At 36.1% G+C, this 72089-nt stretch overlaps 3 protein-coding genes and 4 non-coding genes across 11 annotated transcripts; 2 read left to right on the top strand and 5 right to left on the bottom strand.

Annotated features, from left to right (window-relative positions):
- Positions 1-5163: 5163 nt before the first annotated feature.
- Positions 5164-17165, bottom strand: LOC115929558. Of its 5 annotated transcripts, none has more exons than XM_030998878.1 (9): positions 16642-17165; positions 13629-13737; positions 12997-13009; positions 12059-12251; positions 11146-11553; positions 10088-10498; positions 6951-8910; positions 6104-6187; positions 5164-5619 (listed from the first exon to the last, which is right to left on the bottom strand). In XM_030998878.1, exons 1-9 carry the CDS (start codon positions 16693-16695, stop codon positions 5357-5359), a joined length of 3495 nt encoding a protein of 1164 aa, XP_030854738.1. In that variant the 5' UTR covers positions 16696-17165; the 3' UTR covers positions 5164-5356. The 5 variants fall into 5 exon arrangements, with proteins under 5 accessions (XP_030854738.1, XP_030854734.1, XP_030854735.1 ...); XM_030998874.1 differs by having other exon boundaries at positions 12997-13135; XM_030998875.1 differs by having other exon boundaries at positions 12997-13135; positions 13629-14820.
- Positions 17166-23744: 6579 nt separating this feature from the next.
- TRNAT-AGU lies at positions 23745-23817 on the bottom strand. Its single transcript has one exon. It is a non-coding gene; the product is annotated as a tRNA-Thr (tRNA).
- A 1402-nt stretch (positions 23818-25219) lies between these two features.
- On the top strand, positions 25220-25295 carry TRNAT-AGU. Its single transcript has one exon. It is a non-coding gene; the product is annotated as a tRNA-Thr (tRNA).
- Positions 25296-27330: 2035 nt separating this feature from the next.
- On the bottom strand, positions 27331-27403 carry TRNAT-AGU. Its single transcript has one exon. It is a non-coding gene; the product is annotated as a tRNA-Thr (tRNA).
- A 985-nt stretch (positions 27404-28388) lies between these two features.
- On the bottom strand, positions 28389-28461 carry TRNAT-AGU. The gene has a single exon. It is a non-coding gene; the product is annotated as a tRNA-Thr (tRNA).
- Positions 28462-29437: 976 nt separating this feature from the next.
- LOC582819 (mediator of RNA polymerase II transcription subunit 6) lies at positions 29438-36110 on the bottom strand. Its single transcript, XM_782757.5, has 6 exons — positions 36012-36110; positions 34409-34568; positions 33678-33852; positions 32980-33091; positions 32162-32274; positions 29438-31197 (listed from the first exon to the last, which is right to left on the bottom strand). The coding sequence occupies exons 1-6, from the start codon at positions 36022-36024 to the stop codon at positions 30832-30834; spliced, it is 939 nt and encodes a 312-aa protein (XP_787850.1). The 5' UTR covers positions 36025-36110; the 3' UTR covers positions 29438-30831.
- Positions 36111-44311: 8201 nt separating this feature from the next.
- LOC100892964 lies at positions 44312-56073 on the top strand. Its single transcript, XM_011678830.2, has 13 exons — positions 44312-44478; positions 47743-47880; positions 48358-48510; positions 48840-49000; positions 49425-49566; positions 49892-50092; positions 50381-50629; positions 51116-51276; positions 51530-51759; positions 51992-52287; positions 52507-52735; positions 52946-53970; positions 54176-56073. Exons 1-13 carry the CDS (start codon positions 44322-44324, stop codon positions 54571-54573), a joined length of 3540 nt encoding a protein of 1179 aa, XP_011677132.2. The 5' UTR covers positions 44312-44321; the 3' UTR covers positions 54574-56073.
- Positions 56074-72089: the final 16016 nt, after the last annotated feature.

Consider the following 72089-nt stretch of genomic DNA (forward strand, 5'->3'; position numbering starts at 1 on the left):
TGTACATGCAATATTTTTGTTATTTTGTGTGAGCGGGTGTTCGATATTCAAGAAATATATACTTCTTATAACTTTATGTTTATGGTTAACTTTTGTATTGATTGAAAACATACTTATCACATAATTATTATCAGAATACTTCAAAACTACCATATTTCATGTTTTTCATTTTATTGCATAGTATACCTTTCATTTTACAAATATTTTATCCATAACTCATTAATTAAAAATTACAATTTACTTGTTATTGATAGATCTACAACCAGTATTCTCTCAAATGTCAAAAGTTGTACTGCCGCTTTACCTCATTTTCGATATGTCCGTTATGCACTCTCATCCTCAGCATGGTCTTATATCTCTCTCCCGTCATCTCTCCCTGTCCCTTTCTCTCCCTTGGTCTTTTTCTCTCTCACTTCTTTTCCTGGAATCCCTGTGCTGTCTGTGTTTTCCCTGCCTACCTCTCTATTTCAAACGATCTTATTATGATTGTGGAATAGATTTATGCAATTTATGCAATATTTCAATGCAAAAATAATTGTATTAAACATTTTTATTCGTGGAGAGTTACCAGACAACCCTAAATGAATATTTATCCAGTCGATAGACCTTAATTCCCTTAGCTCAAACTTAGCTATTACATTTTGCCATAATATTTGAACATGTACACACTCCCAGAAGTTATCTACAACAAAGCCGAATCTGAATAAATGTTCTCTAGTATAAATTATATTGCTCCATGAAGCAGTTTATACTGAATTTCTCTTAGTCTGTTAACAAGAGTAACTTTCCTAGGCCTACTAAATATCTCCCTACATACCTTATTTGAAAAATCTGAAACATACTCTCAACCCACACACTCACACCGCACACACTCACACATACTTGTAGATGCCCTCGAATGAGGACCTATGAAATAACTCTCGCAAACATGGACTTTTTAAATTCCTTGTAAATGCCTTCAAACATGGACTCATGAATAAGGCCGTCAAACATGGACTTGTTAAATTCCTTGTTAATTAGGCGTTTTAACATGAGCGTATTAAATCCCTTGTAAAGTCCTTTGAAAATGGACTTGATAACTTTAACCCAATGAAATGGACCTTTGACATTTATTATTTATACACATACATATGTACCTCCGAATGTGGACGTACTAGTTTGGCTAGGAGGAATTAGACCACCCAGGGTGGTCATGACAGGTGGCTATCTCATCAACTCAGCTCTCGATCAATTAACATAAGAAAAAGAGGATCATGGGGGACCAATAGTCACCGATTAGGCACTGTATTCTATAAATGGGGAGCAAGTAGATACAAGTAGTACGATGGGGCTTTAAACGCCTTCAAGAATGGACTCAGTAAATAAACAGTACAAGCATGGACCTTTGACATTCCTTCTTATACATAACTTCAAACGTGGACTTGGTAAACTAGCATATTGAACGTGGACTTGGTAAACTAGCATATTGAACGTGGACTTGGTAAACTAGCATATTGAACGTGGACGTTTGACATTAGATAACATACCGGTACTGTCAAATGTGGATTTTTTAAATTAATCCAGCAACTATGGACTGCTTACTTTCCTTGTTGTTTGTTGTACATGGTACCAGAACAAAAGCAAATTATTCATAAATAACTATGTGAGCGTTATAGATGTGAAAATATATATTACTGGTATATACATTCTACTACGTTTGTCATGAAACCATTTCCGAACATATCATATTCTGCATGTTATACTACTCTACAACATAATGGACAACACGAAAGATTAAGGGTAGGCAACAATAATGGCAAATGCCATTTTTTAATCAAACAAAATATGCTTACGTTTTCATACACATAATCGTATGAAGTACATGGTCACAAGCTGGAGTACGTGATATAAAACTATCACACACAATGATCCAAGTAGGGAACCAAATGTCAAGTTCAAAAATTTTAAACAAATTACAAAAACATGTTTTAGTAAGAGAAAAGTGACTTGCATAACAAACATATATATAGAACTCATAATACATGTATGGAATTTCAACACAATTAAAGTGTTCCTTTGACGTAGCGTAATAGATGCCAACGTCACAAATATGCTGTCACAATTAAGACTGTTTAACAGGTGCAATGAAAGATATAAAAAATTGTAGGTGACATACAATAAATCATGTACATCTTCATAATATTTCACAGGCTTCAAGGTCTGTGTGAATGGAAATTTATCTAGCATTACAAGAAATTCCTTTAAGAGCAAAATATCTTTAACAGGATTCAAGCTGAACACTAACTCGCTAGCAAATGGCTATAAAAGGCATATAACTATCGGTACAACTGAAATAATTAAGTGTGACCTCCGTTTAAAGCTGTAATTTGCATTTAGGACAATTCGTATTAATTTTCTATTTCTATTTTTTATTGCCAAACTGCATGGATCTGATTTTGTGCGGCTGATTGACCGTTTGCAGCTATAAAACTCACCAAAGAAAATTTGTTTTCTGCCCCCAAGCCAAAACAGTCTGTCCCTGAAAGGTTCAATTTAAAGTTATATTTCAGATATCTCCATGAAAAGCATGGTCTTGCTGGGCGCTTGCAGCCCTGAGTTATTGCACTATATAGGCTTACATAGTTCTCCGTTATGGGTTATAAACTCGAAGGGTTTGATTCTTTTCTTTTTGTTAAATCCTATGAACACGATCCCAATAGTTCATGAAAATTTACCTATATTTACGGATGTGCACCCTGAACCTTAATGATACCAATGACAAGGTTCAATAGTAGTAGACCAGTATACATTAACTCATAACAAGTGAATACAATAGTTCATCACTAGGTGGGAGAAGAGGCCATCAATATGAATACATTTGTGGACTGGTGTATGGTTAAATGACAACAAATTACAAACCTTACAAATCACATACTCCTAATTTTCTTCTTCACAAAACACTTTTAAGGAACAACTGGAGTTTTTACATTGTTGTACTTATACAAAAGAACTTAAACTACCCATCAATGTACCACAGGTATAACTAGCTAAACTGCTCATTGGGTAGCTAGTAACAAGTAAATATTTCATTTGGTGGCCTCAAGAATTTCATACTGTTTTTTTAGACTCGAGATAGGTTGTGACTACAAGCCTTCAAAGTAATTGTCCATCAATAGAAACTTATAAATACAAATAACAAATATGCCTAACCATTTTTCAAAATATACTGTTAACACATAACCTTGTTTGTAAATACAAACATAACACTGACAGTGGCAGATTCAGGAGTGGGTTTGGCACCCCCCCCCCCCCCCTCAGAAAAAATTGTGTTTTTCAATCTTGTCTGTGTGTGGTTACAATAATATTTTGTGTGAGCCTGAATTACACCCTTGTTGTTGTTGAAAATGTAAGAACCTTTGTATTAAATTGTTAACCCCCCCCCCAACCCCCACCCTAGCTAAGCAGGGTTAGGACTATACAGACAGAAACAAGTTCATTTGTTCCGTGTAAATCAGTCTGAATCTGTCACTGCCATTATATTTTTAGTAAAAAGAACTACATAACACATAAAAATTTTAGCCCAAAATTCGAACGTTGAAAGTGCAATAACAAACTGTATGACTTGAGTCATAGAGCATATATTGAACTACAAAATAAATGTGGGATTCACACTTAAAAAGTCAAGGAACCAACTGTTTCCTTTCATACTGAACTGAAAGATAACATATCTCTAACAATTTTAAAGTTATTCTAGACTGATAAAATAATCTCTTTTACTCAAAATTATGGCTTTTTTATCATTAAATATACCAATTACCAAGAGATGTAGATTAGATCTGTCAATCAGAGTGAAGTAATTTTGTTACTATCAAGTTGTTAGCATTTTATCTCACTCCACAACTGTAGTATAAAGGACGTCCATATTTGTTGTAATATTTCTAAAAGCCCCAGTGCATATGAGAACCTCTTTAACAAACTTAAGATGATTATTTTCATATATATAAACGTTATAATGCGTTGACATACAGGTACTGTACATGTTTATTCTTTGCCCCTAAATCCTGGTCAGCATACTGATAAAGCTGAAAACTAGTTTACTGATTAAAAAGAAATTAAACATATATGATCCATGTGCTTTAAGTAATATAAAACGATACTTGTGACATAATTTATGTCTTTAAATTCCTTGCTCATACACAGTATACATACAGTCTTCATTTATACCATATTACATCTTTGAAATCTACAGTGCTTAAATCAATTGCATCAATTAAATGAGGTGAATTGCTATTAAACGCATTTATCTACACAAAATAATGATGAAGTCGTACATATATTATGTGGAGAGGATTTATATAACTTTCATTAAAAACCAAATGATGAAACTGTTAGGGAACATTTGTTTCTTTCATACTGATCTATAACAAATGAAACCATAATATATAAATTTAGATTTCAAGTGAAGAGCATGAAATATTCTATATACCTATAATTATTGCTTCTCTTATATGAAGTTCCCATCCATCACCCTTCATATAATGAATGGGCAAAGTCATGTCACCAAGTTGCTGAATTAACAGTTTTTCACTCGATAGCTTTTTACTTCAATAGAGCTACACTACATGAACTTCCATACCGACTGTAGATATTTTACATAAACAAAAGGAAATCTATTTGTTGGTGCAACATTTCGTCGCTGTTTTCACGAAGTGGCGGTAGTGGAACAAAATTGCATTCACTTTGCGTGACGATTTTCCTCACTACCGTCACTTCGTGAAAACAGGGACGATTTCTCGAAACCCAATTAAATGTGACTACACATTTTCAAAGTCTCAACTTTAAATAGAATCACAAAAGAAACAGGACATACAGACTACTTCCATAATATGAATCTTTCACGTATGAACTAAAGTAATCAATGAAATCAACTGAGGGTATCCCACATTTAACTAGTGACTGCATTATCTACTCCAAAAAAATCAACAATAAATTTTGTCTTTAGGGTTTGATAAAATCTCATAATGCATACATGAGCAGCATTACAATACATTACACATTTCTCCTGTACATGTATATCTTCAGTTCTGAACCTTAACCTTCATGTATGAACTTAACAAATCAATTCCAAAAGGGAGGAGGGAGAAGGGATCTTGCCGAATTTCAAGTCAGGCAACAAACATATCTTTTTTCTGTCTAACTTAAATGCCCCAATTATTTTGCATATATGTACAAGCACACAATGATAACAAATCATTTGGCAACAGCCTGACACGATAAGTCCATTGCCACATCCCCCTCCCCTCCCCTTTTGGGAGAAATGTCACAATGTCTACAGGTATATATAATATGTATCATGATGAGCATTCATAAATGTACTTTACATCTTCAAGAATCCCATTACATCCTTCTTCCGAATCTGGTTTCGAACGAAATCTTTCACGTTGGTCCAAGATCGATCCCGAAAGGTTTGTGGCTCTGCATTGAAGAGTTTCAAAATATGTGCCTTTCCTGGTAGGGTACGTCTTAGGAGAAATGAGCCCAAATGGTCTGCGACAGTTGTCTTCTCTTTCAAAGTCCAGACTTTCCTGATTGGATGATTCTCAGAAGGACTTTTTGATTTCCCAGAGTAGGCACTACAGTCTGTTTACCAAGGAGAATATATATCTTTTAAACCTTCAATCAGAAAATATATTTCGTTTTGAGACAAAACAGCACATATAGCCCTACGTCCATGCCTTTGGCTCCCAGATAGAATAGAGTGAAACTGTCATGAAACATAAAACTAGAACTACATGTATACATTATTCAAGTGAAAATACCCAGTACCATTTTTTGGTGGAAAATAATATAACCCTACATGTTGTATTAACAGGAAATCTCTCTCTCTCTCTCTCTATATATATATATATATGTGAAGTATATGTGAAGAAAATATGCTTCGGTCGATTCATCAAGTACTGGGTGTTCTATTTTTGTTAGGACAAATAATGAAACGTTCAAATAGTGCAACTGCATTCTAACAATCATAATTCAATCAATTAAAGCAGCCCTGACTCAAAGAAACTATATGCACCACTGGCTTTCAGCTACTGACTAGGATTTGACTTTCTCTTGTTTAACATACCTTCTGTCCTCACAGTCACCAAAGGTGAATCATCAGACTGCACATCTTCACCCTCAGAATCTGACTCGGCATCAGTGATGTACTCTACAAAAAATCAAAAGAAATATTTATAATTAGCATAAGTTATGTTATATCAGGCCCTTAACAGTGTTTTTATGTGTATACAAATATTCTGAAAAAGTATTTTTCTACATGAAAGGAATTAGCCTCATAGAATTATTTAGGACAAACTAACAACAGGAATGAAATTCATGCATGTCTTATATATAATTAATTTATAGTTTCAGTAATAAACATTTTAATTCATTATGAACACAACATGGTTCGACATGATTACAATGCTTAGCTCACGACAGATGCATGCAGATTTCTCTCTCTTTCAATCTTTTGGACATCTATCAAACAGTCTTGCACAAAATCGCCAATTATGCACCCCCCAAAATATCTTAATTATTCATCTACTTTTTTTCTTTGTTAAGGGTCCTACGGTTCTGTATCCCTTTTTATAAAGATATATTGAATATGAAAAAGAAAATCAAATTTATTAGTTTGAAATTGCTGGAATATACATGTTTATGTTCAATACATTGTTGTTGTGTTTTTTCTGTTACTTTGATTGCTACTATTATGTACATGTATTCATGAAGGACACCATGGAAGAACAGCGGTATTATATTGATACTCAGCTGGAATGGGCCATCCGCCATATTTTTTATTCAATTTACACTATGTATTATGTATTATTGATTTATGAAAATAAAAGCAAACAAAACCTGCACGTTTTTCTACTCTAGTTGTTCTTTGCAGTTTGCATGAAGAATTCAAAAGAAAATATTATGCACTTTACCTTCACTGGGATCCAACTGCACTTCCTCTAGTCCTTTATTGGCAAGACCTTCAAGATCTCCCCTCTCCATCTTCAGAAGAACTTTTGAAACCTTCGCCAGTTGCACTGTTGAATCTGGGAGTCTATAGTATTCCCGATGCGTTCTGATGTCATGCCCAAGGAAATTAGCTAAGACATCTAGCTCATTTTCCTTTAAATTCATAATCTGGGCTACAGTGGCAATTTGCTTTCTCAGATGTGTTGCTCTGAGATGTTCTGGATGTTCAGCATTACATTTGGTGGAATGAACACGGATAGCATCGCATGCTCTCCGGTGCCCTTCCCCTGATCCAGCAAACACATATGTGTTGCTCTCCTCGATGCCAGCCTCACATCTCCTCTCTTTCAACAAGTCCATTGCCCTCTTCATTGTCGTTGTCAAAAGTACAGGCACCGTCCTCAAACGTTTTCCCACGATTTCGACTCTCCATAGAACTCGACAAAGTGCTCTCTCCCACTTGCTGAGAGCACCATCAATTATACCACCTTCTCCTTGCGAGCAATTTTCATAATCTTGCATGGTCATTTTTGAGACCTCTCCAGGTCTTTTCCTGTTGAAGACAACAATATGTGCCAGCAGTACTTCAGAAAGATTATGCCATTCATGTGCAATTCTGTTGGTGTTGCTCTCTTTCTCAAGCCCATTCAATTTTGCATGCATTTCTCCCTTGAGATGTTTCGCAAATTTGACTACATCTTCGGTAAGTGGCAACAACTTTGGGTTATTTCTTCTTCCTTCTTGAAGACTTCTTAGTGCATGGTGAGTTACATAGCTCCCCCATTGAAGGTCATACAGGGTCAAGAATGCCTTGCAACTTTTCTTGATGGCAGAGTTCTGCGTCATAATGGCTTTTCCTTGTAGAATCTCGCAACAAGTCTTCAGACCGTGTCCGATCTTTAATGCAAGACTGGGGGTTTTGTAGACATTGTTTTCAGCACAAAATCCTGCAGCCAGTTTTGTAGCAGACGTCACTGCAACAAACTTCTCAGGACGTATGAGACTTGCAAGATCGACATTGGTCTCCCCTGTCATTGATCTGTACTCGAGGACCATTCTTCCTAGCTCCCTTGACCGTTGCCTGATATAGTTCTCTTGGTCTCTGCTATGTCCATGTTTCATGGTTAACTTCTCAGCAAATTTTGTTATTAGGTCATCCGACCTGACCACAGCGGCTATATTGTCATCGATCATGTTCGACAGGATTTCAATGGTTCTCGTATCCACCCCAGGAGTATTTGGTAGCAGCATTTTGGCAGCACGCACTTTTCCTCGTTTCTTTGTTTTCCCAGATGGTATACTATCAAGTATCTGGCTGCACTTGTGTTTCCACAATTCTGTCTTCGTGATAAAACCATAACAGTTTGAGCAGGGAACGTAATCTGATGGATCTGACTTGTCTGCTGGCCTATGAACAACAATGAGTTCTCCAACTCCCTTCTTCAGGACAGAGATATTGTGTAGGTAGTTTCCATAATTGCGCATTAGTGTCAATTGTCTCACTTTATCCTTTTGGTCTTCACTAGAAAGCCATTTCTGCACCTGTGGTTCGTTTCTGTGTTTGGGAGTTTGTAAATGGCGAGGTAATTTCTTCTGAGGTTCCATGCAGAAAGGACAATATTGGACTTTATCCCAGCTTTTACTTCTTCCATTTGCTGTGGCATTCACTTGTATCCCTGAAGACCTACTGCAGGCATGCAATACTGCTTTTGAGGTGCTGTCTACATGATTCTCACTGGTTGATGCTTCATCTTCATGAGTGGGTCGACAACCACGATGAATATTAAAAGATCCAGGGATAGGAACGACAGGACTCATCTCCCTTTCCCCAACATCATCATCAGATTCCGGTATGTAATCCGGGTCAGAATCATCTGTTAGATCTGTAGTAGTTTCCGACAGGTCTGACACCTCTGACATGGCCTGAAAAAAAAACAGTAAGAGAAACTGAAATTAGAGTCCATATAGAAAGCAAACATCAAATATCTCCTGCTGAATTGGTCAAATGTAAGTACACTATTAAGGCAAATTATGTTTTATAGGTCCCCTGACATGCATGTTTACTTCTATGCTGGGTCTGCATGATAGATCAACAAACCATTAACTGTTTTATCTTAATGTGTATTATGTATGTTTTTAAAGATTTTTTGTGTGCATTTTTCTAGACCCTAATTGTTAAAGTCCCACCCTGCAAAATCCTCCAGATCAAACTGTGCCTATTTTGAAGTTTTCTGCCAGCTTAGATAAAAGAGTACAATATTATACACCAATAATACCATAGGTGCTTCATCAACTGGTTCTTGAGATAATGTGATCACAAGCTATTTTTGCATACAGAATGAGCCCTGTGACCTTTGACCTTGTGACCCCAAAATATAATCAGTTATTGATTTTGCGAGATACATACATTGATTTTGCAAGATACATACATGAATTAAGTTTGGCGGGAACCCATCAATCGGTTCTCGAGATAATGCGATCACAAGCTTTGTATGCATACATAATGAGCCCTGTGACCTGTGACCTTGTGACCCCAAAATCTAATCAGTTAATTGGCCTTGCAAGATACATACATGACCCAAGTTTGGAGAAAATCCATCAATCGGTTCTTGAGATAACGCGATCATGAGAACGGACGTACAGACGGGCGGACAGACGGACAACCCAAAAACATAACGCCTCCGAAAACAGTTATTAATGCATTGATCTATAAACCTATTAATCACCACACCCAAAATAAAGGGGATTGATTTTCCTCAAACAACACATGTGTTGGTGTACTGGTGAAAAAAAACCTTCAAGTATGGACTTGCTGAATTAATACGACAAACATGGACCTAGCTATTTAAAACTGTTAAATTTCAATTGGTGTGATTTAAAACCTTCAAATGTGGACTTGCTAATTTAAGCAAACAAACATGGACTTTCACATTCCTGGATATTTATTACTGTATACAATTGCTAATTATGGTAGAGAATGTATTTGTAGTGTATAGGCAAGTAAATATTTGCCCTAAGTATGTTTACATCATTGCCCACATGCAAGGAAATTTATTAAAAACATTCTTCTTAATTAACAAAACATTTTAGAAATACATACATCTAGGCCTTCTGGTCCCTCTTCACTTCCATCTATGACACCTGGGGAATCTGAGTCCGGGTTATAGCAGGCATGAACCTGGCTGCAAGACATGCTGTTACTCAGGGAGTGTACCTCTTGCCTAGCTGTCCCATTATCATCGGATGTTGGTGTGCCACCCTCTTGAGAGTGGGGTAGTAGTTGACTGGTGGATGGTGTTCCTTGGATAGGACACTGGTGAGATCTTTGGTTGCTGATGTTGTTCATGATTGGCTGTGATGCTGGCTTGGATGTTGCATCTGGCATATGGGGCAGCTTATTGGTGGTAGTGGAGGTGACAATGTCCATGCTGTTGGGTGTCGGCAGCTTGTTTATAGCCGTTTCCTGCATGTTACTGGAGGTGTGCTCCACAATTGGTGTGTGCAATTGGGTCTGAAATTTAAATTAATATTTGAGTTGAGTTTCTGATACACTCTGAAGTAAAACATTTATTGTGACAACTACATAACATTTTGTCTTAAGGCTGCTGCATGCCGAAAACCTATATGAAACATATGAAAAGCATTAATGGCTATATCGCAATATCATCAGCATACCTGCAGTACTCCAGATTTTGTACATGTATGGTGAAAGCCTAAAATCATCAAGAAGAATTGGCACAATAGTTTTTTATTTCCTTATAGCCCCAGAAAAGTTAACAAATTTCCAATGGTCCACCTAATTTTATTTCAAACAACACATTTGTTTGTGTACTGGTGAAAAAAAAACTTCAAGTATGGACTTGCTAAATTAATACGACAAACATGGACTCATTTACATGTATTCTAAACTGTTAAATTTCAATTAGTGCGATTTAAAATCTTCAAATGTGGACTTGCTAATTTAAGTAAACAAACATGGACTTTCACATTCCTGGATATTTATTACTGTATCAATATTGCTCATTATGGTAAAGAATGTATTTGTAGTGTATAGGCAAGTAAATATTTGCCCTAAGTATGTTTACATCATTGCCCACATGCAAGGAAATTTATTAAAAACATTCTTCTTAATTAACAAAACATTTTAGAAATACATACATCTAGGCCTTCTGGTCCCTCTTCACTTCCATCTATGACACCTGGGGAATCCGAGTCCGGGTTATAGCAGGCATCAACCTGGCTGCAAGACATGCTGTTACTCAGGGAGTGTACCTCTTGCCTAGCTGTCCCATTATCATCGGATGTTGGTGTGCCACCCTCTTGAGAGTGGGGTAGTAGTTGACTGGTGGATGGTGTTCCTTGGATAGGACACTGGTGAGAGCTTTGGTTGCTGATGTTGTTCATGATTGGCTGTGATGCTGGCTTGGATGTTGCATCTGGCATATAGGGCAGCTTATTGGTGGTAGTAGAGGTGACAATGTCCATGCTGTGGGGTGTCGGCAGCTTCTTGCTAGGCGTTTCCTGCACGTTGATGTTAGTGTGTGGCATGACGTTTGGTGTGGGAGGCTGCAATTTAAATCAATACATGAGTCTGATTTTGGATACACTATGAAGCAAATGTTTATCATGAGAGCGATGTGACGTTTTCTGTATAGTTGTTTGTATATTCCATTATATCATTATTTGCAAAATCTCAATATCGTATAAGAAAAATTATAGTGCTGGAGAATCTACAGTCACCTAAAGCGTACATTTAAATTATCGACTCTAGAGTTGTATGATATTATTGACATAAATATTTGAATACCACTTGTACAAAGTAATTATATAATATTCTTTTTCATCATCTTTTTTTGAAAGTTTTTGAAGTGCTCTCCTTAAAAGGCCCAAGGATTGATAGAGTATAGGGCAGCGTGGAATAAGGGCATCAAGGAAAACTAATGTCCAACATTGTGCGATAGTAAATGGAAAGAACAATAATGATGGAGGTGGTAAATTAGCTTTTGCAAAAACTGGATAATGTTCATATTTCACCAGTAAATACAAAATAAAACAAAGTGTAATATCGTACCTGCCGCCATGGCAAATCCTTAGTGCCGTAATCGTATCGTATTTCCTCCCCCACCTGAATATCGTCACATGCAAACAGACACAGATGTGGACTTGAGTCATGCAGGATGATTTTCTTCATTACAGAATTTGGTGCCTTATGATCATCATTAATCCAACGGCCTAACCCCGCCTCTGGATCAGATGCATCAATGCTGCAGTCGCAAGATAAATGAAAAAAGATTGCATGCTTAGAGGTAGCATGAAACTATACTGAACAAAATACAGCTCAAATAGACCTGTGTACAAATGTTAGAGTTAAGGCTCATATTTCAAAATAAAAGTTATAACTAATACATACCAGTATTTTTGTTGTTGTAAATATTTGCAAGCCCTGGCATTTCCAGCCCTAATTGGCAAGTACAATTAATGAAGAATGGCATGAAATTTATAAGTGACCTATTTTATCAATAGAACGTCGGAATTTAATGATGAGAGGGGGAAATGAAAAGATTTTTGGTTGATCGATACAAAACTATGACCCCCACTATTTTCAGTACCAGGGTGATTTTTTTGCCCAAATTTGAACCCTCTTCTGAAAATACTTGAGAATAACATACAAAATGCAAGTAAATCATTATTCCACCAAATTATAGCTACATATTACCCTTCGTGATCACATGCATGGTCTAGCTCATTTTCATCATTGCAGAAAAGGTTTTAAATACTTTGATAAGGCACACAGGCCACACCTATTCCATCATATCTTCTTAAAAAAAACTCTACAAATGTTTATGGTATCATTGCAGAAATCATGAACACAAATAATTCAAGTCACTATAATTGATCTGAAATATAAATAGCAGCATACAGTATGGTAACAAATTGATGAAATAACATAGTTGTAGTTTTCTTTATTTTCATTTTTCTTGAAACAGAAATTAAAGAAACTTTACTAACCTGTAGTTCACACCTGTATGAAGAAAATGAAATGTGTAGTCATTGTCTTCATCTGCATCTAATGTCTCACTGAAAATCCCTCTGTATTCTAGAAGAAAATCACCTTTCTGGAAGTGTTTGCATGTGAAAAGTCCATGACCTGAAGTGGAGTACACATGATATTTTACATTCTAAAGCTTACAAAAATATTCCTTACAATAGTCTGGAAAGTTCGGCTTCGTAAGGCATTAGCTGTTAAAATGGTTCAACAAAGTTTTATGAATTAAATGCGTAATGTGGGTGGCATAAGCATTCCACATAAAGCCATCTATGCCCTCTAATATCCACTACATTTGTCTTCACTCTGCTGCTCTGAAGTTTAAATCTACTAACTTATGAACCATAATTTTGTGAAATCAAAGCTTTGCATTTAATAATTGTACTGGCTTATAATTAATTGCAATTAAGGTACATGTACATGTATCACAAATAGTTAAAACTGTTATAGAAATCGTTCCAATCTACTTTATCCCAGCTCCAAATTACAGTTAATTCGTTGATCACTTGTAAAACATGTACATATATATGCATGTCTAATAAAAATAAAATCGTCTCTGGGAGTTAATGCAATCAAATATTTTGATTTCACCCACCTATTGTCTCATTCACAAACTTTATTTCAAAGCCATCTGGGTCTTTTTCAGCCCTGCACCATTTCTCTACCTGTTGATGCGGTGCAACACGGCGGCGTCTGGTTGTCATCTAATGATAAAAAGAAGACAAGAGAAGGTGATGCATGTAAATCATAAGTTGGGTCTGGTCTAAGGACCATTCGCAATTTTCAAGACTATCTTTCCTTGATATTCTTTCTTGCATGTAGGCCTAAGTCAAGTCTATATATCTAGCCCGAGACAGTTATACTGTGGAAGCAGGATTGCTCTGCTAATTCTAACCAGCCAGCTTGCATGCATGGACTTATGACAGACCTTGCAAAGAGTTCAGATGCTCTTTTGATGACCAGAATGAGATCCAAATCCTAACTGGGATTACCTTTAATTTAGTTTGTTACTGTCAACAAAAGGAACATAAAATACATGTACAAGAAGCATTTTACAAGCTTTAATTTGTAAATTAATATTTTGTAATGATTTTGTACATATAAATCTAGGAAATGTTCTTAAATCACATTGTAGTGTCCTCTATTCTTCTTCACAAACTAGTCAATAAAAATGTGTACATGATGTGAATGCAGAAACTTAATGAGGTATGTAATATTGCAATTACTGTCCAAATGAGGATAACTTCATTAACTTAATAGCTCACCTCAACATATTTTCTTTTGGAGAGAAGAAAATGGATAGCTAGTATAGCAGGGATAGAAACATTACGTTCAGAACATGCATACACAGACAAAGAAGATGAAGACAAACATTTAAAGAAAAAGATACGATACGACCATGATAATGTAAAGAAAACAAAGAATGATCAAGAGATGGAGAAAAAAGAAGACAAAGCACTGACAAGACAATCCATGTAGTGGATCATCATTTGCAGAAGAAGAAGCATGCAGGGGCAGAGAAGATGGAGGATGACAGGGATGAAAAGATGGAGGATGACAGGGATGAAAAGATGGAGTAGGGCAAAGACCAATGCTGGGGAGAGTAGAAGAAGGCAGATCAGAGATAGAAAGTTCAAGAAGTGAGGGCAGTGACTGAGTAGACTGATGAAGAGATGGATCGGAAGGTTTTGAACTGCTTGATGTAACAGACGGAATAGAAGACAACGAAGAAGAACGAGAAGGAGGAGGAGGAGGGGGAGGAAGATCATCCATAGTCATTGTTTTAGCTGTGGAAAATAAAGAGGGTGAAAATTTGAAGAAAAAAAACAATAAAAACCTAAATTTGACTGTTATGATTTAGGGTTGATTCTAAAGTTAAATAAATGCTTAAGACTAGTATTAAGTTAAGCCAAACAAACTCTAAACAACAGAAACTAGACTAGGTTTATAGATCTATCTCAACCTTTTCTAGTGATTGTTAGGTGGGCATCAAATATCGTGCAGTCTTTCGCTTCAATAAGGATCTAGATTCTACTGGTCTATAAATAATGTTCCTTCTAAGCTCTTACATCTGTAAAAGTTCATTTTTCATCATTGTCAGATTGAAGATAAACACACTGCAGATATCAGAGTGGTGTGCAACGTAGTCAATAATGCTAATGGCGAAAACAGACTTCAATTCAAATGCAGAAATTAATAATAATAATAATAATAATAGTTTGTCCTTATATAGCGCATTTCAGGACCACAGGCTCTCTCAATGTGCTTTACAGATATATATTAATACCCGGGTCACACTTTGTATGCATATTCTCCGCTCCCTGGGGAGCATTCCAGCCAGTCGCCATTTTACAAGCGCCACTTGCTAATCAAACCACATTAACTTTTGCATCCTACTGGGTACTCATTTAACACCTGGGTGGAGAGTGGCAAATGTAGATCAATGTCTTGCCAAAGGACATTAGTGCCGCGGCAGGACTTGAACCGCGGACCTTGTGATCCACAGCCCGGTGACATATTCACTCGACCAAGACACCTCAAATTAAGGTAGAGGTCTAGCTGGTAAAGATGAAAAATAAAGAGCCTATATCTGAGGTGAGGGGGATTTATTATTACAGGTTTAGATCGATCTAGATCATGTTTATTTTTTTATCTCACTGGATCATTATCAGTTCAATTCATAGTCGGATAGAAATGTGTCTAGTCTAACTTTAACTAACGTACTGGTACGTGCGATGACATTATTGCCTAAGAAAAGTTAGATTCAATCCAATTTAGATATGATTATGAACACCTTTTTTACTTATTTTTCAGTCAGTTTCTCCAATTTATACATTTACAGTGCATATAAAAAAAAGCCGATTATACTCCCATTCAAATCAATTCCAGACTAAGTAGATCTCGACTCAATCTACTTTAGATATGAACACCCTTTTTTACTCATTTTTCAGTCAGTTTCTCCAATTTATACAGTTACAGTGCATATAAACATAAGCCGATTATACTCCCATTCAAATCAATTCCTGACTAAATAGATCTAGATCTAGATCTCGACTCAATCTACTTTAGATATGAACACCCTTTTTTACTCATTTTTCAGTCAGTTTCTCTAATACAGTAACAGTGCATTTTAAAAAAAGGGCTGATTATACTCCCATTCAAATCAATTGCTCTTTTGCATGCATACAAAAGATAGAAGAAAACCGTGGACGTCCACCTTTCCCGGGCGTCCATGGTTAGAAGGTATGTATTCCTGCAAATGTCCACGTTCGCAAAGAGGCCTACTTAAAATCATATTGCTGATTTTATTTCCCCTCTTCTTTTAATTTGGCGCAAGCCATTTTTGGCACTATGGACAAAAAAGGTCAATGTTAACTCAAGCGAGAAGAAATATTTGTTATTTTAGTGGCATTTTATAGAAAAAAAACTAGGCTTTACTCTATGGCTAGGTCTCGAGCACGTTTAAAAATGCCCTTCCTAGACTATTTTGAAAAGTAATTTTGACAGATTTGTCAAAAGTGTTACGTTTTTTAAAATACGTACTGTATTGTCCCAGATTAAGACCTAGCTCTATACTTTTCTTCCATCAAATATATAATTTTACTTACTTTAATTAAAGATATTTGTTGACCATCCGTTTCGGCATCGCCATCAATCAGCATGCAGCTAGCGACTCGAAATGTTACTTGTAGAAGACGGGCACCGCGCCGTTAAGCCGCGGGGCGCGTCCCGTGCAGCTCAGGCCAGAGTACCCGGAAGTCCGACGTCCCCGTCAAGACCTCGCTAACGCGCGTTATCTGAAATCACAAGGTAAAACAGGGACTCCCCTAAACTGATCCAAAGCTGGCAGCAGACGGAAATGAAATCCGCCGATCGAGTAATTTTGTCCCACCGATCATTAATCCTAGTCGGTCGTAATGATATGCACACCGGTGTATCAGATTTGTTAACGGTTATCGTGGACCTAGCTCCAATCGAGTCTCCTATTTGATATGGTACTTGTTTAGCCGTAAAAAGTCATATTAAAGATAAAAGAGAACCGTGGACGTCCACCTTCGCCGGGCGTCCATGGTTAGAAGGTGTGTATTCCTACAAAGGTCCACGTTCGCGGCCATTTACAAACGCACCTACACACGCACACACACAGTCTCTCACTATTTCTATCGCCCCCTCCCATTACACATCTGCCCCCTTCTCTCTCTCTCTCTCTCTCTCTCCTCTCTCTCTCCTCTCTCTCTCTCTCTCTCCCTCCCTCTCTCTCTCTCCTCTCTCTCTCTCTCTCTCTCTCTCTCTCTCTCTCTCCCCTCTCTCTCCCCTCTCTCTATCTCTCTTTAAGTGTCTACAAAAACACCTTACGGGACGCTCTCGATCGTTACAAGGTGAGAGAAGCCAGATAACTTCACTGGTACGGAGCCCGTTACTAGGGATTATCTCAACAAGGCTCTGAAATCAACATATTCAGAGCCATCTTCACCCCACTGGTCAGATGTGTGGTGACCGGTTTCCGGTAACTTAAATGATAGCTGTGTCAACTTGAGTAATAACTAGAGGAGAGAATATATAACTAAATCCTGGCATGTAACTTAAGAAATCAAACAGTGCACGAACAGCCAAGTTGTTCATTAATAGTTGAGATTGTCCAGTGATCAATTACTATCTCGAAAAGAAAGCAAACTATTGACAGCCCAGGAAAAGCTAGAGTACTTTCGTTTGAAATTTGAATGTATTCAGTTGATATGAAAACTTTGCAATGGGGCTTCTAGTCATTGGGGTCGTGGTTGGTGTCTTTATCCCAAATCACATTGGCCTAATTTCAACCATTTTTGTTTTTCGAATGATAGATTTAGGGCCTACTCGATTATAGTAATTAATGATTCGGCATTGGAACCTGATTGGAAGAAGAAGAAAAAATATATTTATTTTCATTTCATTTCATTTCATTTCATTGCATTTATTGACCATTAACAATATATATATATAAACAAACATCAATACAATAGAAGAATGATATCAAAGAACAACAACATAAAGAATAATAATGGCCAGGGCCCCTGAGAAGCAAGACTGCTTGTAATCGGGACCCTACATGCAAGTACATTATAATAAAAATAAATTAAAAATGCACACATACATATACAAGCACACAGTAGCGTACGCAGGATTTGTTCAAGGGGGGGGGGGGGGGTTAACATTTTTAAATCGGACCGAAAATTTCGCAACGACTCAGCCAGCCGCTGAATAAGCGGGGGGGGGGGGGGGGTGGGTAAGAGGACCCTTTTTTCCCCTTTTTTTTTTTGGTCTCGAAATTTGAAAAATTGACATTTTGCTCCGTTGGGGGGGGGGGGGGGGGGTAAGGTCACCTTTTTTTTTAGGTCAGCCATTGGCCTAAAAAATCTGAAGCTGGGCTGGGCTGGTGAGCATTATGAGTTTATTGATAACGCCATCTTCGGCGACTTGAATCAAGTGTGTGGGGAATATAAAGAACAGGCCAGATTCTGGACTAGTACTAATACTAGAGGCGTAAATCAATCAAACGGATGGTCACTTGCGCAGTCCAAATCTACAAGTCAAATAAAACCTAAAGTAAATTGCAGAATAGGCTTACTCAATGATAATCTATTTAATCATTCTTATGACGAATACTTGAGAAAAACAATACACATTGTACTCCGGGTGTAACATTGTAGACAATATTTTATTCGATCACTGTATTTTCTGTTCTTCTTCTTCTTCTTTTTCTTCTTCTTTCTTTCCTTCTTTTTTGTTCTCCATAGCTTGCCTCGAAATAGTCATCTCATTGAACCCATAAGATGTTACCCATAAAAGTTACTTACACCATTTAAATTAATGACAAAACGTTTGTTTCAATGATTGTAGAAACAGCTTACAAGGACGTCCTGTTTTGAAAAAAAATATTTACCTTTCAAAGTATATCGTAGTAGCCTACTTAAGCGATTAAAGCGTTTGATAATAATAATAATGATTAATTGCATTTATCATGTTTATAAAGCATTTTTAACAGAAGTTTCAAAGCACTGCACAATAATTGTCTTTACTTAATTTATAAAAGACTAAATAAAGAAGCAAAACAAAATTGTAGAAAATTAAAAGGAAGCGATACAAGACAAAAATGGCATGATGGGAAATTTTATAGAAAGATAGCAATCGAGGAAGAAAGAGGATAAGAGTATGGGTGGAACGGTATAAACTAATTAGAATTCATGGAATATGGGATTAGAAAAGAAGAATATTGACTTACACCACCATACCATAAGAAACGTAAGAGGGATAACGGAAAGGATATGATTAGGCAAATATGATAAAACAGTAAATAATTGTGTAGTTATGAACAAAATAATACAAATTTTCATCTATCAACATAATGTCATTTCACATGCTCCATTTCATCTGACTGTATCTTAATGCTGCATCATTACTAGCACTAGCTGAATATGAAAGGGACTCCCTCCTCACACGAGCCCGTTGTCGCTGTACGACTCGGATCTGTGCTTGTGCCATACGATCTAGGGTCAGCGGATCTGCAAGGTTCATTGCCCCGTCCCTTCCACGATAGACCTTGCATTCATGAAATGAATGATGACATCGTTTGATTCTATGCATGCCGTCTTCATTCACATCAGATGAATTCCTCATCGAGAGTTTGACTTCAAATTCTAAATTGTCTAGCTCTACACCGGAGTCACTTTTACTTCTACCTTGAGTTTTTGGTCTGGAAAGTGAGCTTATACGCGTTGTCGGTACGTTGTTGATCTCAACATTGGAGACGAAGTGGACTCGCTTGTCGATATGATTTGTGGTGTTTCGATAACCAGGGACTAGAGGATCGCCTGCACGGTCGCCATCTTTAATTAAACGCGTCACTGGCAGACTTGCCTTCTTCACTACTCTCGTTCCGACGAGGCCGAATCCCCCGTCAACCAACTCGATATCACACGGATCATCGTCGTCAGTAGCTGTCTTTGATTTGTCATTAACCTTGAGATTTCTTGGTAAGTCTACATGACTTGATCGTCTGCTACGCGACTGTGATGATGGTGGTAATGGGGATCTCTGACGTGAATTAGAGCGCGAAAATGATGAAGATGGAAGACGAAGAAATTGACTTTCACTTATCTTAACGTCTTGGTGATCAGGGTTGCCTTTCTTATCACTCTCTGATTTCATTACTGTTTCATGGTCTATTTGACTGGTTTTACTTTTCACATCATCATCCTTATTATAAAACCAATCTTCATTGATGCTATCGCACCATTGTTGAATCTTAGCACGTAATTCTGTCGGCTTTGAATCCAAAGTCGACAATGTCGATCTCGTCAACGGCGGCGGACGAAGCCTATTATCGTCTTCATACTCAATGCTGTTCCGTGCAAAATCCGAACCGTCGTGTACGACATTGCGACTAAAGTTGCCGAATCGCCGCCTAAATTTGGCAATGTCAAACTTTTGTTCCATTTTCATGTGGGGAACAGTTCGTCTTCGAGCGTTATGGTTTATAATTTTCGGCAGCTTTGGTACTGCTAACTCTCGGGTTTTACTGTAATCCTCGTCATCATCATCTTCGTTTTCCCTCTTGTCCTTTTTGTTGCGGTCGATATTGCCGTCACTTTGCGTATTTTCACTGAAATCACTATCATCACCACTAGATGATTCCGTATCATCATCATCACTCATTTGTAAACCGAGAGCATTAAATCCTCCTGCCCCGCTGATAGAGAGAAACTTAGCGGCTGTGGTCTGATGGCGTTTCGGCTGTTTAGACGGTCTAACATCTTTACTTCTTCGTCTTGTTTTCTTCTCTGTTTTCTTTTTCATTTTTTCAATTTCTTCACTTGGTATGACAACATGGTTCCCACTGTCGGTATACAATCCAGCCAAAAATTCTTTTAATTCACTTTTTCTTTGATGGTAAACCTGGATACTGCCCTGTCGCTCTTTGTCTATTTCTTGTGTTTTCCTCTGGAGTTCGTTTGCGGCTTTGATAGCTGCAGACATTCGTGCATCGACCTCGGAGGCTTGGCTAGTGTATATGTCTTTGAGTGGACGAGTCGGCATTTTTAAAAGAAATCAGTCAACACTTACAGAGAAGCACGAATGTCATCAATCTTGCCTCATTTCTGTGCATGGGTACTAAGTATAGTTGAAGATACAGATAACTAAATATTGTGTTCTCAACAAAAGTACGACATCCGAATTGTTTCCATAATAAATAAACACCTTGGAAGACTTCATAACATATAGACCCGAATCGCTGTTTCCATTGACGATCAATCATTTTTAGATTAAATAAAAATCACAGATGAAAATTAATTAGCGTAATCATTGTTCCTGTACCAAACCATGACTATGGTGGTATCAGGCCTATGCTATAATGAGAAAGAATTCCAGTCCCGTTATATTAAAATCCCTTTCACCCCTCATCTTGTTAATCTTGTTCTTACACACTTAGCTGGTGGATAAGAAGGGATAAAAATTGGGACCAAATGCACTCCTTTTGTTGAGTCTCTGCCGATTTGAAAGGGCTTAAGCGGAGGGGCATATAATCGGGTTTGAAGCTCTATTCTGCCCTTGTTCCAAATCGGATAAATCGACTGGTCATATAACGAGCATGATTAACAGGCATCTGATCGCTAGGCAACGGCATGATGAAAAGATTAGTGCGGATTGAGGATTAAAAGTTGTTATCTACTTTTAAAACACAATCCAAAGTTTCCTATGATATTTCTTGTACTTGGGAAAAGAAATCGACGGGGAGGGGATGGTGTATATAGGGTTGGCGTGTAATTTTAGATAGTGCTTCTCATAGGTATCGTTATTATGAACAAAATGAACACAACATAAATAAAAATGAAAGAATAATAATGCGAGGAAAACAAAATGAAATATCGCGATAAAAAGAGAGAACATCTCTTTGTTTTGATTATATGAACCAGTAACCATTCATATCACAAACTGCGTAAATTGCATATTCATTCATGCGCTATATACAAATTACTTCATTTAAATCGGTTATACAATGAGAGACCCGATAAGAATGATTTTCCCGTCCTATACAGGCACAGATGACACCAAAAATAAAGATGATGATGATGATGATGATGATGATGATGATGGTGATGGTGATGATGATGATGATGATGATGATGATGGTGATGATGATGATGATGATGATGGTGATGATGATGATGATGATGATGGTGATGATGATGATGATGATGATGGTGATGATGATGATGATGATGATGATGATGGTGATGATGATGATGATGATGATGATGGTGATGATGATGATGATGATGATGATGGTGATGATGATGATGATGATGGTGATGATGATGATGATGATGATGGTGATGATGATGATGATGGTGATGATGGTGATGATGATGATGATGGTGATGATGATGATGATGATGATGGTGATGATGGTGATGATGATGATGATGGTGATGATGATGATGATGATGGTGATGATGATGATGATGGTGATGATGATGATGATGGTGATGATGATGATGGTGATGATGGTGATGATGGTGATGATGATGATGATGATGATGGTGATGATGATGATGATGATGATGGTGATGATGATGATGATGATGGTGATGATGGTGATGATGATGATGATGATGATGATGATGATGGTTGTGGCTGTAGCGAGGTCGACAACAAAGAAAAAGTCTGGACAAAGGTTTCTTCGGGAATTTGTAGCTTCAATGATTGGAGTAAATCTTGCTTTATCACTCCATACCATTCCATTCCGTGAAAAGTGTGGAATAACGACACAGATAAAGGACCATGATTATAAGTACATAAAAGCATCATCAAATTCATGGCAATAATACAGTCTCCTGGAGCAACTCATAAATGTAAATTGTATTGTGATCTTTATAACCTATCAAAATAACCTCAGTTAAAACCATTGTAGTCAATCTGCATTATGGCTTTACATGAATCCAAACTCACACTACTTAGTGTCTCAACTAGACTTAACTATAGCTTGAATAAACAACGAACTAAACAATAACAAATTCTAAATTTCAACTTAGTGCTTCAGCACTCTCATAATTAACTTTCAAAGTATTTAGCAGTATAACTTCACTGTTGTTCATGTTATTAATACAAGGTCAATTATGTACATACATCATAACAGCATAGGCTTGTATTTCTTACATAATACATTACATACTAACATCAACATCTCAGTATGAAGTCCAAAACACACACACTAGTTGTCACTTTATGTTTTGACAATTCATAAATATACATTAAATATACAACAAAACTTACCTCTTTGCCTGCCTTTATGACAATAATATGGCTCAAATCCCCATGGTGCGCTGGCAAAAAGGGGATCCTTGATCCTCACAACACAACCAAATTCATGTTGACTTCTGCATGTGTTACAAGTGCACAGCAATATATGGTGCTATGATGGACACATTGCCTGAGGAAGTGCTATTACATAATATGCATGTAGTCATGTCATGCATCAATTGTAAAATAAACAAATGGTTTGAGGGATACAGTAATTACAAGTGCACTGTCACAATAATGATGAAAATAACAATAATAATAATTACAATAATAATAAGAAGAAAATTATTGATTTTTTAAAAATAACATACAGGCGGCCTAAGAGGAGAGATAAGAAGTAGGAAAAAAGGAAAAATATCGGTAACTGACAAAAAGGCACTGCCCGGATTTGAACCGGGGATCTCCTGTTTACTAGACAGGCGCTTTGCCAACTAAGCCACAGCGCCGCTCGATGCACACTATGATGTTAAACTTGACTATATCTTTACGTGCACGACAATGGTCTAGTATATGCCACTTAGCAACTTTTGTATGTACAGTACAGTACATGTATTTCCCGGTGTATTTCATTTGATGCAAATGCCATAGCAATTGCATATGAAATAACATCAACATATTTACGACAACATTTGAACTGTTTATTAACTATGTTATATCAAATAATCTTTGTCTAGATCATATATTGTATTGTATTCCCTCAGTTTGAAGGAAGTTTTTAATTGCTACAAACAAAATAACTATATGCCTACTATTTTGTAACACATTATCAGTGAAATAGCCAGGCAAAAGAGAAAGAGAGAAAAAACAACATGCTGAATGAAAAAGAGATAAATCATCAACAGAAAGAAAGAGGCTGGGGCGGGAAATGGTTGTCTGGGTCATATTATTGAACTCTGGGGCGGCGGAGCGACTTCCAAATGGGGGGGGGGGGGGGGGGGGGGGGGGGGGGGGGGGGACAAAAAAGGGCACTTTCCAGAAAAAAGAACACCTACAAAGAGAACTCTCAAAGCGCGACAATGCAATTATTTGAGACATTGGGATATACCCATACATTGTGATAACATTATCAGGGATGATTTCAATATTGTTTCTCTTTTATACATTATATAAGATATTGCTTAAAGGTATGTCCCATTTGCAGGCCAAAAAAATGAAAAGGTTAAATTTTAACGTAATTTGAAAGATTATACTAATTTAGAACTTCCCAAGAAGGGGGGGGGGGGGGCTTGAAAATGTCTTTAAGTGGGAAAATAACGACTATTAGTTGTCAAATTAACTTAAGAGCTAGTAATTAATAGTCTGATTTTCAGATCATTGTACCAAATGGTCGTACGTTTTATGCTGCGCAAAAATTCAATCAGTTAAATTTTGGCCATTACAAGAAGGGGGTTATTGATGTAGAAAAAAAGGCTAATGCACCCTTTACAGCTCATTTTATGGATGTTGTTACCAAAGAAGAAAAAAGCCAGTCAATCACTCAATAGTGTCTGACAGAGTCTAGCAAGTTGAACGGGTTTCCTTGCATAATTTAAATATTAGGACACTGCTAACGTTTAACATTCACAAAAGGGACATATCTTTAAGCATCATGCTTCGCGTGTACGTGAATGTGATCATTTGAAAAATTCATTTGCGAGCGAGCGACGCGAGCAATGAACATGTTTTTATAATGTGTGAGGTCGCAGTGCGAAAAATTACATCTCATAAAGAGGAAAAAACCTAATCCTGGTAGAATTATAAGCACCTTCTCATAACGGAAGACTGAAAAGACTAGATAAGTAACATAATTATATCATCTATAAATGCGAAGATGGGACATTGGGCGATACGGTGAAGAGGGATTCGAGCGGCGCTGTGGCTTAGTAATTGGTAAAGCGCCTGTCTAGTAAACAGGAGATCCCCGGTTCAAATCCGGGCAGTGCCTTTTGTCGGTCAGCATTGTAAGTATAAGGTGCATGTGTGTGGTGAAAAAGCATTTCATTCACCTCACTATGAACATGACAGACAAAGAAAGCGGACAAAATATACAGTTCCTCAGGTATACAAAGGAACATCCCTTCACTGCTATTATGTAAAAAGGGGAATATGCATGTGACACCTGTTCCACACATTTTTACATAATAGCAGTGAAGGGATGTTCCTTTGTGTACCTGAGGAACTGTATATTTTGTCCGCTTTCTTTGTCTGTCATGTTCATATGCCTGCTATCATCCTTTGTCAGAACACTAATTGCATAGATAAGTAGGTGCTCTTCTGGGGTAAAGGTTTTGCCTAAGAAAAACAATTTGTAAACTATATTGAAGTATTTTCAAATAAATGAGTTACAATATTTTTCACCGAATATAATTTTTAAGTTCTTAGCTATGATTTCCCCTTATTGAAAAGGAATGATTTTGTTATTGAATCAAAAAGTCTTTCCAACTAAAGCTTGGTGCATGATACATGTACAACTTCGCCCAGTACGTCATATTTTCAAGAAATAACTGCGCCCATGACATGCTAAAAGACACTACATCATGCCAAGAATCATAATTGATCAGATTTAACAGGGGCATTTATCGGAGGTGGAAGGGGCTTTTATGAGAAAGGGGAAGTGGCTCTTATTAAAAAGAAAAAGAGGCACATGTTAAAATAAATGGGCACTTATCAGAGATGAAAAGGGGTAACTATAAGAAGGAGCTAGAAGGGCACTTGTCAGGAGGGGAAGGGGCATTTGTCAAAGTGAAAAGGGGCACTCATTAGAGATTAAGAAGTGCACTAATGAGAAAGGAAAATGGACATTTATTGCAAAGGAAAATGAGAACTTGTCGAAGAAAAAGGGGCACGTGTCAAACTAAAAGGGCACGGAATCAGAGGTGAAAAAGAGGTAGGGGCACTTTTACAAATTAATAGTGGCACGTGTCAAAGTTAAAGGGGCAACTTCCATGTGAAAAGGTGCACTTTGGGGGTACTTGATAAAGTAGGGGACATCCGCCCCCTGACCCCCGTGAGCGCCGCCTCTAATTGACTTACAGTTTTTCAATTTATAGTGACGTCCAACTGTCTGACGATGTCTGCTACGTACATTATAAGGCAAGGACGATATGCTTTGATCAAGGGGCACAGTGAGCACAGTTGTCACCGCCCATTTCTGCCCCAAACTCTGTTTTAAATATACTTTATACACTTATATTTCCTCTTCCTGATTTTGATAACCCCCCCCCCCCCCCCCACTCCCGAAAGGATTTTGGATCAGTCAATATGTAAATCTCAGGGGCCCTGGCCATTATTACTTTGTATGTGGTTGTTCTTTGATATTCTTCTTCTATTGTATTGATGTTTTTGTACATATATATTTTTGTAAGGGTCAATAAATGAAAAGAAATGAAATGAACTAGATCTGAAAAGATTCTACTTTTCATTCGTATGACCTATTCATGGGAATGGCTAAATGTCAATGTATCACAGAGGAAATTTAAAGGAAACTTTAACCCAAAGAATGAATGAAGGTATTCTGAAAAATGAGATGTATATATGCCCTTTGATGTACAATATTTCTTACGAAAGTGCACAAGAGTAATATAAATCAAGGTATTCTTAGCATGATGTAAAGTATTTTGGCATGACATGGGCACATCTATTTTCTTGAAGATATGACGTACCAGGGGAAGTTGTACATGTATGTATCGTGCACTAAGCTTTAGTTGGTGAGGCTTTTTTTTAGGGCAAATCAAGAGGTTAAAAATTTTATTTGGTGAAAAAATATAACAGGGGAACAATATTGTAAATCATTTATTTGAAAATACTTTAAATATACACATGTAGGAGTTGAAAAATCTATATATTTTAGGCAAAACCTTTACCGCAGAAGAGCACCCAATTAACTTATTTATGCAATTTGCGTTCTGACAAAGGATGATAAGCAGGTAAATGAAATGCTTTTTCACCACACACACATGTTGACAATGCTGACCGACAAAAGGCACAGCCCGGATTTGAACCGGGGATCTTCTGTTTACTAGACAGACGCTTTACCAACTAAGCCACAGCGCCATATACGAGTTTCTATAGTACGTAATACTCAATCTACCATCTTTTTTCCAATATGATCTTATTTGCTTACGTGCACGACATCTGGTTTGGTATCATGGTATGTGACACGTAGAAACTATTGAATATATTTCGTTTCATGCAAATACCATAGCAATAGCATCCAAATATTTACAATTTTTTTTGTTTTCATCAGTACAATTTACAAGTTTCCTAGATATCAAAGAATCTTTGCCTAGAGTTATATCATAATATTTTGTTGTATTGTATTCCCTTAATATGACAAAAAAGTTGAATTGCTACAAACGAGATAACTATAGGCCTTCTTTATAATATTATCGGTGAAAGGGCCAGGCAAAATGAAGTGGCATAAATAAAGAGAAAATGAGAGAAATAAAACACATGCTGAATGAAAAGAGAGAGAAAGAGGCTGGGAAAATAGTTGTCAGAGTCATATTATTAGTGAACTCAGGGGCGGCAGAGCGACTTCCGAAGTGGGAGGGGCACCTACAAAAAAAGGCACTTTCAAGAAAAAAAAGAACACTTACAATGGGAAATCTCAAAGCGAAGATAGACAATTTTTTTTAGACATTTGGTATTTACCCCTACATTGTGTTTACATCACCAGGAATGATTTCAATATTTGTTTCTCTTGATACATCATACAAGATATTGCTTAAGCATCATAATTTGCAGATGGGTGTGATGGTATGGAAATTCATTTTTCGAGCGAGCGAAGCTATTACTTTTCAATGAGGCAAATCATTGCTAAAAAGTTAACAATCATATTTGGTAGAAATATATATAACAGCGGAACAATATTGTTACTCATTTATTTGAAATGACTTCAATATAGGAATTGACAAATCTATATCTTTTAGATAAGATCACCAACTTATCTATGCAATTCTCGTTCTGACAAAGGATGATAGCAGGTGAATGAACTACTTTTTCATCACACTCACATCCGGGAATGCTGACCGACAAAAGGCACTGCCCGGATTTAAACCGGAGATCTCCTGTTTACTAGACAGACGCTTTACCAACTAAGCCACAGCGCCGCTCGATGGTACGTAGTGCGTCGTACACTGTATTTTATCTTTTTCCAATCGTGATCCTTATTTGCTTACGTGCACGACAATGGTCTGGTATGTGCCACGTAGCAACTATTTAGTGTATTTCGTTTGATGCAAAGTACATCCAAATATTCAAAATAACATTTTAACTGTTTATTAACTATGTTTCCTAGATATCAAATAATCTGTGTCTAGAGTTAGATCAAATATTGTATTGTATTGTTTTACCTCAATCTGACAGCTACAAATAATGTAACATTTATAACATTATAAAAGCAAAGGCCAAATGAAGAGGCAGAAATAAAGAGAAATATTATAGACAGAAAGAAAGAGAGTGGGGACATGGTTGTCAGAGTTATATTATTAAACTCAGGGGCGGCGGAGCGACTTCCACGGTGGGGGGGGGACAACAAAAAAAGGGCACTTTCCAGACAAAATGAACATCCTTACACCTTTAAAAAAATCAAAAAAATCACCAGGGATAAAAATAAATAAAAAAGGCACTTATGAGATTAAAAATGGGCATTTGTCGACGGAAAAGGGGCACCCCATCAAATTTTGATAGGGGCATTTTTAAGAGTTGAAAAGGGGATAGGTCCCTTATATATAAGAAAGGAAAAGGGGCACGCGCGTATGATTGTTAAAAGGGAAATTATCTGTCTGACGATGTCTGCTACCATTATGGTTGGTAGAATAAAGGGCACAACGTACAGTGAGCACAGTTGCCAACGCCCATATATATTCCGGCCCCTAAGTTTTGTTTTAAATACGTGTATATGATGACCAAACTCCAATTCCCCCGTGACCCTTGTAATACTTGTATATACTTTCAAAATGCCTTGCTGCAACCCCATCATCGTCATCAAAATACATCATCATCTTTGTCTCTCTCCGTTTGCTTTACCAATATCATTCAATTCTACACTTACTTAACATATTTGCAAAATATCTCATCTTAATACCCAAGTTCAAATTTATTTTTCATGGTTCATAATCTCACTACCTAAATTCCTCACAACATACTACTTTCCAACATCATCCAATGAAATTGTATCCATACAAAAGAGACATTTGACTTGAATTTAAAGAATTACAATTTGACAAGATATATGATCTTCGTGATGATATTTATATGGCATATATGTACAGGCCAATTTAATTCAAAGCACAACATAGTGTGATAACAAATTATTACATTTCTGCATAAACTTGAATCTTGTAATTGACAAGGAAGTCATTATGGAAAAATGCAAACATAGACAAGAAAAACCAGTGTTTCTAATGTACACAACCCTGTAAAATGACTCCAATTGACATCCCTAAAACTTGCAAGACATTTACCTGACATAGCACCAAGGAAGATGCAACCATCACTTGAACTTTTCAAATACAAGATGTACTCTTATCATATGAATGTTAATGTATGTCAGTAAGAAAGCACCCATTCATTTCAATTTGTGTTGGAACTACACTAGGAGCATTGATAATGTTAAAATCAGTTCCATCATGATTTTCATATCTGCATCTCTATTTCTAACCTCATTTTGACATAAATACAAGTCATGTACAAGCAATCTTGGTTAAAAAAAAAAGGAAAGTTATCTTAACCTAAATATAGGTACATGCAGTCTTAACGAATAAAACTTCTACAGGGATTCATGTGTGTGTACCGGTACACAAATTAAATATTTGAAGATGTTACAACATTAAAGGGTATTTCTAGAATGAAATCAGTTTTTTTCCTCCAGTTTTCATCATGTTATTAAAATGGAAGATACCATCCATTATATTGCACAAACTGACATCATTGTGACATCATAGTATGGAACCTTGGAATGCATATGATCAATTTTTCAAGGAATAGGCCATGAACTTGGACTTACATTTTTGTTTTGTGTCAGATAAGTATCTTTATAGCATCACAATTCCAATATTGAAAGAATTCTGTGTATCCAAACCGTTATGGAATTATCTCACATATCAGACACCTAAAATGTGTTCTTAGAATAATTTGGCACAAAGGCCTACTGTAATCTTGTTTACTTGACTGTGCATCAGTGTAATGGTAAATCATTCTAACGCTCCTTCATTATGGGGATCACTATAGCTGTTTCTCAGTAGAAATCTCCATCCACTAAAACATGTATTGGGTTTTCAGCCATCACTGTCTATAATAAAACCTTCTCCTTCGTCTCAAGTACGTGGCGGGTATACGGACAGATCAAGGTTAGAGATCCAGGCAATGACAACCTTTACATCGTCCATTCTGTTTCAACTAATTTCATCACATCGATGTCTGCAGTGTATTGCAGATGAATCTGATCATGCTAACATTAGAGTTCTGGTTATTGAAAATCATTTCCCCATGATTTTGCGTTTCTTGGCTAAAGATGGCTTCATGTTTGAAGGTCCGGTGTTAGTGAAGAAAGTGCCACTGGCACTACTTGTTGTATTGGTTGAACTACTGAGTCCTGCAGCTGCTGCTGCGGCTGCCGCGGCCCCTGCTGCTGCTGCTGCAGCTGCTTGTCCAGTCACAGTGTTACTATGTGAGGTAACACTAGCGGCCATGCTTGGGACTGAGGAGGAGCCGGTACTTGTAATGTTTGCATTGTTCTGAGATTGGTTGTTTTCTTCCTTGATCTCTTCTTTGATTACAGGTCTTGCTGAAGCACTCTCAGAGCTCATACCTTCAACAGGCACTGGTCGGTCTCCAGGCTTGGGCTGAGTGATGAAAGCAAAGCAGAAGAAAATCATACCATATCAAGACACTATCTAAACAGTTTTAAAAGCAAATACTATCCACTAATTAATTTCTAGTCTAAAAGACCCACGATCCACCTACATACCAATCATTAAGCAACTTCCTTATGTAGAGAAATGGAGATGAAAATTGAGTGTCAAATGATATGTAATACAGATAAGGGAAAAATTTAAAATCTACATTACAAAAATATAGATACTGAAGTTTCATGTGCTCACAAATTACTACCTTGAATTATATCAATGTAAGATCCGTTATCCGAAACCTAATTCAAACCACACAGGAATATCTCTCATTTCCTGATTTGGAAGTAAAACAAATTTAAAAACTAAAGTGCTGGCTTCAAATCCTCAAACTTAATCATATGCTTTTAAGTGCATGAAACAATAATATATTCACAAGGACAACATTTAGTGTTATTCAAACTCCTGTGGGTTACAGTTTTGGTAATTGTACATTCTTTCTCGGTCAAGCTACATGACTTTAAACCACAATGCTGATAAATCATTTAAAATTGTAACCGGTATCATCCCACAACCTAAAATACTATTCTTCAGTCAAATGGATTTCCCCTTCAAGTACAAGGTTAATTTACTTATTTTAATTTTTAATTCCTCCTCTGTCAAGCTACATGACTTTAAACCACAATGCTGATAAATCATTTGAAATTGTAACCAGTATCATCCCACAACCTAAAATACTATTCTTCAGTCAAATGGATTTCCCCTTCAAGTACAGGGTTAATTTACTTATTTTAATTTCTAATTCCTCCAAAGCAAGCATTTCAGCTGAGAAATGTTCAAATAGATTTGTTATATCATTTTAAATAAAATAAAAAGTGCTTTCAAAACCGTAGGCGTTTCACATTAGACAGTAAATGTAATGGAGTCAATCAGAATAGGGAAGAGAATTCATTTTTCTTACCTGAATGACTTTGAAAGGGAACTTTCGCGATAGATCACCCAGGAGTATGTCTACTCGTTTCCTCTGGAAGGCGGAGCTTAGTTCCTCCTTAGGTTTCTTCCTCTTCTTCTTCTCTGTTGTCAAGGAGATCAAGAATGCATCATCAATACAGAGAGATGTAACTTAGATTCAGTACTGTGTGCTACATGTATAGTTGCAGTCTGTTATATCATACTTTTATGTGATTTAATAACCATCAATTTCCTCCACATTGACCAGGGAATCGAGGACTGAGCTTCTGAATGCATTTTGATAATTTGCCTTAAATGCCACGTAAGATTAGTTGATATTAAATAATTCATAAAAAATGCTGTATTAATACTAACACATTTAGCAGTAATAAGAGTTGTTCTGAAATTCTTAAAATCAACAAATCAATGAAATATCTTAGATGGATAACTCAAATCTAAACTTTTGTCTTGAGACCAAATTCAGTTTTGCTTGAAAAGACAAGAAATCAGTTGTAATATTATGAAATACATAATTATCCAAGGAACAAAGGTGCCTACCTAGAGGGGACCTCTGATGATTTCACTGCACAGGTTGATAACAAATAATGATACACATGTACTAATAATATATCATCTACAAAAAAAAAAAAATCAATGTCCATACTTTATGACTCTTACTCTGAGAAGCCAATATTCAACACTCTTCAGTAACTTCTTAAACCTTATCATTTACTTCTTCATGTAGATATACAGGTGTATTAAAATATGAAATGTAGTGTTTGGCTTCATGCTGCATTTCAAGTGATAGGCAAGCAGACTGGTTGTTACCTGTTTCACTATCTTTCTCCTTAAACTCCCACCAATATCCTTTACTGGGATGGTATCTTGAGTAAGACAGGGACTCTTCAAATGCTGACCGGATATTATGAACCGCTGTTGTCTGTAAACATGAAAAGAAAGCAGCAAAGTGAAAAACAGAGGCTAGTTCTAAGGAGAATATATCTTATCATAACCGTTTGCTAAGAGAGTTATTGAGGAAAATTAAATGCAGCATTGAGTATGAATGATTAATTGAATTGAATTGAATTGAAATTTATTGTCCCTTTCAGAAAATTCTTTTTTCACTGATTTTACAGTTATTGTACATATATACATAATACAAGAAGAAATACATAATACAATAATATCAAATGTACATTGTCACAAACATAATAACATTCTGAAAATGCTTGTTGCATTGGGAACGGATCAAAATATACATTGATTGCAGTATAAACATAAATATAAACTGCATCTATGTTACCACTTCAGGTGAAAAGACAGAGGTGATATACCATTATCTTCATCCATAATGGAGTTTAAACCCTCAATGTACATGTATATCCACTGAATATATAATAGTATATATCATTTTGAACTTTATATTAAATCTCAGGTAATCCTTCACAAATATTTTACTAAAGTAATCTTGACAATGTTACATGTAAAGTACAAGAAAACATTGACAAGAAATTCCATTATCTAACCATTCTTGCATTGATGACTGCACAGATATCAGGAGCCTGGTAAACTCTGCCAGCGACGATGTAATAATCAGCCAATGGGGTGGACTCTTCCAGAGAATGGCGATGCTGTTTTCTAACGACATACAGGATTGGCTCTTGCACATGCAGCAGTATATACTCTAACCCTGTCATTGATCTATGGATTGAAGGAAGATAATAAGAAATGTGGGAAAATTGTAAATACTTAGGGTAGTTGTATTTTGTTCTTCTTGTAAAGAAATCCTTCCTTCTTTTGATTCTGTTCTCCTCTCCATTTCTTGCTTAGATTCCTCTCCTTTCTCTTTTCTAATCGATTCTTGATACATTGCATTTCTCGTTCTTTTACCTTAAACTTATTATTATCCTTATAATTGAAAAATCAACACTTATTTTCAATTACCAAACACTGATCATTTTCTAAAAAGTTGACATATTTTTTAAAAACAAAATTCAACTACTTTACAACCATGTCAATTATTGAAGAATACCTTTAATACCTTTAATAAGTATTTCAAACAAAACTTTTACTTTCACTTTCAATTCAATTCAATTTTATTTTGCAATATAAAAATCAAAATATACAAAGTAACAGCAAATTTGAACTATGTTTACAAAGGTTATATGCGGGGCTGTCCATGAAGGTTGCGAAAACCTGTGAAGTTGGATCGCCCAACTTTAGCATACAATAAACAGAATTTAGGAACACAACTTACTTGAGTTGTTCTGGGCTCAAACGCTGCATCTTAATGATCTCATTGTTACATGTACGATCATAGAAAGGGTTGCTTCTATTGGAGAAGTAATCCATGATGTTGGCTTGATTGAGATGAGGTATCCATGCAGAGTCGTGCCATGATATGTGCAGTGAATTATCTGAAATTGCAGGAAAATAAATATTGGGAAAGAATTTAGACACAAGAAAAAATTGCCCTAAGACACTGAATTAAATAACTTTTTGCCTTTGAAAAAAAATATGAAGGTAATGCCACTTAACAATGCCCCCCCCCCCCCCCCCCCCCCCCCCATCATACTCCAACAAAACAAGACATCACTCAATAAAAGCAATATTCACTTTGGGGGAATATATTATTTAATGAGGACATGAGACTATTTTACCCCACCCCAGGGAGATGTGAGTTGGCCTAGCGGCATGTTAACTTGGTCAGCTCTCTGTCTTTGCCTACAAACTGGCTCAGGTGGATCATGGTCCGAAATAGAGTCACGTCTTTTGGATAGTGACATCAAAGGTCAGTCCCTCACACAAACGTCTGTTAAATCCTAATTACAAACACACACACAGATCAGAGTGCAAGTAACTATTGTTACTTTGACGCAAACAGCCCTCATATTAATTATCACACTTTGAAAGTACCATAATGCATCAACTAGGCAAGTGCAACCGCTTGCTATAGAGTCTTGATTTAAGAAAATTAGGTTTTACATAGCAGTATCGCGCACAGCAACAAAAAAGATCAGACGACTGTGGCTGTGCAAAAGGATTCCTGCCACACATAGGTGCATTACTATCCTGGCTGTGTATTTTAAAAGCTGTGCTATTGATTCTTAACATTTCAAACACCACTGTACAAATTACTACTCAAAATTGGTACTTTAGTGACGATTGATGACACCTCCTAAATAGCAGTAAAATACAATTTTGTAAACTTTCCGATGTTAGAAAGAATGATTTAAAAATTCTAATTGTGAGTCCACTGTCAAACTTGCCGATCAGCCACATCGGCATGATTGTGTACATCTGTGTGTTACGAGTGTGTTGACTATTCATGTATTCAAATGCTGCCTATTACACACAGTGCAGTGCTAAAGGTCAATACGCATTAGTATTGACTCTCTATGCTTTGCTGGAGTGACCTACATCATGCATGTGAATCAAGACTCGATAGTCTCTTGACATAACTCGAGCTCGACATCAATGTCCAGATCGCTAGCGCTCAATATAGATCTAGATCTAGGTCTATCCCACTATCTATGCACATCTGCCGAAGTAAATGGGCAGCCATGAAATGACTCTTTGCCTTTGAAAATAAAATGTGTAGCTTATGCCACTTGATTATGTTTCACAGTTTCACACCCCCCCCCCCCCCCCCCCCCCACCTTCCATAATCTTTTTCCAACATAATATTAACAAGACATCAATTTCAACACACGGGACTACAATTTATACAATAACACAAGGTAAATTGGATTTGTAAGTGAAAAAAAATATAGATCTTTATTAAGATTAAGACATGAATTCATAAACTAACTACTCTTCGCTCAATAAGTTGTGACAAATATTAATAAACAGAAATTTACCGTCGGTCGACATTTTGCCGCAAAAATGAACAATTCAGTCGCAGAGTCGGGCTAGCAACACCTTTTCAGTCTCTAGAGGGCGCGAACTGTACTACATACATAGATAGAGATATTATACAAATATACACTGCCTTGAGAGGTTTTGATTTGATTTGATTTGATTCGGTTTATTGAAATAAAAGAACAAGCAGCTGGGGAGCTGAAATAATTCAATTTACAAAGTCAATATACAACACCACAAACGAACAAAATATAAATGACTAAAACGTACGACTATAAATTATGCAAAATGAGAATCAAATATTACATCAAAATCTAAATATATTACAAACATTAAATCAAAATCTAAATATATTAGGAATATTACATCGAAATCGAGATATATTACAAATATTACGTTAAAATTCAAATATATTACAAATATTAAAAACATTAAAAACCTTAAAAACCTTCTGTGTCATCAAAAAAAAAAAAAAAGGGGGGGGGGGGAGAGAGAGAGAAAGAGAAAGAGAAAGACGGAACTAGAAATGTATTGTGTGAAGAAAGAAGATAGAGGGAAAAGGTGATAATAGCTGAGGAAAGGGGTAAGAAAAGAGAAAGAAAAAGAAAAAGATGAGGACCCATGAGAAGAGGAAGGAGAAGGGGTTTCACACAAAGCATGAGTAACATGATAAAGCACGTAATGTAACAACCTAAAAGTACAAGGATAATATTATCAAAAAGATATTGCACGAGGTAAAGTAATATGAGTATATTACATTGAAGAACAATAAAATCAAAGTTATTAGAGGAAAGGTGCAATATGTCAACAACGTGTTAAAGAGAATAATTATACAGGTAAATAATTGAGAATACACCATAAGGCAATACACTTGCATGTAAACGGATAGTGATACACAGTAAAACTATTTTCTTATAAGGGGGGAAGAAAGAAGAAAGAAAGAAAGACAAAAAAAGGAAAAAAGAAAGTTGTGATGACCCCACATTCAAGGAATAGAGAAATCATGCATCTTATAAACGATAGAGAGGAAACAGATACGAATAGAAGAAGAGAGGGGAAGAGGGAAGACAAGAAAAAAGGGAGTATAGAAAAGTAAAAAAATAAGATCAAAGAACAGGGAATATCCATGATAAATAGATTTGCAAATTAAAGTGAACTGCATTATAGATAATTATTGAAGATCATTGCATTTTTACCTGTAATCTCAACAAAGTACCCAGCTATAAACAGTGAGAGAGATAAATAGATAAATAAATAGTTGATATAGCTGCATTACAATGACGAATTCAAAACTAATGGCATTCAAGGAAAAGAAAAGTCATGCATCTTATAAACAACAAAGAGGAAACAGATACGAATAGAAGAGAGGGGGAGAGGGAAGACAAGAATAGAGGTAGTAAAGATAGTGTAGAATAAGATCAAAGAACAGGGAATATCCATGATAGATAGGTTTGCATATTAAAAAAAAAAAAAATTAACTGCATTATAGATGATCATTGAAGATCATTGCATATTACGTTATTAGGTTCTGGTTAAAACTATGCGCAAGAGGTGACTCCAATAGTGAGTCCGAAGCAAATGGTACTTTTGGAGTCACCGAGGCAAATAGTTTAACCAGTACCTCGAAATAGAAGGCATGGTATATTTGTTTTATATCCTGCATCATAAATTTATTATTAAAAAAAAAAAAAAAAAAAAAAAAAATCTAGAACAAAGAAAATGTCAATTTTTATCTAAAAAGATTTAAAATATTTTGTTTTCATTAAATCAAGATTTGAAAAAAAAAATTGATTCAATTAATTTTTTTTTTTTTTTTTTTTCATTTCCCAAATAGTAAACCAAAATAGTACTCTCATATAGTACTTTCTAAAAATAGGTCAAATATTTCTGGTCATGTGACGAGCTCTTAACCAATCAAAAGCCAACAAATTTTTGATGCAGGATATCCTGCATCAAAAATTTGTTGGCTTTTGATTGGTTAAGAGCTCGTCACATGACCAGAAATATTTGACCTATTTTTAGAAAGTACTATATGAGAGTACTATTTTGGTTTACTATTTGGGAGTTGAAGAAAAAAATGTGAACTTTTTTTTTTTAATTGAATCAATTTTTTTTTCAAATCTTAATTTAATGAAAACAAAATATTTTAAATCTTTTTAGATAAAAATTGACATTTTTTTTGTTCTAAATTTTTTTTTCCCAATTTTTTTTTTTTTTTTTTAATTTTTGATGCAGGATATAAAACAAAATATATACCATGGGCTATGGGCCTCGGTGACTCCAAAAGTATCGCCCCTCAGCAAATATTACTATTGGAGTCACCTCTTGCTCATAGTTTTAACCAGAACCTCTCAAGGCAGTGTATATTTGTATACTAAGTATATATCTCTACGACTACATACTACCAAACTATTCAAGAGATTCGTCATACATGTACTTGTTGACGTTTGCAAATGACCCTTCACAAAACTATACGGGTAATAACTTACGCGGTTTAGCCATTTTAACATCTTATTTGATTATATTACGATAAACTATCTTGCCATGTAACGATGATTCATATGGTCAAATTCCAACTAAGACAAAGGAAGCTTTTTATAGACAACTGTAGGTTGCTTGTGAATTACTGCAGTCATAGCATGACTTGTGATTTTGAAATTCAAAGCCAATCAAAATGCTATTTTTGTTTTGAATATACTGCTGACCTATGAAATTGTCAAATTATTCGTTATATTTTAGACCTTTTAGATTATCGACTTTTAATTGCTAGTTTTTAATTAAAAAGGGTTGGGGAAAAGTATGTTAATCACATACCTTGTCAAGGTTTGCTTATGATTGCGGTCTCCTGCACTTTTCCAATAGAAAAGTTCGGATAATACTTTAAATTTATGATTATATGTTATGGAAATATTAATTTTCGTTATTATATGTACATATATTATGTAAAAAAACATTTTGACATGAAGAAATTATTGTTTGTTTATGTTGTATTATACCTTTCATTTATATGTTCTTTGTTATTCAGTTATATTTTATATGGAAAAAATGCAGAAATAAAATAAAATCAAAAATCAAAAACATACTTTTTTCCTGCCCTTTTTTGATTAAAAAGTATTTAAAAGTATATCTGTCTAATGTTGAACATGCTTGTGATTATAATAATGAGATTTGGCCTTCCCTTACTTGTGTATCAAAAATAAGAAAAAATCAATGAGACAACATATACTCGGACCAATTTCACACATACAGGCGAATCCACAAAAGAGAAGGCGGTCAGCAACGGCCTTCCTATGTATTGTGTGATTAATCTATGAGGACGCTGTATCAATTGCACCTTGGTTGCTGACCCCGCCCTCCCCTTTTTTCCTTCCGAAAAAATAGAAGGATAATATAGAGCTAGAGGGAGAGAGACTCAAAAAGAAAAGAAGAAAGCTCAGCTATACATGTATATTCAGGTATTAGGCAAAATTAAAGGTTTTGTTAGGACATGTACCTATTTTCTTCTGGTGCAATGGGACAACCTCATATAGAAAAAAAAATTGATTGGTTGGATCAAATATAGTACGTACGGGCAATATCATATTTTCATGTCTTTCAATCGAAGATGCTCTTAATTTGGCTTTAAACCCCAAAACCTCGATGAGTGTAAAGGTTTTTTTTATTCTGCAAATCATTCATGGTGCTTGCATGACCTCAGGACGGCATTCTGACTAATTACGGTGAATGGTTCTATCAGACTAATTGTTTTATGAATATCAACTTGATAGTCATAGAAACATGCACCGTAATTAGTCAGCATCCAGCTCTGATGTCATGCGTGACGTTTTTTTTCATGCATTAACTACTTCCGCTTTCCGTGTCCTTAAGCATAATATACAATATAGGTCATCTATTCAGGTTACTAGGGTAGGTATTAAAATACAGTCATGTGCAGATCGAGGATAATTTCATAGGTTGGGGGGGGGGGGGTGGGGACAGGGGCAAATATAGGATTTTCCAAGGGGGGGGGTGAAATGTACGAAATTGCGAGCGCGAAGCTTTTACGGCGAGGGGGCCCGGGGCCCGATTAAGTGAACCATTTGATGCTTTATGGTCAGAGGCATTACTGAATGCGTAAATTGAATATTTATGTGAATATATACGCTCGCTCGTATTAATATAATTGATGTAATTATGTAACGTATTGAGGTCTTTTCAATCTTCATGACGACATTTTGGACCATGGAAAATTAGAAACAAATACTGAAATCATCTCCTCATTTATGAATAATGTATTAATCATAATGAAGTGGTATACGTCCAAACATAGCAAACATTTTTGATTTGAGGTTTCCCTTTTTCTCTCCCCCCCCCCCGATACTGTCATAATGTTAGGTGATTTTTAGTGATCCTCTCTTTAAAGGGATGGATATGAACCTCAAACATACCTCGTTTGAAATTCCATCAAGTAGTCGGTAACAATCATAAATAGGAAACTCCTTTTTACCGCCCACCCAAGCGGACCAAGTGACGTCATCATTTTTGAAGGTTAATGTATCATTCATAAAACCGAAAGGACATTCTAATGATCACATGAAAAAACACGAGAAAAAGTGTCACACTGTTTTTCTTTCTGAGCCCAAGTTTTTACAAAGTCGTGTGATATTCTTTATTGCGTGGGAATAGTAGAGGGTGGAAGCAGGCGCGTACGCAGGATTTTTTCAAGGGGGGGGGGGGGGTTTAACATTTATAAATCGGTCCGAAAATTTCGCAACGACTCAGCCAGCCGCTGAATAAGCGGGGGGGGGGGGGGGGGGGGGGGGGGTAAGAGGTCACTTTTTTGGGGGGGGGGGTCTCGAAATTTGGAAATTTGACATTTTGCTCAGTTGGGGGGGGGGGGTAAGGTCACCTTTTTTATGTCGGCCGTGGGCATAATTTTTTTTTTTTTTTTTTTTTTTTTTTAGATCAAAAGGGGGGGGGTTTTAGTTTTTTTTTAGGGGGGTTTACATACATAAAATTACCAAAGGGGGGGGGGGTTAACCCCCCAAACCCTCCCCTCTGCGTACGCGCCTGGGTGGAAGGACCTATTACTGTTTCCACATTCGATAAAGACAGAAACTAATCGAATTGCCATTAACATCGTGGGATCGCCCGTAGGGCGGCGGAGTGTCTTTCAAAGTAGGGGTGCACCCCCCCCCAAAAAAAAGGGCATTTATGGGGAAAAGTGGGGCACCTACAAAAGGAAACCTCAAGCAAAAATATACAATTTTTAGACATTGGCATATACCCCAACATTGTGATAACATTATCAGGGATGATTTCAATGCTTGTTTCTCTCTTTACATGGTCCAAGATACTGCTTAACCATCATACTTTGCAGTTTGGTGTGATGGTCTGAATATTTATTTATTTAATGAGAAACATAATTCGTCGCTGTTTTCACGAAGTGACGGTAGTGAACAAAAATTGCATTCACTTTGCGTTACGATTTTCCTCACTACCGTCACTTCGTGAAAACAAGGACGAATTGTATCGACTTTGATTGTGAGCAAGCATAGCGAATGAGATTTGGGTGAAAAAAATGCTCTTAGACGCTTTAAATTAGGAGCACATTTTATGGTGAAAGGAAAAGGGGGTACATATCCAAAGTTAAAAGGATACTTATCAGAAAAGAAAAAGAGCACATGTCAAAGTAAAAAGGGGGAAATACCAGAGGTGAAAGTGGGGCACTTCTCGCACCTAATAAGGGCACTCACCAGCGATGAAAAAGGCACTTGTCAAAATATAAAGGACACCTCTCAGATCTAAAAAGAGGCAATATTATAAGAGGTGAGGGGCGCTTATCAAAGATAGTAAGAGGCACTATACTTGTACCTAAAAAGGGGCACTCACCTGAGATGAAGAGGGGCACTGCAGAGGTGTCAAAAGAGGCATTTATGAAAAGGGTAAGTGGGTCTACTATTAAAAAGGGGGCAGTTATCAGAAGGAAAAAGGGAACTTATTGGATAGAAAAGGAAGCACTTATCAAAGGTAAGAAGTGGCACTCATCAAAGATGAAAAAAAGCCATCATAAGAAGGGGAAGTGGCACTTATTACAAAAGAAGAGGGCACTTGTTAAAGTAAAAACGGGCACCTCACATATTTGAATAGGGGCAATTAAAAAGGTGAAGGGGGCGCTTATCATAGGCGGTAAGAGGCATTTAGAGGAATGTGGAAAGGGCACCTACTAGAAATGAAAAAGGTCACTTACCTGAAGTAAATTTTACGTAGATTTCACACATTATTAAATAAGTCACTAACCGATGACTAAAAAGTTCATGAATTAAATGAGACATTTAATACTGCGCATTGGGCTGGATGCGTTATGCCTGCCCGCACAATGAGCTGTTCATCGACATATTTTGCTATATACGTCACGATCAATGCCAAGTCAATACTTGAATGAAAAGCATTTCTATTCACACAAGTTTTCATATTCATGAACAAAAATAAAGCAAATATAGAATTTTATGTCAGCTCTAAATATACTTCCGTTTTCATTGATGGCTATCCTAATCAAAATAATGATTGATCGAGATTGAACATGTTACCCCGCATTCGGCAATGCTCAGGTCAACGGCAGTTTGTAGCTTCTTTTTTTGTGACGTGTGAGTTAGATAATATGGCATAAGGGTAATTTATCAAATTATCAAAGATCCTCGTCACCAATGTTCGGACATTCGTAAAATCAGGGGTCAACAATTTAAATCATAGCACCCTCGGCGGGTATGCTTGGTGCCCCGGCTAAAATGGCCAAACACAATCGGCCATCACCCCAGTGGTGTCCGACTGGTCCAACTTGTGTGATAATTCTAACATTATTCAAACTATAGTCATTCTAGATTCGATGAGTTGACTTCGTAGTATCAACATTCTTACTAGAACTCAAAGTCACCTTTATACACACCCCTTGAAAAGGATCAAGTTAATCCTGTTCCCCGTTCTAACAATAAACAATAAAGGGAAAAAGAGGAATTAGTATATCAATGTTGTTCCTCGTCTAAAATCAAGACACGATGACTTTACTATACTCCCACTGTTTTTTTCTTTCTTTACATTACTTCCTTTTTGAGATTGAACAATAAACCATGAAGACGCAAAATATTTATTAGGCTACTGAACTCAGGGAAGAAGTTGGACGTTGAACGAGGCAATCTCACAAAAGCGGAATGCAATAAATAAAAGAGAACCAGTTCAAATTACTACCACAACAATGATAAAGGAATAAATTGTGACCTGCTCTCGTAGCAAAACGTGTGTGATTGTAAGCAAAGGAATCTCATGGCAGGGAAGTGATAGAAGCTTAATCTTAAGACTAAAATACTTGTCACTACCGCATTATACCATTGAAATAAGCTCATAATCTCTAAAAAGTAATATTATAACAATGGCTTAGAATCTTTTGACGAAACACGGAAAATGACAGGCGTATAATCATTGGTAATGTAAATGGAGAGATATCTCTCACGCAGATGTTTTTGGAGTGAGATTGATTCAGCATAGAAAATTGCTTTGACGAATTTGCTAGCATTTTCGTAATATTGAGGGGCCTAAACAAAATAAACCGACAAACTATTTATTATTTGAGAGGTTGGTCATAGCCTCATATCGGTAATTGTTTAAACATTTTGCCTTTCAAGTGATATTTTACTTTCTTGTCATAGGCCTTTGTCAAAGTCGCGTTATTAACGTTGAAATAACTTTTACTCACAGTATGGAAAGAGTGAGAGACAGTTCTTTAATTGCTGACTGTATACCATGCCCTACGATAAAAAAAAGACTCTTTTAATCTAGCCCAAATACGAAACTGTCCAGGTCCTCGAGAGCCTATAAAAAGCCGGGCCTTCCTACCAGGCCCTAATAGTTATGTTGGATCCTTTACAGCTACTTACATCAGATAAGCCAATGAGAACAGGGTTGACGCACTAAAACGGGAGCCGTCAGAAAATTAGTACCCCCAAAGTCGGGTTGAATTCATCTTATATCTAGCGCCCGTTTAAAGTAGTACATGAACGTCTGCACGTGCAAAACACAGGCAACTCTCAGAAATATCCGTCGGGATGTGGTTATCAAACGCCCAAGAAAAGATGGGTTAAGTTTTTCCTTCAATCAAAGTGGTTGCTGTTTAATAGCACTGATTTGCATTCATGCCTATAGTACGGAGCAAGCTCACTATAAATAGAACCATGGGGGTAAAAGGTTCGTACCGTGCGCATAAGTGGATACGGGGATTTCCCTAAATCGCGTCATAGACTATATTGGTGCATTGCGAGGATATAAAGTGTCGATCAATGACTACCGAAAACAGTTCACAAGCGACTGCTGTCAGAAGAAAGATACTGAAACATTACAACTCGCTTTATATTTCCAGCAGAAAAACTTCGCATATGATGACGTCTTCAATTATCAACAGTATTTCAGTGATAGTCATTATCGCTGCATCATGTCGTAAGTTGTCTGTTTCATTTTTAAGAAATCTTATATTGACCATAATATGCTCATTAATGATAGCCAATGTATTGAAATGTTAATTACATAATATTGATTATGGGAATAAGCCTCTATCTGGGCTTGCTTCTTGGAATGGTTAATTTAACTCATGGAATGGACCTGCTTTATCATGATTCTAAAACCAAAATATATTTACTCTCCTATTATTCATGAGTCTACCCATAATAATAATAATAATATTTAATTTTTATATAGCGCTTAATACAAATGTCTCTAAGCGCTTTACAAATATACTATAGAATATTTTTCTTCTCCATTTTCTTTGCATTTAAGATAATCACAGTTGCTATACTGACTTGCACAACCTGTGTTTAAATCTAACTCATGCAATTAATTTGAAAGTGTGCGTTCAGACATGTTAAATTACTTTAAACAAGAATTGACAAGTATCATTTAGCCAAAACATGTTCTTTCAAAATTATTGTGTATTGCTCAATATTTTGAAATACCTCATGGCAACTGGTAGGCAGGTAAGATATTTCGCAATGAACGATAAAACGATAGGGGAGGGGGAAAGAGAAAGATTGAGAGAGAGAGAGAGAGAGAGAGAGTAGTCAGGCAATGTCAATAATGTATGACGCATATTGTTATTTTCATATCGTTGACTCTATCAATATTTTACGCGTTGAGAATAATTATGACATAAATACATGCGCAGTAATCAAGTTTTTCTCTTCTTCATTTTTGTCTTTCGATATACATAGTGGCTCAGCATTAATACGTATAAACCATGTAATTTATTATTCTTAAATATATTTTATTGTTATTGACAAATACAAAGATATAAATATCCACCTATACATGCCCATCTATGTGCATGTGTACGGTTGATACGAACTGTTCAAAGTGTCAATCACGGATATTTTGAATCACTCTCAATTCTCCGATGAAATTTACCTTTCATAAAGCTTGAATATCAAGAAAACAAATAGTTGTGCGAATTTGAGAAAATTGTAAAATTTGATGATATATATTGCATGTGATTTTACGTTCATTAGCATACAAATTCGGTTCGATGTTATGTGACATCGATTTTTTATTGTAAAAAATTTCCATGCTGCGATAAAATTAAAATTAGTTCTCATCTTTATGAACACACAAGCACAGTATGAACTGATGACAGGGGAAAAAAATGAAATCATGCTATCCAAGGATTCATATTTAGTACACTATTTTACAAAATATCAGTCATCAAGCATTCCTTTTAACAGAATATTCTTGTTTCAATTTTACTTGAGCACAATCACTCAATATCGGATTCCAAACATTTGATCTACCGAAACTGTAACCAATGGTTTCGTTTCACAAGCTAGTTCTTTACAGACACGACAGGACGAAATGAAAAGTGAAATGGAAACAAACAAAGTTATGTACATGTGTAACGCCAACACATATCTTCCATTTACATTAGCACGTAACCTTTAAAGATGAAATGAAGAGAAATCTTCCAATTTTTGCATGAGAGGCTTTTATATTTTCGTTTCGATTCTGTTTTTTCCTTTGTATCTGGTACTCAACACTGTACATTGAAATACATGTCGTTTGAAATCACGAAAAAGAAAATATTTGAATAAGCGTTTCATTTTCAGTTGCCTATTTTCTCTTCAAGATTTAAAGCCGAATTGTACTAAACATATTCGAGTCATAGAAAGAATACGATCGGCAATGACAAACAAAAATCCCCACCAGTTTTGTACCTTGCATTTTGTATTCGCGTATTTTCCCCAAAGCAATGAACCGTACAATGTCTATTGAATCCGAACCTACGTCAGTCTTTTATTGTAATGAAACAAAACAAATGACGTCACGCGTTGAGGGTAGGTACCACCCTCCACTCTCATTGTGTAATCTTCATTGACAGCCATTTATCAAAATTGATTTAATTGTGTTTTGTGATGAGGAGTAAAGACCATTCAATTTTGATGCTCAAGGGCTTAATATAGGCTTTAGAAAATTTCCGTCATCATGTCGTGGAGAGAGGAAAAAATATGGATTTTTTTAGGTTGACTGGAAATTTTGTACAACATCTGTAGTTTGTAAAATATGTGTTAAACAAACATTTGCCGTCATGGTTCGATAACGCGTTAAGAGAGATGGAAATTACAAGTAAAATAGTCAGGCCAAATATATCATCAGGTAAATCATGGGGCTTTCCACCACCGGAAATCATTTTTTTTTAAATAGCTGTATTCATCGTTCATGCTCTTAAGAAAAAATAAAGACCATTACAGTTTTATTCACTGATTGATGCTGCCGACTATATCTGTCTACTGAAAAGAAAGAACAAACAGATATTGTACAAGTAAACGGGGGTATTACGTGATTTTCCCTGCCTTGAGAAACAAACCTGTAATTTAGCCTGTTCTCTACAAATGAATAAATATTGTTTATATATACCCTGAACAAAAAACGGGCTTGTCCGGACTTCTTTTCGAGGGTTCGCATTTTTCATGTTCAGTTTCTTCATATATCATATCATTTTTTTTAATCACATCAAATCCATGTGGACATATGCCTACAGTAAAAACTGTGGATAGGGGAAAACCATTAAAACATGAAATCAAATGTAAAATTACCCTACAAGGGCGGGGGTACAAGAGTCATTGTATGACAGAGAAAATAATACGGTTCACACACGTTTTGTTTACTTTTTTGTTATAGTAAACCAGCTGAAGTTCTATATTTGTACTGACGTGTTCAAAGGTTGTTTGCAGATTGTATTGTTCAAATGTTTTCTATAGCATTGGGTTTTTACCTTATTTGGTGATCACAGTTCCCTACGATATGCTGCTTCTATTTTTAGAGAAGAAAAGAAAAAGGGGAACATCGAAGCTGAGATGTCGGAATACCCCCACGTGCTGATTTATTAAATAAATTGTTTGACTCTGCAGCTTGTTTGTTGTAACCCTCACAGATTAGGGGAAATACAGGGGTATCATAATCATTTCCCACCGTCCCTCAAAAATTAAGTTGCAAATTACCTCTCGAAGCCTTTTTTCAATTTCTAAAAGGACGTCAATTCGTCAAGGTAAATGTATTTGAAGAATCAACAACATTTTAACAATAATAAAAATAACGAGTTGAAAAGGTCGTTATGAAAAAAGAACGTTCTTTTGTACATCAATATAATGCAGAGAAGACGGTGTTATGTAACACGTTGCACGCTATTGAATGATATCCAAATTTCACTTTCTTCTTCAGTGACACAGAATGCAGAGGCCCGAAGTGGGGTATGTCCAAACCCAGCAACAGGTGAAAATACACGCTACAATGTTGCTACAGAGGTGTGCTGTGGTGGAAACATCTACGACGTAGAAAGGGGTGATCGTCCTCTCTGCTGTAAGTACAGAAATGATGATGTTGATTGTGGTGATGATGATGATGATTGTAATGATGATTGTAATGATGGTTGTGGTATAGTAGTTGTGATAATTATGACGATGATGGTGGCGGTGGCGGTGGTGGTAACGGTGACTGTGGTGGTGCTTATCGTAGACCTGATAATGGTAATGTGTGGTGATGCTTACAACGTACCGGATGTGATGATGGTGATGTGAATATTATTATCATGGAATGACGATGCTGATGAAAAGGTATTAAGGTATAATAAGAGACAAATCTTCATATGACTGTTATACGAGCAACATTAGAATGCTTCTGATGAAGACGGTCTGATGGGGAATGAATAGTCTCTGATTATGATGTTAGTTTTAGAAGATGTTAACAATTGAGCTTGAGAGTGAAAATGGTAAGTGCTGACTTGAGACAAAATTCAGAGTGGCATCTAATGATGATGGTAATTTTTTTTTATTACAGGTGGTGATGGAATCTACAATCCAAAAGATGAGATTTGTTGTGGCGGAGAGGTGAAGAGTCGATCAGAGGGCGAGCGATGCTGTGGGTTTACTCAGTGGTACAACGCTGATACGTCTATATGCTGTGGCCATCACGTCCATCTCAGCAAAAATGGTATGGTATAAAATATTTCCAACGACAACAATAACAAGTTACAATTAACACACTTTACTGGTTTCACAAATGGGTGTTTTACTTTAAAATACATGCTTGTAGCAAAATTGCATTAAGTGGAGAAGAAAAAATCAATGGTTCAACCTATCATGATGTATGTAAGAGACTTCCATCTCATATAAAGGAAGCATCCACATGTTATAAGTGTAAAACTTTCCATAAAACATACCTGTTTAAAAAGCAGTTTGACTGATATGTTACAGTCGGGCATTTACACTATTTATTATTTTGGCCAAATATCTGAATTGATTATTTTTCTTCCGTACCAGGTCGCTTTGAATGCTGCGGGTCAGCAAAATACAACACAGCTGAAGATACATGTTGTCCAGTAGAGGAAGAAGGAGATATTACCATGACAACCCTTCCTGGAGTTGGTCAGTGCTGTGGAAACAGGGTCATTGACCCCAGACGTGAAATCTGTTGTAATGGGGTAAGGATTGAAACATTATTTTACTAACCATTCAATTCATTGTCAGGAGTAACACTGTCTTTGGAAATGTAATATCATTATGAAAAATATTATAATTATTTATTATTATTTTATCACCTGTTTATCCCTCAACAATTATTATTATTAGGCATTTAGCTATGCTATTCATAGTACACTATATCACAGCGCTTACAATAATATGCAATATAACCACAAATCTTAACATAACATTGAACAAACAAAAATAATAACGAATCAAGTAGGAAATAAGTAGGTTTTAAGGAGTCTAAGGAGTACATACATATATAGTTATAACTAAGTGTCACTTTTCCTAAAGTTTTTAGAATTGTTTCTGTGTCACTAACTTGTTTATTAATGTACACAACAATTAATGTGATGATAATATGATACACTCTATTTCTAGATGGCACATGAGAAGACGGATTCACTGACGCAATGTTGCGGCAATTCGACATACAATAAAATGACTGAGATGTGTTGCGACAACCAATCCCCTTACACCCCTCACTCACAACTCTGCTGCGATGGCCATGTACACTCCTCAGGTAGGCATTATCATTCTCTCAGGCAACAGCCATTGTTTGGAGTGTTTGATTTGATTTTTAAAATGTGAGGGATGTATGATATCTTCACTTTGTAACTGGTTATCTATTAGAAGCTCAGCATCATTGATACTGCCATTCGTCACACAACGTTTAAGATGAAAGGGAAAGGCAAAAAGGGGGGATTTAAAGATAGAATGTGCATGTGTTGACCATTTTTCATCAACGAACAGAAAAACAAATAATGAACATGGACTACAGATGTAACATCGTCATCATCAATTACGAGTAGTTTTTCATTCTCTCTTCAACTTTTCTTCTCAAACAGATAACGGAGCCCAGTGTTGTGGATCTGAATCGTATCTAGCTTCTCAGTCATCTTGCTGTCATAATAACTTATTCCGGGGAATCCCCGAGTTGCCTAATGTACAAGCATGCTGCGGAGAAGTGTCCTTCTTCAAAACCAATCACATTTGTTGCCAGAGTACGCTTTACGAGAGAGGAGAAAACGTAGGATGCTGTGGACAAGGTAAGAGAAAGACTTATTAATTTCCCTTGTTTCAAAATTATCTTGCCCCTGAAAGTATCTTGTTTAAGTCTCTAAGGTATTTGACTTGACAAATATGTATGGAATGAATTTTTATGAATACAACTACAGTTTTTTCTGACAACGGAAGGACTATTTTTGTTATGCCTGCAAGATAACGTTTTTGATGTTCCTATTATCTTTTGATAAAAATTAATCATCTAAAGGATGACAGTCAACAATTATTGAAATGATAATTATGGCATTTCCCTTATAAATAATCTTATACAGACACGTACGATTCTTCTACTGAATTATGCTGCGGCTTTGCCGACGAATCGACCTCCATATTTGAGAAGTCTTCCCCGTCGGAGGAGTGCTGTGGCCTGTCAACCTACGATCCGACAAGCCAAACGTGTTGTGAGATGGCCAGCCGAAGCTTTGATGACATTGTTGGTGGGGAATGTTGTGGTACTGATCCGGATCATGTGCAGGCTTTTGATCCATCTCAAGCAACCTGTTGTCGGGGACTGCAAGGAGGTAAGGAGAATAATGTCTCTGGGGCGCGTTTCACAAAATTTGTCATCAGTGACAAATAACAGTTTTTGTTATAAGCTACTGAAATCCTTGCTTCTGATTGGTTATCAGCATATTTGTCACTGATTTTTGTCATTTGTCATCGAATAAAGGCTTTGTGAAATAAAGGTTTAAGAAATGATTGACTTCGTTGTAAAGGGTTTATACTTATTGGTATATGCCTACAAGATAGTTAGAAAAGAACAGCACTGAAATGTCTAAACTGAAAGGTTTATAGAGGGAAAGAAAGGACGCAATGCCTCCAAAACCTAAACATAAAAATGAGGAAGTAACAAATAGAAGAGAGAATTAGACTGGGGAAGCAAGTAGTATTCAGAATTCACGATTCAAAGTTTAGTTATTTTCCACATGTTTTCTTTTCGTCAACCTGTCAACACTTTTGTTCACTCATAAACTAATCAGATATCAATATCTTATTCTTAACCACAGAGTTTCTGCATCATGTACCGACTGGTGAAGCTCAATGTTGTGACTCTAGCATTTTGTCACCGATCGAACTCTGTGATCCTGTTGGCAAATACCCTGTTGTAAAGACTGTTGAGACTGACGATGCGATCTGTTTTGATGTAACATACAACACTGCAACTCAGGTAACGTACACAACTACATATTAATCTGTCAAACAACAAACTGTCAAGCGTTTTTTTTCTTCAAACATACTTTCGCATTTATATGCATATACAATACCCAGAATCAAGGTCCACTTTGGTGCATTTGATAATCGATTTTCAATAGGCAGTTGAACTAAAACTTCATTGGAGAAACTTCAAAGTAGTATTCTAAAGCAGTTTCTTTTAGATTCCTCAAAATCAGTATTTTTTAACCCTCTTTTTTTCATTTCAGGTGTGCATGGAGGACGGTAGTATTGAGGATTTATCTCGTAACCTAGCGGTCTGTGGTATCGAGCTCTATGACCCGACAGCTGAGGTGTGCTGCGACGATTTCATCAGAGGGCGATTCGATGAGAATGGTTACGAGAGGGAGTGTTGTCCTGGAACTACCATCTCTTTTATTCCTGCGCTCCAAACATGCTGCATGGCAACCGTCAGCGATATCCCAACCGTTGAATCCGGGTAAGAAACCACTTTCGGGTGAAATTCTCTTTACATGAAAACTGAACTCGGCAATCATTGTTATGTAATTGTATTTGTATATATAATTATCAGAAAAACTTCTTCCACACGGTAAATCAATATTTTGTTTTACAAAAGCATATTTACAAATATGAAATAAAAAAAAATATATTATTGTATATGAGAGGGTATGTAGCACTGACTAAACAATTTCCCTTTTGCTTCACCGCAGATGCTGCCGTAACCAAGCTTACAGCACCTCCACGGACATGTGTGACAATAGAGGAATCATCCGACCTCTAGACGAAGTAGCAGATCACCCAGAGCTCTGCGGTAACATCCCATATCATCCTGATGAATATGTTTGCTGTGGTCAACGACTACTTGGTGCTGGTGAAATCTGTTGTATGGGCTACCCAGCACGGTTACTAGAAGGCTCGCAAGATGGAGAGTGTTGCGGCCTTTATGCATTTGATCCTACCACCGAGATGTGCTGCAATGGGATTGTCCATATGACGTCAAACAGTGGTAGGTACTGGTCGTTGGTTCACCGGAAGCAAAAGTCTAAACTAAAAAATTGTAGTACCAATGGCATTAAGAATTGCCGGAATCGACACTAGCATTATGGAATTATGATAAACATGATGAAAAAGCTGTTTCACGCAATACTTGCTACCTTCAGATTTCTATTTAGATTTCAAATAATTATGTTCTTTCTTATTTTTTGTTTTTTATTTGAAATATTAGACGCATTCTGCTGTGGTTATGATCTCCTAACCGATCCTGACAACCAGATTTGCTGTGATGAATATCTCCGTGAACGACATGGTGGTCGAGATGAGTGCGATGGTCAGGCTGCTTTTAACCCTATTACTGAGACCGTGTGCAATGGATGGGTATTTCCCCTATCACATGGGGACTGCTGCGATGGTCAAGCTTACGATGATACTAACCACATCTGTTGCAACGGAAATATGTAAGTAGGCCTTACTTGAATCGAATAAAAGTTCTAAACAACTTTTAATTATAAAGCGGATATTCTAAAGTCTTTTAAAATATAATGTTTCCAATCTCAATTTCGGGGAAATGGATGTTCTTTATTTTAACGTTATGTATTCAATAAATCAACATTATTCACTTTGTGTTGATGCTAAACAAATGTACCCTTTATGCGTTGAATTTACAGACATACCCGAACAAGCGAGCGGACAGAATGTTGTGGCACTCAGATCTATGAAACCGACGACCTAATCTCCGTCTGTTGCAATGGACACCTTAGCCAAGGGCAAGCTGGGCTTGCATGCTGTGGTGATATGACATACGATCCTCGCGCAGAGAGCTGCTGTATGAATGACCTGTTCCCTTTTACCCAGTCCAGAATGGCCGAACCGATCATGTCTTGTTGTGACGCTGATACCTACCGAAGCTCCCAACACACCTGTTGCGGTGGAGTCGAGCACAAGTTTATCTCAGATGGTGAATGCTGTGGTATTGACATCATCAGGAACCCGGAGGAAGAAATCTGCTGCGGAGGAAAGGTTTGGCCCAGGTACCCTGGTGAAATCGCCGAATGCTGCGGTGGTGAACTGATCGACGCCAACTACCAGACATGTTGTAATGGTATTATCCTCTACATGGGAGACTCTACAGAATGTTGTGGTGGCAGCGTCATCAATACCTACATGCAGACTTGCTGCGGTGGTGAAGTACAGATGATCAACGATGAAGTCGGATGCTGCAATGGAATGTCGTTTTCATCGACAGAACAAGGCTGTTGCAATACCCAAATCTTCGATGTCACGACGGAGATGTGTTCTGAACTAAACATTATCATGCCACTAGAGTCTAGTATCTCTGATTCCGATGAAGAGGTCAATAATGGAGCGAACTTCCAACTGCTATGTGACGGGATGGAGTATGATGTATTGACAGAGACCTGCTGCGGTAACTTCGTGTTCGATCTGCGGGATGATTTGATATGCTGTAACGGTAAACCATCGGACGCATCCACAGGAAAGACATCTTGCTGTGAAGGCACTCCTTACAATCCTTCTCGCTTTGACTGCTGTCAAGGAGAGCTGCATCACAAGGTTGACGATGCCGAATGCTGTGGTGTTTCTTACTACCAACCTACCAAAGAGACTTGCTGTGACGATCACACCATCAGCACTCGAGGAGAGAGATGTCCCAACGACTTGCCTGCACAACAAGGTATGCGGAATTATATTTCTATTACAAATTTACCTAAAAACAGGAATACAAAGGAAATAATAAACAAACAAACAAAATGGTACGGAAAGTAGGTAATTATAATTATTTTTAAGATCTTAGATCTTATTTTCCCTAATTCTAATGTTTCTTTTTGTTATCTTCAAACCTTCTAATTGTTCATTTGGTATTCATTCTCATTCTTCAGACCCTCAGTGCCTTTGCAACTTGCGGCACAGGAGTGATGACATCCCGTCAGCTTGTACTGACGGACTTCAAACCAAACAGCAAATTCTCATCGCCATCATTGCCGACATCGGAAGCAGAGACAGTTCCCCGTCGTATTCTATAGAGATAGTCGAAGCTCTTCGTGGGGCTCTACCAGTCGTACCTGAAGATGCTAATGGTAGAATCCCGATTGTGATATCAAGCCACAGTGGATGCAATGCTCCATCTTTCAGACGTGGTCAAAAGGTCGCTCTTTTCCTAGATTCTAGGGTACGGTTCGAGGAACCTACACTCCAGCTCACAAGAAGCGATGTCATCATGCCATACAACCGACGACTGGTTGGCAAACTCAACAGATTTCTTAACCAGCTAGACTAGACACGCGCATACGGTTGGTTGGGAAACTGAACAGATTTCTTAACCAGCTAGACTAGACACGTGCATACGGTTTGTTGGGAAACTCAACAGATTTCTTAACCAGCTAGACTAGACACGCGCATACGGTTTGTTGGGAAACTCAACAGATTTCTTAACCAGCTAGACTAGACATGTGCATACGGTTGGTTGGGAAACTGAACAGATTTCTTAACCAGCTAGACTAGACACGCGCATACGGTTGGTTGGGAAACTCAACAGATTTCTTAACGAGCTAGACTAGACACGTGCATACGGTTGGTTGGGAAACTCAACAGATTTCTTAACCAGCTAGACTAGACACGCGCATACGGTTGGTTGGGAAACTCAACAGATTTCTTAACCAGCTAGACTAGACACGCGCATACGGTTGGTTGGGAAACTCAACAGATTTCTTAACCAGCTAGACTAGACACGTGCATACGGCTGGTTGGGAAACTCAACAGATTTCTTAACCAGCTAGACTAGACACGCGCATACGGTTGGTTGGGAAACTCAACAGATTTCTTAACCAGCTAGACTAGACACGTGCATACGGTTGGTTGGGAAACTCAACAGATTTCTTAACCAGCTAGACTAGACACGCGCATACGCCTGATATCTTACTGTTTAACTTATAGTTTCTTTATAAGAAAATCACGAAAGAGAAAGAACATGATATCGAGAAGAACAAAATTGCTGCTAACGTAATGGCTGAAAAAGATTTATTCGTTAAATTATTTTTTGTTTAATACATACACAACGATGAGCTCGTGACCTATGTTATGACGTTCGTGAATATGGGTCCTGTTGCCAACTGATGTAATGCTATTAAAATGAAGTATATTCATCACAGTGAAAACAGAGATACTCCTAGTAATACATATCGTTCAATAATAATTATTATATTTAGTTGTAAAATTGTGTCCATATTTTCTTATGTTATATACTAGTACCATAAACGTATCTCTACACAAAAATTAGGATGTAATTCAATGTTTGATTTACCTCCTATGTTACCCAGGAGGAGAGGTGTAAATCATCGCCATTTGATTTTACACAATTATTTATGTCAGTGATCTTATATTCTTGCATTTTAGTTGTTATTGAATTTTTATCATAAAATATTACATTTCAAGAGGTGGTCCAGCTTCCTTGTATATTGGCTATAAACTTATATTTGTTCCTAAGTACGATTGTTATTCTACCGATTTATTATGTCTACGGTATATCATTTTTATACTATTTTTGTCAAATTAAAGCAATGATATAGCCTAATCAATATTGATGGAATAATAAATTAGAGACTTTTAATTCAATTTTGAATAATTGTTCAAGTATTAGAACTAAATCATATATACTTATGAGAATGACTTTGTCATATTTTATTTCAATATATTTCTTTTCAATGTAACGTGATACTAATTTCAAGGTCCTAGATTTTATATTCTAAATTGTCATATATTACAAATTTTGTTTTGTAGACTAGTTACTTTATTCCTTTTAGAACATATTCTGTTCTTTTCATTTATCATGTTATTCCATAAAAATTATTACCAAGTGGTAATATAGTTAACAACGTAAACCACATTGGTATACTTTATTTAATATTCTGTGTCCCGGTATGGGGTTATTCGTAATTTTGCTCTTTTTCCATTATTTACCGTAAGAATGTATATATGAAATTCACTGTAAAGTTTACATGAATGAGTATAAAAACGTTAGTCAAGAATCTTCACAAATGTTCACTGCCATGACATTTTGTTCATGAAAAATTATTAGATTCAGATTTAACTTCAAAACTAAAGTTTTTTTACATTAAAAACTCTGTAATGTGAGGTTTTTCTCACTTTCTGTCTCTTCTTATGCATTGTACTGTAATAACCTTTTCATATGAAAGTAACAAAAAATTACACGATCTTTTATCTTCGTATCTTTGTATTTTTCTTACAACTTATATGACACCACTGAATTAAGGAGGTTGAAAGCGAAACCATTTAATGTAATTTCAGATATAAAAATGACGCAGAATAATGTATTGAAGTGTGTAGCTCAAAAAAACTTGTACGTATGAAATAGTTGTGGAGCATAAATTGCACATTGGCTCTTCTTTATGTGATATACATTTTCAGATTTCAAATGAGTGTATCGATGTTATAGTAAATGTTACTTCCTACTGAAGTTCCTAGGTAGGGGGTTATACATTATTTATGCGGATCGTTTCAGATTCAAAAGTTGAACAAATATTTTGAATATATATATAAAGCTTGAAAACTTTCTATATTCATTAATTTTATTGTGTGTTTGATGTCATCATTTTTTATCATAAATCGTTATTTATGATATTTATTTATCTTTTTTTTTAATTTGAAAATTTCTATATTACAATAAAGTATATAATTTATTTAACAAATTGTCATTTATCTCCTTTTTAGAGACTCCAGTATCCTGCTAGTGATATACATAGTTCAAGTGATGGTGATGGTGGTGGTGATGATGGTGGTGATGATGATGATGATGATGATGATGGTTACGATGATGATGATAATGGTGATGAAAAGAAAAAAAAAATCCCAAAGGGGGGGGGGGGGGTTTTAGAGGAATTTAGGGGGGGTTTACACACAAAAAATTACCAAAGGGGGAGTTTAACCCCCCAAACACCCCCCCCCCCCCCTGTGTACGCGCCTGTTGTTATCACATAACTCTTAAACATTTGGATCTGATGCACACGTCTTGATTTGTGGTAAGTTCAGACAGTAAGGCGTCGTAGTAATACCCCCCCCCCAACCGACAGTCACTAGGTGGCAGTAGTACAAAACATTCATATTATACTATTCAGTATAGGAGATTAAAGTTAGCAACCAATATAGAATACTAGAAAACACTAGGGAATTTCTAACCATTAAACCACGAAACTATTTCCCCCCGATGTCATACATCTTTTTCTTCAGACAAGAAAATAATGTTACTTCATTGCATTATGACAGATCCAATACCTTGGTGTTTATATTAATCATAAAACTAAAGTTTCATGAAATTTGAATTCAGATAACTTATAAGCCAATGATTTTGTAAGAGAATGCCAAATCATTGTGTGGATTAAATATCAATGCACAAGAAATTTGGAATGACATTTGTCTCTGACGTTTTGCTATATCGAAACATATTATGCCATTAGCATCCGTACCCTATTGCTGCCAATTTTACATTGCATTACATTACATTGAGCAAAATAAGATGGCATATAATTAGCTGAGAACATCATACCGTAACCAATCAGGAGTATGGAATATGAAAATACTCTTCTTCTAAATAAGCCTTAAATCAATCCATTATTGTCCGACATACCTTCCTTCATGCATTGTTTTGTATCTTGGAGTGAGAAAAAAAATGGGGAGCTAAAAGTTTGAATCCAGAAAATTTATAAAATTCTAAGGCAATCAATGAGAGATTAATAGGCTTCAATAATTAAGATGCTGGATAATTATCTGTTATCAAGATTCAAATTCAAATTCATATTCAAATTCGAAATTTATTGTCCAATGATTGGAAATTTGTTCCGTTTGCATGTCAGTACAAGATTACAGATTATAAACATCAATAAGATACAAATGGATACAGAATAGTATTTTGACTCGAATATAGGTAACACAAAAAACTCATAATTCGGACTAAATTCAATTCATAATTCGGATTAGATTAAATTCACAATTGAGATTAAATTCATTTATGATTCAGACCAATTCAATTCATAAATCAGATCAAATCCAATTCAAATCCTGATCACATTCAATTCATAATTCAGATGTGTTCTACTAACATAACAAGAAAATAATTCACCCCATCAACGGTAGTCGATGTGGAGGTTGCAATCGTATAAAAGTTCCCTTTTTATTGGGCAATAATGGAGTAGGGTAATTGGTAATAACTGGTAATAAAATTTGCAGTATAGTTCACCGATGAAACGGATGATGCAATCTTGATCGCTGACAAAAACGAAAAGGAAACATGACCATAAAGATGAATGAGACGGAAAATAAGAAATTGATTTTAAAAGATTTAATGGTAAAGAAGAAAGAGGAGGAGGGGGTGAAGATAAAAGAAGGGGAAGAGAAGAGGGGAAGCTTCATTTTACATGATGAGGTAGTTCATTCCATAACATTGGTCCTTTAAAGAAAACTGAATTTTTAGACACAGAAGTTTTGATAAGTGGTTTATGTAAATGTGATGATTCTCTAGTTTCATATGAATGTATTTCAAAATTCAAATGAAATTTGTTTAACAAATCTAGGGGGATAATACCTTTATGACATAAAAACATAAATATAACAATATTACAATCATTCAATTCAAATACATTCAAACATTTAACACGAACAAAATAGGATCTGTATGGGCAAGATAATGGGATCCAAAGATAATACGTAACGCCTTCTTTTGTAATTTATATAATCTATTCATACAATAATCATTTGAATTTGCCCAAACATTATTGCAATAATTTAATTGTGATTAAAACAATGCATTGCATATCATTGATAAGATCTTACAAGGGAAATGTTTTAATTTATGGAAAATACCAACTACTTTCGAGAGTTTATTACAAATTGCTTCAATATGATCGTGCCATATCATTTTACAATCAATTTGAATACCTAAAAGGTACAACACTAAATAATATTTCCATTAAATGTCTGCGATCAATATCAACTCAAAAAACCCTGCTAAAGATTTTTTCGTCATAATCTTCTTCTTTTCACTTGTCCTCAACTATAGTTTTAATACGGTCAATCCCCACTTTTATTTTTTCTGTTGAGACTAGCAATGAAAGGTAATTATTATATATTTATATGACAATTTCTATCCGTAGTTAAGGATCTTGTTTTTAAAAAGAGAGTGAGATTCCGATATTGCAAAATGATTTCGGGAATTTTCTTCTTGAAGATAATGACTCGGAAGATAGTTGAACGGCATGAGCCCATTAAGATCAAGGAGGGTATTATTAATCTTGTTATACATTTAAATAAATAGTATCACTACTATACTGAGACTATGTGTGCTTGATAGAATAAACTAGTTTCACAAACGTATAGTGATCGCTGTAATAAATCAGTTTTAAAAATGTATTATGTACAAAACATATTTGAATGTCTCCCGAATTCTTGTAGGGTTATACTTTCATTGTATATAGCTCATATCATACCGTTACATTAATGTGACTGAATTTCCATTTTTAGGCATGACGGGGCTCCAGTCTTGGGACGGGTCTGCCCCCCCCCCCCGGCCTTATAAGATGTCTGAAATATGCGAGGGGGTAAAATTACCAAAATGGAGAGAGTATGTGGGAGGGGTCGTATTTTAAATTTTCTTTTCAGTTACGCGCTTCCTTTTGTAAATATATTCCTTTCTCTCTAATACCCACGTCCCTCTCTCTCTGTCTCTTCCTTTTTTTCCTTCTTGTTTTTTAATTATATTTGCAAAGAAAAATCAGATGTCCGACTGACAACCGTCAAACAGAAAGCATTAGATTCCTATCATGATCTATAATTATTGTACCCAAACTTTTTTTTCTACCACAATTTTCGGAAGTCGCCATTATAGAAAAACCACATTATTTCAAGGACCTTCTATATTTGAACGCCCTTATAGTTATACCCGCCTCTAAATAATCTCACTTCCGGGGGAAAGTGTTTGTGGAGGACTCACTAGTTTCAATTTTGAAATAAATAAAGTTTTTCATAATTATTTTGTCTTGTCTCTGTCATGAGTATGTGGGTACATGGTCAGTCTTTCATTGTTGGCTAATGGTCAAGGATATGAGAGTTACAAGGCGAGAGTGAAAGTAGTGATTACCGCGCATCATAATTCGATTTTCTAGTAACTTAATCCATTTTTATGCCAAATTTCACTTCCTTCTCTCTCTCGGTAACAAAAATAATTTTGATACTACAGTCAAACCTGCTTTAGTGACCACCTGTCTACAAAGACCACCTGTCTACAAAGGCCACATTTGTCGTTTCCCTTGAAAATGGTTTCTCATTGAATCGTGTACCAAAGGAACCTGTCTTCAAAGACCACCTGTCTTCAAAGGCCAATTTTGGTGTTTCCCTTGGGCGGTCGCTATAGACAGGTTTGACTGTACTACTACTACTACTACTACTACTACTACTACTACTACTACTACTATTACTACTACTACTACTACTACTACTACTACTACTACTACTACTATTACTACTACTACTACTACTACTACTACAACTACTTCTATTACTACTACTATTTCTACTACTACTACCACTACTAATATTACTATTACTACTACTACTACTATACTACTACTAGTACTACACACAAGTAGTTAATTTCATTCAACTGAATTGTATTGTATTAGTGATATTTTATTTTATTGTGTTGCTTTTAAGCTATTGAACATACTATACTGAGCTATAGGCAACACCACCTGTCGCTTAGAAACGCCCGTATTAAGCGCCCTATAACTGTAATTATTATTAATTATTATTACTACTTTATACTACTACTTACTACTGCCATATACTACTACTACTTCTACTAATACTGCTACCACCACTACTACTACTACTACTACTACTACTACTACTGATACTACTACTACTACTACTACTACTACTACTACTACTACTACTACTACTAACTACTACTACTACTAATAATCCTTGAATTTGTTTTTTGTATTGGTATTTGTTTTTTTCCTATGTTTCATTTCATTACAAACTCAGTAGTTACAAAGCCGTCATATTGGACGTTTTCCGTTTTATTTTCGTTTTACCTGCTGTTGTTGATAACCTCTTATCTTTCTCTTATAATAGTATTTTCTTCACAATCAGATATACACGTATCCCTAACTCTCCCCGTTTCATTATCGACCTTCAAACTTGATCTATTGTTATTGAAAACGTGACTGCTCAACAATCCATTATTTGCAGCGATGTTAAGAGGACACACCCCCCCCCCCCATTATGTCCTGATTTAAAATGACCTTCTAAACTTTATCTATCTATATAAAGTAGGATACTTATTGTATTTGAGGCGGTGATTCATACTCTGAATTAAGAAATCACAACATGATTGAGAGGGGTGGTGAAGCAGCATCGCTTTATTTGATTAAGGCATGTGAGTATAGCTGCCACACACATCATGATAGTAAGCTAGATTCTTTCTGCCTTTCCCCCTTGACTGCCCTTTGTACTCAAGTCGATTACCAATCATTGTCATAGGCTCTCTATGTAAACGTGACGTCACGACTATAGTGTGAACTATATTGTGAAAGCTATACAGGGTTGTTTTGCAGGTGTCATGGAAACTTTGAATAATGACAAATTTTGAATTGATATCTTTACATCCAAATAAATCTAATTTTGATTCACTGCCATCATATTAAACCAAATTCGACGACAGGTTTTTCAGAAATTCATCACGAGCTACAGAAAGAAAGGTTCCTTTGCCGACAGTAGACAGAAAGCCCAACGAGACTAACAAATACATAAATAAATACCAAAAGAAAAGATGCCGGTCTCGTGGGTCGTCACTCTATAGTGGGCCGTTGGTTTAGTGAAATGGCTAAAAGGCCTACGAGACCGACAATGGAGTTCTAGTAAGCTATCGGCCTCATAGACTCTAGCCGGTATACATACATACATACATACATATTGGTATTTATTTAGCGCCTTTACATGAACATGCTCAAGGCGCTTTACATTTTAAAATACAACCATAATAGTTATATACTCTCCAAGTGCATTACACTCTAAAAAATGACAATGAGGAATCCTTTTCGTCAAACTATAAAGCTGACAGAAACTGCACATGTGAATGAGGGCGTCACACCTTACAGCCCCTCTAGCCATGTCCAATGTATAAAAAGCGATTGAAAATATACAGATCCGATCCACCCCCCCCCCCCCGGCTAAATAAAGGCGGGAATGCAATGAATGGGAAAAGCAGTAATCGGTTTGACAGCTGGAATATTTTGCCTGCCTGCACCTATAGGCTGAGATTGTGCAACTGAAAAGAAACGTCATGAGATATTAAACAAACAAGATGGGATATGACATCATGTCGAAGAGGTGAATGGGCATGAGAAGTCAATAATTTTGCAATGACAACATCTGAAATAGCGAGATTGACATGCCAGAACACTTTTTTTAAATTCCAACGGACTGTCCATATACCGGTAGGCTAAGTCAATTTTTTCAAACGGACTCGAACTATAGTCCATGTATTTGCATGAATTATGTTTATTGTCTTATTCTGCTTAAGAAATGAAAATCTGAATAGAAAGTACTCTTCCTGCTGATAAAAGGCCTTTCAAGCATCGAACAGGTAATGGCAAATATTAGCAGCGGAACATGACTGTTTTTGATAGCAGTAAACAACTACAGGATACGTTTTAGGTTATCCAAACTTAATCAAACCAATACGACATCGTTAAGGATGTCACTTTTTCCACTGGTTTTACCATGGAAACAAAGTCAGACAACTTCCGCTGCCTATATGCATGTTAGAACCTGTTTAGTGTAAATTGCACATATTAAATTGATCAACTGGAACACGACCAAAATAAAAGTTTACGCTAACAGAAATCGAAAAAAAAGCTTTTTATTTCCATTCAGAAGAGCTTCTATTCAATCCATTCAGTATCACTGTACACAATTACGAAGACACTTGGTTGACTGAATGTATGTCAACCATTGACAGTAGCTCTACATACGTCACGGATACGCTAATATAGAAGACGGAACTACAAAAGTTCCGGTGCAAAGTTCAACAAAATATTGCAACGAACAGTCGAACACTATATCTGAATGATATCATGTACAATGATGTGTTAGTTGTAGAAAATACAATTACTATTAGGTTCATGATTATACAACCTTGCATTATTTGACTTCGTTATGAGCATACAAAAATATGAAAAGAATCATGAACTACTTGTGTACACAATCCAGGAAAAGATTAAATAAAACGCGGTAAATTGACGTGGTCGACAACAACTTTGTAATCGGAAATCATAAAAAAAAATACTACAAAATAAAAAAAAATACTATTTCTATTACAACTTACTACTACTACTACAACTACCAATAATGATAATAACGATATTAATGATAATAATGATAATAGTAATAATAATGAATTGATATCACATGACCATTAAAGCTCTCGTTCCCTGTTAATAAAGTCAAGATTTCCATTTTTATCCAAAAGCACTTCTTCTATGGATGAGCTAAAGATCTAATGGTGAAAATGCTTTCATAGTGTACATTTTTCATGTTATATGATTTCATGATGATCATAATTATATTTTCTTATAAAATCATAATGATATTAACTTGTTATCAGAGTCGATTTCCCTTTAACTCGACGAAATACAGGTATTAAGTGTTACCTTTACGTTAGAATACTTAAGTTAAACTACTTCAACTGTGGTGCACTTCCGTTTTAAATCTGTTTTCTTTTACTAATTCGATCAGCTTAAAGATAAACTTGAGTTCCGGTCATGCGATTAGATTGTGAAAGAAAAGGTGTGTAATGCATCAGAAAAAATTGATCATGTAGCATGTAAGTATTGGTGTGTACTGCAAGGTTCTGGAGTCATCAAATCCATAACAAATTTGGCTCAGTCTTGGTAAAGTAACAAGCACACTACACAGAAAGATGTATATGGGACAACACAAATGGTGTCGGGGCTAGTACTACTTGATTTCCTTATCTTTCTATGCTCATTACTCAGCCAGTATACATTTTCTCTTCCAAAATTGTTTGGCACATGACATTTATTTGTAATCTTAAACATTCAGTGTAAGTTTCATTAGATTCTGTGAAAATTGATTTTCTTTTTTTAACCAGAACTAAAGTTTATCTTTAATACACTTCACTTGAGCTATGTATGGTAGTTCTCTGTAAACATCATTTTGTCGGAACTACTCAAACTACAGGAAGTTCATACTTAAGTCACTCTTGAAATATTACGTTGTTCTTTAAGAAATAACAATACTTCACTACTGCGTGTGACATTGATACATTATAACTAGAAATCACATATGACTGTAATGCTGGACTAAATTTCATAACTTAATTGTTCAAGTTCTGAAAATGTGTAGAATGAAATGGTCTTGTACTAATGGGGAGCACTGTTACTTGGTTGGTGACGTTGACGTGAAAATCTCTTTTTAATAAGTATCTCTCCAGTTAAGAAGATTTGTTTAAATGTAGCATTTTTAAAGAATTAGTTAGCATTTGTTATCATTATTCTTACTGTAATACGAATGAAATGCCTACTTTTCGCATGACTCAACATTTCTCTTAAACTTTCAAGGATGTTATCCTAGCACAATGTGATTAAATTAATGAATAAATTCAAGTAGTTTCAATAGAAAGTCAAAATTTAGAAATATTATATTTCTATAAGCCATGTTAAAGGTAGTGATTTTCAAAATACAACATAGGGCATGCAGGATTCAATAATGGTTTTATCAGACAAATAATGATTTGCAGCAACATGTTCACAACAGCTTCTCATTACCATACACATTACATTGTGTCATTAACTATTTCATTTAAGATCAAGTGACAAATTATATGTACTTGCTAGGTATTCACCTGACAATGTTTGGAAGGAAAATGCTAGTTGCTGCCATAAACAACGCATAAATAGAGAAGTAAAAGAGAGAGAGAGAGAGAGAGAGAGAGAGAGCGATAGAGTAAGAGAGAGATAGAAAGAGACAGACAGACAGGCAGGCAGAAACAGAGACAGAGACAGGCAGAAAGAGGGAGAGAGAGAGACATAGACAGAGAGAAGAAGACACAGAGACAGGACAAAGAGCGAGAGAGCAAAATAGACAAAGAAAGAGAGAGAGGGGGTAAAAAAAAAAGGGGGGGGGGGTATACAGAATCCTCTTTAGACGCATTCACGCAAAAAACGAAAGAGGAAGGGACTATAATACCCCCAGATAAAGAAACACCAACAACTTTTAAATATCATATTACAAACATAACATAAAGTTACAAATATAACAAATTAAATAATGTAACGATACAGAGGAAAACTTTATCACGATCGGAATCTTTCCTATGTATTTAAAACACAGGAAGCTTACATCATACTGCGGTGCCTGAATCATCAAAGAACATAATTCCTACATCTTTCCCTTAATGTTAATGGACTAAATCAACTTTAATTATACCGGATTTTGACAGACCAAATCAGTTTTTAATGAGAGAAAGTAGTATAAGCGGAAACAACGAATAGCTTAATGACTACAGACAGTGCCGTTGAATTTTCATTAATTGCATTTTAAGTGAGACTGATTATGGCATCCTGAGTTTAAAAACCTTAAGTACCCTATTAATTGAAATATGATTCGCTGATTATTTCTTTATAAAGTTTATTTTCCTGACTGTAATATGCAGTCATTAAAGATTACCTAGTAATAACATCTTTACGTGGAAATCGATTCTTTCGGAGTGTCTAAATAAAAATCGTATTAATTCCGTTATTTTTTTGTCTAGGATCTACAAAATGTACCATCAACAAAACCTTCTAACAACATAATTATATACGGAGCTACAGAAAGAAATCATGATTTTTATTATATTACTTGATTAAGTAATTAAGACCTATTAGTGGATATGGCAATTTCTTTTCATAATAGGCTTAAATTGGATGATGTCATGAACCACAATAAGTAGGGTGTCTCTTCATTCATACCATATTTGGCAATTCTTTCAAGAAAGAGAAAGATTGGTAATGCTGTCCGCATTATTTCATTCACCATAATTTATATCGTTAGCAAACCTAGATTATGTCCTTCATTTTACAATATAATAAATTAATTTCTACAATATATTAAACCTATATGTGCTACAAAATATGGATGAGTCTTTATTAATTTGTTAAGCAATAAATCAGGATAAATAAAGACTTTCAATGCAACTCTTTTTTTATCCATCAATAAAATAACCCATGGTATTTCCTTTTATGTTCGGATATATTTTTGTAAAACCATTTTCTTTCTGGATTCATGGATGGTATAGCTGAATGTCAGTGGAGAGGAATGTTTGAGAGAGACAGAGAAAGTGAGACGGAGAGACAGAGACAGACAGAGACAGACAGAGACAGACAGAGAGAGAGATATATATTATACAGACAAACGTAGAGAGAGAGGGAGAGAGAGAGCGAGAGAGATATATAGACCATGGACCTATACTATGCATAAACAGACATACATAGAGAGAAGAAGAGAGCGAGAGAGAGAGAGAGAGAGAAACAGACACAGAGAGAGAGAGAGAGAGAGACAGACAGAGAGAAGGAAAGAGCGAGAGACAGACAGAGACAGACAGAGACAGAGACAGAGAGAGACAGACAGTCAGAAAGAGAGTGAGAGAGAGAGAGAGAGAGAGAGAGAGAAAGGGAGGAAAAGAAGAAGAAGAAAAGTTATTTTAGGGCGTATTCAGTTAATGAAGCTATATAATATACACACTATATCTTGCAGCTAAACAGCGTCCGATGTCATGCTCCCTCAGAAGGTTTTGACATATCCAAGCACTCTTCCTGCGATCTGACGCCCCCACATACTCATTGATATTTTTGTTTCTGGGTGGGATCCGCCTTTTCAGCTAGATAAACCAGCAATGTTGGATGAATGGCATTGGCGTACAACCGTGCTTGCAATTATGAGGAAAATAGATTAGAGATGAGAAAGTGAAATTGATTGCCATTATACATTTAACAAGAAAAAGAAACTCATGGGAAACGTGGTCCCAATAACACAGCTCGATTCGTGAACGCCTTAAAAACCGGACATTTTATACATAGAGGCGTACGTTCCGGGCCGGGGGTGGGGGGGGGGGGGGGCTACAGATTTTCCCGTCACCGACAATTTTGATAATACCAATAGTCGGGTATTCGCCACATCATATTTGGGTAGTAAGTTAAAAAATGTCTATGTAGTTTTTATATCTTATCTCGTAAATTTTATCACAAAATTATATTGTAATTATATTTCTTTAAAGTAATTAAAAGAAGAAACTATATAGAAGATTGATATACAGGCATAAGACTTAAGTCACCACCCCCCCCCCCTCATTTTCGGAAAATCGTGCCAGTATGCTTATGTTAATACCCCAAAAATACAAGATAAATATATGGTAAAATTAGATAAGTTACGACTAAGATGAAAAACATGCACATAACATGAAGATAAAGATAGAATATGACGATATTGATAGCGTAATTGAGAGAATTGTATTTAGTGCAACTATTGTCAGTTACCGACCTTAAACAAACACTGATTCCCCACCTATACATACGCACGGTGTTCTAAAACGTGACTGCTTACAGTATCCGGGTCATTCAGGTACTAACCATTTTTTCCTATTTTAAGATCAAACAACCTTTTACTGATTAAGACATTACATTTTTAATATTGTAACATAATTAGTGACATTTAAAGGAAGAATTATCGGCATAACCATTTATTGTAACAAATGAGTATTTACCCCCCCCCCCCCTCCCCCTCAGTTCCTGATCGAACTTTATTTCCGTTTTGACCCCTCCCTTCGATGATAATGTAATTTTTATGTTGGTTGTCAATAATTTACCAATGGTATAACTTCCATTCTATTTTAGTAGCCAGAGTTAATTATGTAACTCCTTTTCCCTTCACCCCCGTCTATCTCTATCTCTCTGTCTCTCTGTCTCTCTCTGTCTCTGTCTCTGTCTCTGTCTCTCTCTCTCTCTCCCAATCACTTTTCAGTCTATACCTATCTATCTATTTCCGGTATGACCACTCCCTTCGATGACAATGTAATTTTTATGTCGGTTGTCAATAATTTACCAATGGTATAACTTCCATTCTATTTAAGAAGCCAGAGTAGAAAAAAGACCTGACTTAACCACATTTCTTAATGAGTTAAGGTTTTTTCTTGCCTGTATCAGATGGGCCAATCTCTTTATAAGGAGATGGATCTTAAATTCCTTTTAATTTTTTAAAATCACTTTTATACATGCAGTGGTTTAGCCAGGCCGTGGATCCGGGACACGCCTGCACTATAATTATAAACTATATAAGCTAGTTATTTACTACGTAATCATTTCCCCCCATCGCTCCCATGTATACACGAACTCAATGTTGTTTCGACATTTCATTCGTTAAATTATGTCACTTTAAGAGTATCAGTTATACAGAGCGTCCCTGAAAAAAGGATATCCAATTTTGTTGGAGAATAAATTACTAAAGAATTCCAAATTATTTTTTTTAGACAATTTGCACTCTTCCATATGACACCAAAACCATGGTCAAGAAGTGATGCATGACCGATTTCAGATAGGCTGAAGTATAAAAGTGCCAGAAACATGTTTTTCCAAATTATTAAGCGAATGGCTCCTACATAATTAGTATTTTTAACGTCCTATCCGAGGGACGGAGTGTTTTCCACTTAACATAGCCTGCGTCTATGAAACAAGGGGAGGGGCGCGTTAACACCCGCCTGGGTTGGATTCGAGCCCGAGAACTTTGGTTCGACAGGCAGACGCTTGACCGACTGAGCCAACTCGCCTCCTACCTTCTTCCACATAGCATCATAATCGGCATTCAAAGCAGCAGTGAAAAGAATGCTGCTCTTCCAATATACTGTTTAATCATGAATGTTAATTCTTTCTTTATTACCAACGATATGTGCAATCATAATTATGTAACTCCTTCTCCCTTCGTCCCCCTCTATCTCTATGTCTCTCTCTCTCTCTTTCTCTCTCTCTCTCTCTCTCTCTCTCTCTCTCTCTCTCTCCCAATCACTTTTCAGTCTCTACCTATCATTCTTCTCTTCTCTTTTGCATCACCAGGAACCCTCTTGCTTTATTGTCAGGGCTCACAAGACAGCAAGCTACGCTTATCTGGGAGCCCTGGCCAGTTCTGTTTAGATCAACTTAATATTTCTCTATGTATGTTTTAATGTATACTGAATTTATCATCATGTATTCAGAATTGAAAAATTAATGAAATGAAATGAAATCACAATCATGATGGAAGAATCACACTGGGACCACCGACCAGGCACAATTCGTAAGGGGTACAGTAAATTGGAATGTGTTCAACTGCCTCATTCCGTTTCCTAAAACAAAATGGCGCGTGCCTAACCACGTGCAAAATATGCAACATAATAATGGCGGGGTTACGATGATTGATATTTACATTCACGATTAATCCCTGAAGATATCTTGGATTACAAGATTTTTAAATGATTCTCAGATAGAAATTTTCACTTTTCACATGTTCATTCTTGCCCCAAACCTATTTTTTCACTTGTATACATGGGCTCATTATTATTTCAGAAAATTGGCAGACTTGACTCCAAATCCATTTTGGAAAGAGGTCCTTTTCGCTTGGTCAGACTTGGCCGAACTTCTTATTGACGACATCGCATGTCAACCTCTCTGGAATAACCCCCAAATTAAAATGAATAACAAAGTGGTATGTTTTCGGCCTTGGAATTTACGATGAATACGTTTTGTGAACGACATCCTAAAATAAGATAGTCCTTTTCTTTCAGTATTTTGAGTTTCAACTTAGGTTTGACATACAAACAAACTTCCACCAGTAATTCGGTCAGGTTTTAAAATTAGTACACGCGTGTTGTTCCTAAGGCCTTACAACCTATCATTCCCGAAGTCGTGCACCTTGTGGTGATAACCAAAGTTGGTCGTTCACATATTTATCAATCTTTTCTGAATACAAAGTAAAAGAATGTAAAGCTCTCACAAAAAGCACAAGTTTTTTTTGATTTTCAAGAAGAACGTTGTACTGTCTAATTCCATTTCAGTCAACAATAGATATCAACATGAGGTGGTTTCAAATCAAGATTTTAAATAGAATATCATATATGAAGGATATTTTGTTAAGATTTGGTGTAGTGGCTGACAAGAAGTGTAATTTTATAATAGCAAAGATAAAACTATCATACATGTTTTTTGCTTTTGTAACTATTCTAATGAAGTATGGTCGAAATTTGAGTTCTGGAGATTTCATAATACGGGGGAAAGGATCAAACTTACAAATTAAAATAAATTGTTTGGACTTAGCGGTAGCCATAATAATGCACTCAACTGTATTCTTATAGTTGTAAGACAAGAAACGTTTTCAGCCAAATTACGAAATCAACTTCCTTCATTTGATATATCTTTATCAGCTGTAAAACGTTATTATGAAATGTAAAAATATATATACCAAACAAATCTCAGAGAGAGTAAATTGAAAAAGAAATGGTTTCACTTTAGAAAATATTTTGGGAGTGTTGGAAATGTGCCAACACGAACATGATCATGTATTTAATGTTTGGTATTTTCTTATGTATTTTGTTATAAATGTTTATTTTTATCTGCCACGAAGTTTTCGTTCGTGATGATTGTCATGTTTGTTTAGCCATTGTGTATGGAAATTATTTCTTTAATTATTAGTATATAATGTATGGATATACTGTATATGATGGAATTTGTTTTGAAAATAAAGAACCCCTTGGAAGGGCAAAAAAATGCTACCTGCTCACTCAGGCGTGATCATTCTATGATGATCTCATATAAATGAAGAGCGTATAATTATGAGCTTTCAATCATGCGTATCAATGCCACACCATCAATATCATTTCAAAACCATAGTGACCCAAACGGGTTTCTGACACAGCCACTTCGAGCTCTCTGAAATATGTCATGTGTGACTTCTTGATCATGATTTCGTTATGAAAGAAGATATATTTAGCTTTCCATTCATATTTACATTAACTAAGGGATAATTTGAAATTATCGAGTTATTTACCCTAAAACTTCGGTTCCCTGTTTTTCAAGGACACTCTGTTTTTTTCTTCAAAACGTTCTGTAATCGCAACTTTTTACAATTCATCTGTTTTAGTTTCGGTATATAGATAACACAAAATGGATTTGTTTACTCTTTCTATTATTTATCGTGCCCATTGATTTATATATATATATTTGAATCCTTTCTTTCAGTCGATATTGCCTTTCCCTATTTCTGAGTTCAAATCGTGATTACTATAATTACACGAGTTCCTCTTTTCCTTCGTTTCCCCTCGTGATAAACAGACGTAATTCTGAACAGTGAAAACAAAAGAAACCGGATCTTTGCATCACCTTCAAAAATATCAAGGTCTTCCTCTCTCAATCTTAACGTCTCCCCCCCCCCCACGTCGTCATTACTTATTCTTTAAATTACTATCTTATACTTCAACAGAACATATTTGTTATGCTGATTATTAATGAACGGAGGAGATATAAAAGTATAAAAATAGGATAACTCATGAATTGATGCCACTAACAATCGTATTTCTATTCAGTGATCTGTCAGTGTACTTGGTCATTTTCCCGCCCTTTCATAGTTGTTTTCCCTCTTCTGACCCAAAAGCTCGATATCATTTACAATATTCCTTTCATTTTCGTTTCATACAAACAA

Source organism: Strongylocentrotus purpuratus, unplaced genomic scaffold, assembly GCF_000002235.5.
Source record: "Strongylocentrotus purpuratus isolate Spur 01 unplaced genomic scaffold, Spur_5.0 spur5_scaffold_5, whole genome shotgun sequence".
NCBI lineage: Eukaryota > Metazoa > Echinodermata > Echinoidea > Camarodonta > Strongylocentrotidae > Strongylocentrotus > Strongylocentrotus purpuratus.

Bases quoted from the DNA above. Each gene is read 5' to 3' on its own strand.
- LOC115929558 (XM_030998874.1), bottom strand. From the start codon at position 16,695: ATGCTGATTGATGGCGATGCCGAAACGGATGGTCAACAAATATCTTTA. The intron at 11,554-12,058 runs GTACGATATTAC...TTTAAATTGCAG, and splicing joins AGGATTTGCCATGGCGGCAG to CCTCCCACACCAAACGTCAT. The intron at 8,911-10,087 runs GTATGTATTTCT...TTTTTTTTTCAG, and splicing joins AGGGACCAGAAGGCCTAGAT to GCCATGTCAGAGGTGTCAGA.
- LOC582819 (XM_782757.5), bottom strand. The intron at 32,275-32,979 runs GTAACAACCAGT...CCTTGACAACAG, and splicing joins GGAGAAAGATAGTGAAACAG to AGAAGAAGAAGAGGAAGAAA. The intron at 31,198-32,161 runs GTAAGAAAAATG...TTCATCACTCAG, and splicing joins TCCCTTTCAAAGTCATTCAG to CCCAAGCCTGGAGACCGACC.
- LOC100892964 (XM_011678830.2), top strand. From the start codon at position 44,322: ATGACTACCGAAAACAGTTCACAAGCGACTGCTGTCAGAAGAAAGATA. The intron at 50,093-50,380 runs GTAAGAGAAAGA...AATCTTATACAG, and splicing joins CGTAGGATGCTGTGGACAAG to ACACGTACGATTCTTCTACT. The intron at 52,736-52,945 runs GTAAGTAGGCCT...TTGAATTTACAG, and splicing joins ATCTGTTGCAACGGAAATAT to ACATACCCGAACAAGCGAGC.